Source organism: Cryptomeria japonica, chromosome 7, assembly GCF_030272615.1.
Source record: "Cryptomeria japonica chromosome 7, Sugi_1.0, whole genome shotgun sequence".
Classification (NCBI taxonomy): Eukaryota; Viridiplantae; Streptophyta; class Pinopsida; order Cupressales; family Cupressaceae; genus Cryptomeria; species Cryptomeria japonica.
In genome coordinates, this window is record NC_081411.1 from 714,586,805 (window position 1) to 714,658,893 (window position 72,089).

Sequence of the window (72,089 nt, forward strand, 5' to 3'; positions counted from 1 at the left end):
CGGTGACAATTACTTGTCTTGTGTCCTCTTCCTTGATGGAACTCACAATGTTCAGTATCCTTCCACCATGTTGGTTTGACTTGGGGCTCATAATTTGATAACTTAGGTAGAGTGATCAAATTCTGAGAAATGAGTTGTCGCATCACTGTTTCAATGGGTTCCCCTAAGGGAGTGTATGTGCGTTTTTGTTTTTGTGGACGGGGTCTTGGTTCATCATGAGATGTGATGCGACCTTGATTAAGAGGAACATTTGTGTTATTTTGAGGTGGAGGATTTTGTCCTGCAAACCGAACCACAGGTTGTGCATTTTGGATAGTCCGAGCATCCACAACTCCATCGTTGACGATATTTTTGTTCTTGTTCCAGAAGTTTGGTTTATCGCTATTGAAGCGCGAGCGAGGACCATCTTTTGGTTCATTAAAGATTTTGATGAGTCCTTTTTTGATGAGTGCCCTTTCACATTTTATACCTTTGGTGATCATATCGTTAAAAGAATCTATATCTTTGACATCCAGGTGAAATTCCATTTCTTCGTTTAAGTTGGAAATGAAAATTTCCACTAGTTCTCGTTCAGGTAACTGAAGAGAACGTCTGCTAGACATTTGGCGCCATCGTTGCAGGAATACTGAGAATAGTTCACCTGGTTTTTGTTTGGTGTTGCATAGATCAGCCATGGTGATGTCGCGTTCAATATTATAAGAGTAATGAGATAGGAACTTCTGGATGAGTTCCTCAAATGTTCTAATGCCACCTGGAAGTCGGGAAAACCATGATGTGGTTGTTCCTCCCAAGCTTTGGGGAAAAAGGCGCATTAGGTATGTGTCCTCATAAGCCACTTCAAGACAAGCGGAATGAAATTCTCGGACATGATCACGGGGATCTCCCTTTCCTCTATATTTTTTGAATTTTGGTGTTTCGAACCCGCGTGGAAAGGGTGGCATATAAAGATTCCTATCAAACGGATAGGGACAGATGTCGTTAAGTGAAAATTGATTGGTCTTAACACCACTATGAAGTTGTTGGGCGATATTCTCGACTTGTTGCCGCAACATCTCCATTTCATTTGGAGGAGGAGGTGGTGGGTTACCTCGAGGGATGTTATATCTGATGTGATTTCTACCTCTTTCCTCCTCATGGCGACTTTGTCTTTCTGATGCTTGTCTTAATTGGGCAAGATCAAAGTCAGAGGGGAGTTTGGCTCCTTCTTGAGCAAGTCTTAAAAAGTGAGCATCCGCATTGCTCCTTAGTATTTCATCAAATAATCTGTTAAAATGAGGGTTATGCTGAACCCTTTCGATTGTTGAAGGAGTGGGAGTACTTGGGTTTTCGTCATTCACATTTCCTCCAAGTGCTTCTTGAAATTCATTGAGGTTGTCCTCTTCTTCCTCAATTTCTATTTCTCGCTGCCTTGATCGTGATCGGGTTTGAGCCATTTTGTTTGCAAGTTTGTTTTGAAGTTGATTGAAGATGATGATGAGTTGGTGATGAAATGAAAGATTGATGATTGGTGATTTGTGTTGTATGGGGATCTCTAGCACTTTAAGGTAAATGTAACCGAAATTCCTTTCTTTGAATTGCTTGTTTGTTTTGATAAGATTTGACGTGATAAGGTGTAGAGAAATCTGAGATGTGTTATAGATTTTGACTACCTAGCAATGAGAGGATTCACTCATGAACTAGTTTTAACCTGCGTAGATGTGTCTCTTAGGATGAGCTTATCCTAGATGTAGAAACAATCTAAAAAGTGATGTGATGTGTTTGATTTCAAGCAATATCTAAAAAGGAATCTTGGGACAAGAACCTCTTAATGTTTTGAGAGTTTTGGGATGGATTGATGATGAAGTGATGATGTATGGATGAAAATGTTTTCAACTTCAATAAAAACTTTGTGTTACAAATGGGACAAACTCTATCTCTTCCCTTTCAGGCGTTGGTGGTACTTCTCGAGCTGTGTTGTAGGTGATACAGATGTTTGGGAAGAAGTTGGGATTAATCTTTCCTCCTTGATTTTTGTGATAACTCAAAGCTCTATATTGCATAAAAGCTCTGCTGTTCAATGATTCTGAATCAAACTCGTTTGTTTTACCTTGAAGGTATAGACGCATGCGATGTAGAAAGACTCTATGTGAGACAAAGATTTGTCTATTGAGATAGAAGAATTTCCTCCTTTTGATCAAAGCCTTTGAGCTTAGTGGTCTCCTTTTCAAGGTGATATTCTGATGACACTTCTTCTTTCGCAAGATGTGAAGAATGGTCATAAAATTTGACTCTTTGTTGTTTGCACTTTGTTTTTGGTATTTTTTTGGTTGTGTTGATAGATGTTGGATGAATACTTTGTTTTTGGGATTGATTTTCTGATTTTTCTTTGACAAGAAAACAAAGCAAGCATACAAACACAAGATTGTAGCCTCAAAGGCACAAATGAGTATGGGTCTAGACCAACCCAATCCTTGGACTTGTTTTTGACCCTTCCTTTAGATTTATTTTAAGGTGTATTTCCAAAGCCTGAAGTCGGCTCAATTCGCACTAGGTCTGTAAAATGAACACACTTCAAACACTCTTTATCCCTAAGGTCAAATGGCCAGTTGCGATAAATTTAGCCCACATCTTGATATTTCTTCGACTTTGGTACTACATACCTTATGAATCCCGCCGTGGCAGGTAAGGATGTGATATACTAAGTCTTGCACGAGCATAACAAATAGATGATCCCTATGATGGGGGAGTCACCACTTTTATCAAGCCACAAGTGACTTTTCAAAAAGCTATGTTTCTACTCAAGGAAATATGTATGGTGAGTATCTTGGGAGCAAAACCATCTATGCTCTTGCACTAAATTATACCTCAAATATCCTCAATCAATAGAACAGGTGGGCTACTACTTAAAGGTGTTTAGTCATGTTCGATGTTTTTGGACATAAGTTCATTCTGCAGTGACTCACTTAAGAGCCTTGTAACTGGTGGTGGGGCCCATTTGTCCTTTCGGCCAGTTACACTGTAGGAACAGCTATACCCAAGGCTACAGCTTTCACTCTCACTTGATTTCTATAGCGGCTCGAAGGATTTACCGCTCGAGGTCGTTCCCAAGAGTATCGATCCCTTGGCAGGCCTCTCTTAAAAAGATAAAATGTGAGCGTTACTAACACTTTTCTCTTGCACCTAGGACCACGAGAGCCAAGGGAGAGGATAGTGTGTGTTAGAAGTAGGTCCACTCGACTGACTTTTTGTGCACAAGCGTGCCAAACACGAAATTCACTTGTTCTTTTTAATCCAACATTTGCAAAGATGATCTAACTATTTGGAGATGTTGCTCCAACAGCCATGGTGTTCTTTTTAACTTCAAAAGCAATGTGTTTTGTAATCTAGAATTTTGAAAATCCTGGTCAACTTAATGAAAAACACGTTTTGCTTTGAAGGAAAATTTGTTTGCCAAAAAATAAATCAAAAACAAGTGGTTTGTTCTTTTTTTTTTTTGCCCAAAAATTGAAGTGTGGCTTGTAAATTTTAGGTCCCAATTGATGCAATGAAATCAAATTTTGTGTTTGTTAATTTTAAGCACCAAAGAAAATGAGGCCTAACTAGAAAACAATGAAAAACTGTTTTTGTGTTTTTAAGTTCTTTTTAAGCACTAAATGAAAAAAAAAATTGTGATTTTTGTTGTGTTGTTAACCTGCACAAAGAAAAGAAACAAGTTAATTAAATCAATGCTCAAAGGGGGGGCTTCCACAAGCCTAAATTTTGATTTTTTGGTTACAAGTCAATTTGGGCGACACTCTGTCGCAATAGCGCTATTCTGTGTTTTTGCAGAAGCGCTGATTCATACAATAGTGCTATTCTACATGAGCAGAATCGCTAATTTAAACGGTAGCGCTGAAAGAAGAGAAAAATCCGAGAAGACAAAGGCGCTGGAAGTGTGTCAATAGCGCTGAAACTGTGACAATAGCGTTGGAATGTTGTCAATAGCGCTGAAACATTTTCAATAGCGCTATCTTAGGGTCAATAGCGCTAAAAGAAATTTTGCAATAGCGCTAAAACACGTTCAATAGCGCCGAAGCGCGACCTGTGTGGCAATTTCAACAAGCAAAATGTTAATTTCAAAAAAAATGATCAGAAGGTTGCGTGTTCGATTCACGTCGGGTTCACCAAATGATGCCCTCCTAAATGACACAATGTTAGTTTATGATCAAACAACACAAAACACACAAGACGTTAGAGTTAGTCAATCAAAAACTAAAACATATGAAGGCATTCCAAGAGAGACACTAAAAACATGCTAATGAATCTAACTAAAGAAGTAAAGACAATGAGACATCTCCAACTATCTCTTAGCATGAGATTAGCTCCTTCTCCCTTGTTCCTCTCCTCTCCAAGTTCCAAAATAGTGTAGCTCTCAGCAGCTTTTTGCACTATGGATGCTTATGGAGGATTGAAATTGTAGTATAGCTCTAAATGTGAAATAAAAAGCTAATACTAATGCTAAAATGATGTATTTTAACCAAAAGACAAAAGATTAGATTGTTTATGCTAAAATGCTCTCTAAAATGTCTATAGCTTAGATGCACACAAGTTTTCAGGATCTGGAGTATGAAGGAATGGGCTCTATTTATAGGAAAAATGGAGCAATGGATGGCCAGGATTGAAAGGTTTAATCAAGGGTCAAGCTTGAAAGTTGGGGATCCATGTGCACAATTGGCACCAATAAAATAGTGACAAGTGTCAACACAGGATTGGGTTGAGAGAAGAGGTTGGAGGCATTAAAGGCCTGAGAAGACCTCATGGTTATCTAAAGGCTAAGGGTCAAATCTAAGTTAGGTTTACCCACTGAATTAGGAGTTAATCCAAGGATAAACCTTTGTGCAAATGATTAAGAGATAATCATGGTCAAAGCATTAATGACCTGATGAGACCCTTGGGTTGAGTAGAGGTTGAGTCAAAACAAATGTTTTAACCATGTGGAAGGGTTTGAGTTAACCATTAATGGTTATTGGAGACTTTGGGGATTAAGTGGTTGAAAGTTGGAAGCCTTTAATGGTTTTCAAAGACTTTGGGGTTTTTGGTGGTTGAAGGTTGAAAACCTTCAATGGTTATCCAAGACTTTGGGTCATTTGAGAAGTGACTCCCTTTTGCTTATGAATGTGACAATAATTAGGGGATGGATTAGGCTAATTAGGAAGGGGTTAGAAGAATCTAGAAGGGGATTAGATTTTTGCAAGTGGATTTGGTGGGTGAGGGAAAATAGGATTTTATTTAAAATAAAAATTCATTTATTTCAAAATGTGTGCAAGTTGCATTTGTAGGAAAATGCAAGTGGGGTGGGGATAATGATTTAAATAAATGCTTTATTTAATTTATTTAAAAGAGGAAAAGGGGGATTTAATTAAATAAATAGATTTTATTTATTTAATTGATTTGTATTTGGTTTAATGAATTAATTAAAATAAATTGAATAATTTATTTAATTAATAGAAGAATGTTTGGAGATGAATTAATTAAATATTAATTTAATTAACTGATGGCTAGTGGATTTTTAATCAAATAAATACGAAATATTCATTTAATTAAAATGGACAGATTTATGTGACTACAGATTCTTTTTAACCAACTTTGAAAAAGCTAATCAAAAATCAAAAATCTTAATTTTGACTCCTCCAACCTACAAGAAACTATTAGAAACCTACAAAAAAGAAGTTAGTGAAAATCCCAAACACTTGGTGGGCTAAACAAGCCTAATTTGACAAACGAGATTACAAAATTTTTGCCTCTGTGACAAATGTGTTATTATAGAGTGCAAATGCACTAAAATAGAAAGTAAATGCGCTACGTCATACTGCAAATGTGCTAAACTGTCCAGAACCAAAAAAAGACAGAAGATCAAATGTGCTAAAACAGAGAGCGAATGTGTTGCATCATACGATAGATGTGCTATAACAGAGATCAAACGCACTATAACAGAGACCAAATGTGCCACAACATACCACGTATGTGCTAAAAGACTAGAAAAATTATTGGTCAGACCTACGCAAAAATGTTAAAATTTTAATCAAATTAGGGGTCTAGCCCCACAGTGGGTGCCAAAAATGTGTACAGGAAAGTGTGGAATCTGCAAAAGAGAATCAAACAACATCAAACACACACATAAAACAATATGTTAAGAGTTAGAAATCAAAATAGAAACTAAACTAAGTTAGCTTCAAAATCAAGAAGCCCAAGCACGTCTCATGTTCCTCTATCTCCAAGGATCTTCAAGATTCAAGGTGGCTCTCACTTGGAAGAGCACTTGATCTTTTAGATGTTAACCTAAAGAATGAGATTGAAAGATATGCCAAGATCAAAATGAATGCAACTAAGATCCTAGCTAGATGATCAAATGATATGAAAAGACGAAATGCAAGATGAAATTCAAGATATGAGATTAAGATTGATTGCAAATTGAAAGCTTAGGTGTGCTAATTAAACTAACATCGAGATTGATATGAAATTGATATACAATGGCTATGAATTAAGCTAGCATGAAAATGGGAGCATGATACTATCAACATGATGAAAGCTAAACTAGCATGAAACTAAGATGATCTAAGTGCTTGAAGATGACAAAATGAGTTCCTTGATACCCTGCAAAATGACTATAAGTTTGATGCACAAGATGATGGATATCAAAAGATGAAGAAATGGGCTCTATTTATAGAGAAAATAGAGAAATGGATGGCCAAGATTGAGCAATCTTAACAAGGGCTAAGATTGAAAGTTATGAATTCATGAGGGGGATTCAATCCAATCCCAAGTTGATAAATGTCACCTTGAGATGGCTTGAGAGGATGTTAAGCAAGCATTAGATGCTAAGTAAGCATTAGGGATAACCTCAAGGGATGACAGCATTGGATAATTCTATTATCCAAGGGAGCATGCTATTGTCCAAGAGGTAAACTCTTGTGCAAAGTTGAGGGATGGCGAAAGGGACAACCATCATGGGCAAGGATGATGTCTTGTAAGAGGCATTAAATGCTCTTTGAAGATTTTGGAGGTTAATTTGTTGAAAGTTAGATAACCTTACAAGTTTGGAAGACTCAACAAGTTAACTTGTTGAAGAAGGTAAAGTCTTCAACACATTTAGAAGACTTTCTTCCAAATTTGGAGAAGTGACTCCCTCAAATTTAGGGATGTGACATGATTAGAGGAATTAGGCTAGTTAATGAGGGGTTAGAGGGGTTCTAGAAGAATATTAACATTCTAATGGAAAATGTAGGAGAATGCAAGTGGAGGGAAATAGGCATTTTTAGATAAAATAAAAGATTTATTTTAGCCAAAAGGGGTGCAACTTGAATTTTTAGGATTTTGCAAGTTGGGGGACTATTCACAAATAAATAATGATTTCTTTAAATGCAAAGGGATTTTAATCAAATGCAAATTCAATTAAAAGGGAAAAGGGGGTTTTAATTAAATAAATAAGATTTATTCAATTAAATGGCTAAAGGGTACTTAATCAAACCTTAGTTTAATTAATAGGTTAGGCTCGAAGAAAAGGATTTTAATCAAATCTTTAATTTGATTAAGAGGTTGATTGGAAGAATAGGGATATTAACTAAACCTTAGTCTAATTAATAGGTGAATAAATGATGATTAAATGAATAAAATTCATTTAATTAGTTGTGCAAGTTTTAGGTGTCTATGCAAGTGTGGGTTCCCAAATATCACTCCAAATATGCCCAATGGAACAAAATCGACCCATACTTCATCCTTGAAATTAACATCTATCAAGAAATTTACTTTGTATTGTTTCTTCACCTTGAATTCCACTTCATATTTCAACCTACAAAATAAGGCTATAGATGTTTTATTACTTGTAACCCCATTTTGTTTACTAAATTATAGTATATAAACTTAGCTTGAGAACTTGTATCAAAAAGAGAGTTTAACTTCTATTCCTTGATGTAGCTTTTAATATCAAAGAGCTTCATCATCTCCTCTTCTTCTTCCTCTCGAATCTCTTTTCTCTTGTTAATCACAACATTGGTGTCATCCTTCTTTCGTGTTCCTGCAAGACAACTTCAAGTCTTAAGTGTAACTTCTAGCATTTCTCTTCCATGTGTCCTTTTTCACAAAGGGAGCACTAGTTTTTGGCTTTATTCTTGCCTTTGTCCTTTTGGAGTATTGTATTAGCATTTTTCTTTGTATTTCCAATGTCTTCCTCCCTATGCTTCTAACCTATATTTTGGTTTTTAGTTTCTTTATTTTTTATTATTGAAAGAAGATGTCTTCTTCTTTCTAAATGCATAGTAGGTTCATCAAATGCTTGTGAATATTTTGAGGTTTTTCCATGAGTACTAATGCCTTCGAGTGTGCGTTCCTATATACGTCATCAACAAACCATTCTCCATGAAATCTCTTCTAGCTATATTGCCCTCTTTTGAAACTCATTGCTATATTCTTGTAAATTATCTATAACCTCAGTGTCAAGAGTATTTTTTTGGGTATTCCAATATTCTTCATAACATATGGGATAAAATGTGTTTAGGAGATTTTTGAAGTGCTCTTATTTAAGAATTGGGGCTACTTTTCAACATTTAAGAGATAATGCATAGCTCGCATGCCATGTGAGAGCATGTTATAATACCCTAAGCCTAGCAAATAAAATCTTTTGATGGGGATTAAACTAATGAAGTATAAAATACACCCCCATCTACGATATCCATTAATTCAACCTCTCTACACTAATCTCTCTATTTATATGGTTGTTTATCAATTTTTGTTTCAACCTTAAATTCACTTCATATGAATAATCCTTGTGATTAAGTGTTCTCAAAATCTCAACCAAGGCTTGCTAAATATTTTAATCCAAACTATTTTTTCTACTAGAGTATAGATTCTTTCCATATTTTCTTTGATTCTTCTAAAATGGATTTCACCTTCTTCCTTTCCTTCTCTAGTCATTACTTATATAACCCCAATCCCCTACCTTCTTTTGATCTTGGGTTTATAAGGAACTAGATTTATGCTACCAATTGACCTTGTATATGGCACAAACTACACACAACCCCTACTAAACAACCAAAACTTTAGGCCATAATAACGCTTGATCCATAAGTCGCTAGTTTAGTAATCTTAGTGATACATCATCGTTAATAGATTTATGATGTTAGCACTACCTAGACTCATCAATTACCCTATAGACTTCTATCTGACATATAACAATATTAATATGAATAAAACAACAAATAAATAAACAAGATGACAAATAAATCAAGTCAATAACATAAGACGCAATTATGTAACATAATAGTTCATATGGAGAAAACCCCCCAAATAGAAAACTATTAGAAAAGTATGTTTGTGTCATGTAACTAACTATTCAATGGTATTGCATGTATATTTTGTCATTAAAATGCTCTTATGAGACCATATAAACAACAATATAACTTCTATGTCTCCAATTTACCCTTGCAATCCACAAGTACCCTGCAACACATTACTTGTCTCCTTCAATATTATAATAAGAGTGCTCCCTTAAGAAATTTCAACCCTAACATAGAGCATTTGAGTTCCTTTTATTCTTCTCTTCATTCCTTTGATCAAAGATGGATTGATTTCCCTACAATGGAAACAACTACCCTTGCAAAAACAATCCAACTACCCACATGGAACACTAATAAACTACCTTCTTACCGTAATAGTCTTTAATAGAGAAATAAAGCATGTATAGTTTGTCAAATCAATAACAGCCACAACAACTTTATGGAAGACAAGCAAATGAATTTGGGAAAGAATAACAACATGCTTGGAGGGTATTCACCACCTTAACATTACCTAACGTAGGTTAACAACTAATTTGTCATTTTCAAAGTCAAATGGTTACTAAACAAAGAACAACATTGTCCCTTTCATGTTCTTTTATCCCAAGAAGACTTTCAATATATAACCACTAAAACTTATCTAAAACAAATGAAGATATAGATTCTTAGTACCACAAATCTCCTAACAGTGTTCCAAATCACTACCAAGGACCTATAGATGCATTTTCTCCACTCATGCATTCACTGCATATCATTCTAGGACTCTCTATATTACTAAAAGCAATGATAATCCCAATAGAAGGCTAGTGCCCCAATATTATATATGAGATCCAAAAACACTCCTTAAATGACCTCATTCCTTTAGCCATAAGATTTAAAACTTACAACAAATTTTTCACACTTGTATTAGCCTCAAAACTCTTTTAGCAACCTACACAATGCTATAGTAGCCTACACAACATTTGTGGCACCTTACACAACCTTTGTAACAATATGCACAATGCTTATAGCAATCAACACAACACTTGTAGCAACTTATACAATGCATGTAACAACCTTAACATCACATGTAGTGCTATTAATGGTCTACAAGTGATACCCTAGTGTGTGCCTAGCTTTTCGAACCTCCCTAATCTAAAATGTTCGACCATTTTTAGATCATTGTAACCCAATTAAACTTGTTTAGCATATTCATCCATAGCGAGCACACAATACTCCTTGTTTTCTCTACAAGTGGAGTTAGCAACTTGGCATAGTGAACCACCCATTAGGAAAAATTGGAATGCTAAACAAATGCCCATACAATTTAAAGCATATACTCTTATATCCTTTTGTAAATCAAATAAATGATCTATACAAATATTGAAACACATACCCCTTACCGTCTAGTGAGGATTCGTTTCTCTTTGAACCTGTTGCTTTGATGTGTTTCTCTTCCCTAGTTGTTCACTCTTCCCTATATCATGCGTCATATCAAGCTTCCAACACTTGTTATCCCAATGTCCTCCAACCTTACTATGTGTGTTTTTTCACTTAGAAATCTTTTTCTTGGAGAGTGACTTCTTTTTTCATCCCAACTATGGAACATGTGATGTTGTGTTGTTTGTTTTGTTCATCATTTATAAAAATTACTTATACAATTCTAAAATAGATGTCTTTTCCACAACTAGCACAAGGAACAAGAAACTTACGTCCTTGTGCAACATATTATTTCCTCTTCTAAATGAAACCAAAGATAGATACTCTTTACCTTCTTTATTCAATCAATCAATTATCAATTTTGCTTGTGGGTTTAATCTTGCAAGTGCAAGTTTGTTTCTACAAATGTAGGTTCACCCCCAAACTATGTCAATTGTATAACCATCCTTTTTTAAGTTTAACTTATTTTTTGTTCTCTAGAGGTGGTCTTACATTTTTCTTCTCACTTAGATTGTTGATCAAGGTTTTCTAGCAACATAAAACCATTTAGAAGCTTCATATTAGAGAAAGTTTTGCCTCATATGTTATCCTTGATTTCCTCGTGGTGTAGAACTCTTAAAGCATTCACCAATTTCCATGTTCCCATATCTAAGACCCTGATATGGTGGCATTTCCATACTTTGATGGGTTGAAGTATTCATTGACCATCTTTGTCAAGTCCTCTTCCATCATATACAATCCTTTATAGCAACTTCAAACCTATATCCTTGGCATATTTTTCAAACTTGCCAATAGAATTAGCAAGCCTAGAGCTATTGAAAAAAAGCATGGGTGTTTCTCTTGCATACCTTATTCAATTCTTCTTCTTGAGTAGAAGGTGGTCCACTTTTCTTGTCGATTATTCTCTCTTCTTGGAGCTTTGATAGTAGTTCAAGCTTTGCTTAAATTATTGTTGCAGTTTGTCAAGATTGCTATTAAAATTTACGAGTAATCATTTTTTAACATCTTGCAACTCTTCAATTATTTCCCTCAAATGGTGCACTTACTCCCAAAAAGCTTTATTTTTCTCCAAATGCTAGCTTTCCAGCTTTCTTGGAGATCTTCAAGCTCCTTTTTAATAGAGATTTTGTCATTTTTATCCCTTAACAATCTACAAGCCTTTGAGAAAAATTTACAAAAGAAATTATACACAAATTTTATGTGATACTAAAACTACCCCGACAAATCACAAGGAACATGTGGCTTTGATACTAGTTCCTTGTGGCTTTGATACTAATTGATTAGTAATTGTCATCAACATTAGTTAGAAACTAGGTAATCAAACAAATAAATTGTTGTACATGAATATCCAAATGGCAATATAAATTGAAAGGAGATAAGGAATTGTTCACATAGAAATGAAGTGTTGAAATGAAAGAGGCAACAAAAACACAAGATTTTATTTTGGAAAAGCTCTCTTATGAGGTCAAATAAATTGTTGTACATGAACATCCAAAGGGTAATGAAAATTGAAAGGAGATGAGGAATTGTTCACATAGAAATGAAGTGTTGAAATGAAAGAGGCAACAAAAACACAAGATTTTATTTTGGAAAAGCTCTCTTATGAGGTCAAAATGTTGATAGAGACAATTGCTGAATAAATACTAGCATATGACATTCTCAATTGAGCCATTCCACTTAAAGACATAATTCTTCAATACTCCTCTTTAGATTGAATAAACGTCTAACAGCATACTCTCTCTATATAATATGGTGTTTCCCCTTGACATTATTCAAATCAAAATTCATGAGTGCAGGATTTGTTCACTAACATTTACTAAAATATAATTTTCAATGTGTCTACTCTTCAATCTATTATTGACTACTCTTGCATTCAATTCACGAACAATCCATAGCTGGTTAATCATTCCTAGACCACCATTGAGATTTTGAAAAAGCCAACTTTTGCATTTACGCTTATTATTAAACCATCCACTAGTTGGGTGATTGAGATCACAAAGGAAAGGCCAAGCTTTGTAGTGTAAGCAATGTTCATATTATAGAAAGCTTATAGTACAAGCAATGTTCATATTATAGAAAGCTTATAGTGCAAGCAATGTTCATATTATAGAAATCTTCTATAATAGATTAAACAAAAACATTACTGTATGAAGCATGAGGCATATGAGATGGTACAACTGAAAAACGAAAGTAGAAATAAGGATTAAGAGAGTATATTTTCTGAAAGTGTTATCTTGTTTATCTTTATTTTAATGATGGAATATAGAGTTTCATCCAGAATATTGATGTAAAAAATATCACACAATTAATTTTTCAAGAATCAATGATCTCCCTCAGAAAGATTTTTTAAATATCATATCCCAAAAAATTGAAAGTCAGCCACCAAAGATTACAACATGAACCTAAAATTCCTTATGTATATATTTTGACATCATTATCCAAACAAATATTATATCTTTCATGTAAAAGAGCTTCTGTTTTTCTTGAAAATGTGTAATTATCAAGATACCTGATTAAACCGTATAGAAGCTTTGATATTTATCACAAGCAACTAAATATTGAAGCAATTTGTTGTAGCCGCTAATGGATTAGCATTAAAAAAATAATGGAAAATTAGAAACCTCAAAAAAAACAGTTAGAATAACACTAATAATTAGTGCAGTGAATTGTGTCTACATAAAACACCCAAAACAAATTGTTCCAATGTTTAGTTGGATTACAAACCATGTTATTAGCTTTAAAATAGATGTCAATGTCAAACAAATTTAATAATTAAAAAAGAGATTAACAAGAAACAGATCCATACTTGACTTTCTACGCATTTCCTGCCCATAATTATCCATGGCATAATAGCTACAGTAAACATATAATGCTTCCTTGGCTTTTAAATAAATGCTGCACACTCTATTTAAATCCACACATAAATTTTAATCCAATGGTTATGAAGACAATTACGCTGGATGGCTTCAACTGCTTAGAGTATTTTACTCTCGTATTCAATCTGATCTTGCAGAGGCTTTAAGCAACAAATGAACTTGTATTTTTCTTCATCTAAGAGGCTGCCGTTGACTCAAACTAGTTATTTTGATATTATTAGCAAAAGTTCGAATGGTAACACATGAATTTTGCATTAACTTTGATATTTCTTTGGTTTCTGATTGGTAGTGACTATTAATATTAGACAACCAAAATTGGATGGTTTCTAAATAGGTTGCATACATTCTCTGCAAACAGTAATTCGAAATGAGCCTAAATTAATGATCTGGAATGAACCTGCTGACGACAATTAAAAAAGAAATTGTGTTGTTCCATTAAAATTTAAAACCAAAGAACGATACAGAGTGCCTATTAAGATTACATGCATTTTCCTTCAAAGAGGATTAGTTTTCAATTAAAAAAAGATTTGGTAGGACAAAACATCATTACACGTTGGCAGCATTCTAGTTGCAAAGTAGTTGCCAATGGCAGAGCATATTCTAGAGCTTGGAACTTATCGCAGATTACTAACCAAAATTTTCAGTATATCACACTGAACCTTAAGTTACAACATGACCAATGAAATTTAGGAAACAAAGTTTAAAGTTAAAATGTATCCATCCTCTTCTTGCATCTCTATGACTGGGAAAATAGCACTTAAATGTCAGCTAAACAATCAACACCTAAAACTGCGCTCATTCTTCAAGATCCTCATCTTCAGGCACACCCCGCAAATATAGTACATTGTTGCACCTATATTTAAACAAGATTTAGACTTGAGCATAAAATAGATTTTGTAGACCAAAATTCAAATAAAATGCTCTTCAAATACAAAACAAAAACTACAAGATGATATCAAAAGCAATGATTCAAAAGTCTTGTAACAATGTTTCTCGTTATCCTCTTTTCTCTGTTCTCTTTGGTCAACGTATGTTTCTTGTCATTAAGTTCAGTCCATGCATGTTTTGCTCTCTTAACTATAAAAATATTGTTACTTTTTCAATGGGCCGAATTGGATAAACTTCTTCGTTAAACGCTATTGTGCAGACAATTTGTTTAGTATTCCAAGAGTCTTATTTATGATGAGGCCTTTGAATTTTGTAATATACCCTTTTCGAAATGAGATTATAATAATAATAATAAAAAAATAAAATATAAATAATATACATAAAAATATAATAATATATAATTATATAATATAAAATTAATGTTTATTTTATTAAAAAATGAAGAGGTATGTGAAGAATCATGACTATTGAAGAGGAAAAAACATATGAGACACGTAACAAGGAGAAAGAAGCATCAAAAGAAGAATACATCTCCTCCTACTTCCTATCTGATAATTACTCTTTTGCAGCATGGAACTGTGGTTCATTTAACCTGCTCTCATGGCAGAAATTAAATGACGAAAACCCTTTTAAGTTACTTGCTGAGTTCGTGGACAAAACCCCCAACTCAGGCAGATTACGAAATTATTTATAATACCTGACATAAGTCTGGGCAGATTTCTGAGTGTCCAAAGCAATTTAAATTGACAGTAATTTTTAAATCAGCAAGTCAAAAATCAAGAATTCTTATTAATAATCAATTGTGAAAGTTTATATTTTATGCGCTAGGGCTTGAAGTTGAAACTAAAGGAATTAAAAAGGGGGCATTATAATTTTCTAAACATTTCTTCCATTGTGATTCTGTCGATCCATCTTCCTAACGAAAGTCATCTTTATTTTCCATTTAAAGAGCATCATGCCACTTATGTTAATGCTTGTAGCAGCAGGAGACTTTATTATTCCTGCGTTGGTTGTGAAACCGCCTTGCTAATGTTTTTTTTATTTATCATGTCTCAACTCTTCTCAATCCGTCTTTCTGTTCAACAATTTTGTATTCTGCATTTATGAGTTCTTTCTTAGCTGGAAGTGTTTCAGTTTCCTTGTTACCTGTCACCGACCATTGTGTATTGCCTTCAACTTCATGGGAGTCTTGTTCTTGGTGGATGTGTCTTATCGTATTTCATCCGATGAGAAGTGCGGGCATGACAATGTATATGCAGCTCCCTTCGGCCATGGTTTATGAAACGGCATACAATGTAACTGCCGCTTTGGGTATTGTGTGTATGAAGTGTTGGCCCTTCGTCTTCCTCCGTCTTAGAGATGTTTTGAGCCTTGCCTTTAAAAGGCATGTTGCTGTTTGTGTTGTGGGTGATGCATGTTCGCAAGAGAGTCTATAATTTTGTGTATTCTTCCATGCGATGGTTTTCGGATCAGCTTCTCTTTCAGTGACTTTATATTTTCTACAGTGGTTCTGTATCTTCTCTGTCTTCTCATATATTATTGATGTTAATTATTTCATGTTACAGAAAGTTGTGCTAGCTGTAGTATAGAAGATTTCAGTTGTTCTGAGATGATATCGACCTATATTGTTGATTGTTTAGTGTTAACAATTCTTGCTTAAATCATTGATTGATTAAGCTTGAGAGCATTGTATTCAAAATATGTTCTTTCAATAAAGCTTGATTTTCGGTGTGGCTGGGATTTTCACCCCTCTGGTGGAGGGTTTTCCCAGGATAAATTCTTGTGTATTTTTGTTTCTGTGAAGAATTTTAAGTTACAGACTTCTGAGTTTTACCTGTCTGGTTCTAATTTTAACAACTTATGCTACAATATGATACCGAATAGAAAATGATATTTTACAAGGACTAGAACACAATATGACTCAGAGTTACCTGATCAAAACTTCTCCAAGGTTGCCTGTGAACTGCCCATCAATATATTCTTCTGTGCTGGCTAACTGCATAAACACCAAAACCATATTCATTTAAGAAATATAACATTACTAAAAGTATGATACACTAATAAAATAGACAATTATTAAGTGAAACTGAAAGAAAAATATAATACCTGCAGATTCATATAAGAATCAACCGACACCAAGTAACCTAATATGCATTTTTCACAAGGCAGTAAATAGTCAGTGATATCGAAGTGTAATTCTAATCTAGAGTTTTCACAAATCATGACTGGCATATAATCAAGTTAACAATTACCTTTGTATTCCATACCCCATTTTAATTTCACGATAACAGGCTTCCCAGTCAAATTGTTTAGAAATGGTTTTGGGTTCACAGGAACAGTCTGCCAAGAACTAATAAATATCAGTTAATGAAAGGCAAACATAAGAAATTTTGGAAAACTACATATCCAACAGAATAAAACACTTTCAAGTCAGAAACTATACACAGGAACAGTCTGCCAAGAACAAATAAATATAAGTCAATGACCAGCAAACATAAGTAATTTTGGAAAACTACATATCCAACAGAATAAAACACTTTCAAGTCAGAAACTATACTTTGGTTGTATTCAGGGTCGCATTAAAATTGTGTCTCTTCCTCACAAATTATGTCAGCCAAGCATGGAAGTAAAGTTAGTCATGCATTCAAACAAAACACAAGCAACCAAAAACCTCTTCATAAGAAACATTAAATGCAGCAGCTATAGACCACTTAAAATGGATTATACTAGCAATTGCACTGTTATAAGTTACACGGGAGGTGCCGATAGGCCAAAGGGGCAAGAAAGATATTTATGAAAATGTTATTGGGGTAATAGAATTCTTTGAGCTTTTGAATTTCTCTAAGATTTTACCACCTATGTCACAAGGTTCATGTTTGTGTTTGAGTTCAGCAAAAATAAATTTTGGAAAAGATACATCACTGATAAAAATTAAGAAAATATTCATGATTATATTTGAATAATATTAATATAATATTAAAATATTAAAATTTATGTATAATTATGAATTTATATATATTTAAGTTCAGATTTTATATTATATTTTAAAATTATTAATATTTAATATAATACATTAAATGAAAATCAGAACCAAAGTCAAATAATGTGAAAAAATGCTGCCTCTGCACCAATTTTCTGTGGCTATGGCACATGCTGGAAACTTCAGATACTCCAGGTTAGAGTCTGATTCTAGGCAATTGCTCTCAGATCTACCAAATCTGCATGCTACAGATAGAGAGGACTCCATATTGGTGCGACGAGTGCCAGCTGCTCAACAGCAAGATTTCACCTCAATTTTCAGTGAATGATTGTGCTTTGAAGCAATGGACTGCCCTTGGGCAATGGGAATTAGATTCCTACTCAAATCAAGAGGGGACTGGTAAATCCCAAGCAAAGACAATTGATCTGACACCTCCAGCTAGGGTCTGTAAGGCAAGTGATGGGCGATGGATCCCATATATTGTTGCTTGGCCTCCTTCCAACCTTACCATGTATGATGAACTTGAGATGAGCCACCTGTAGGGCCTGTAGGGCAATGCAATAATAAAAGATGGCTTGAGAAGGTGGGGAATGGAAGCAAGCATTTCCCGAAACCGCAGGGGGTTCATCCCGTGACTAAGCCTGCTAAAAGTGCCTGGAAGGTTGAGCTGGATCTTACAAGAGGTAAATGAAAATGTAATTCTTTTTACCAAACATGCCCTGATTGGCAGATTTAGAGGATATTGACTGAGTTTGGCAGACTTATATCAATGGATTTCAACAACTTGGCACCCAATTCTGGCAAGTGATATTCAGATCTATCCCTGTGCACGGGAATTCTTTGTTGTTGTTTTTGATAAGGTCAAGGATTGCCGCAAAGTTTTGTGTGAATATCAATGGGATTGTGACAAGCACCTGTTAATGCTGAAACCGTGGCACCCTTCTTTCAATCCAACTACTGAATCTTTCATGGTGATTCCAGTCTACATAAGACTGACAAAACTTCCTTTGCAGTTTTAGTTTGAATCTTGTTTTGAAGCTATTGGAAATTCACTAGGGAAATTTTTGGAGGTAGATGAGGGGTCCTCAAAGTATTTACATACCACCTATGGCATGTCTCTGTTTCAGTTAGATATGTTTTTTATAATAATAATGTGTTGATTAATAATAATATTTAACTATATTTGATCAGTGATGATTGTTAAGGGAAGGGAAGCGTTTGACCTTAGTCATTAATAAAGACAAATCGCTGTTCCTGCTGACTGTTCCTTTACCAATCACTGCTAACAACAGACATCTCTCCCTAAATATGTGTAACCTTTGGAGGGATCGTGTGTTTAACTTTACATTGATTGTGGAAGACTATAAAGAGACATTCCCAGCATGGAACTGGAGGAGGAAAAAAAAATGAAAAGGTATTAAGAAAATAAAGTGAATTATTATAAATTGCAATCTGCATTGATTGGGGTATGCATTATGGTTCATAAATATAAGTTACTAATTTAAGTGATACAAATAGATGATTAATAAATAAATATAGTTATCTATTATATGGAGTAATAATGAATATGGGTATATGTTTGCTATGTGTATATATATATATAGACAGGAATGTACTTATATATATGTATATCAAAACACATACATTTATAATACATGGAAGACTATTATAATGATGTCACCTTAAACCTTTTGCTAATTCATAGGTTGGTTTGTGTAGGGAGAGGCAGACTAATTCCATCCCAAATTGGGTGACTCCCAAGTGGTGGTATTGACGGGTGTTCATGAAAACCTTGGGCCAAGTGGTGGTATTGACGGGCACTCATGAAACCCTTGGGCCTACTTGTGGAGGTGTTTTCAAGCGTCCTACAACAGTAAATCCCCATCCTCCATTAGGGTTAGGAAAGATGTAAGGATGAGGCATAAATATAATAATTATTGATTGTATTATGAACAATTAATTGTCTGAGGCATAATAGTGCATAATAATGTATAATGATGCATGCTAAACAGGCAGTCCTAGCAGGGGACATTATAACCTATGCCCACATATTAGTAGAGATTTATATTACCAAGGGGCTCTCTGCTGAGATCTCTCTCTGCACCAAGCAAGGTAGTTGGAATCAGATCGTACACTACGAAGCTAGCCCCTTTAGGTGTCGCAGATGTTTCAATATGGAACATGTAGTGGCCCAATATGTAAAGTGGAGAAATGATAGCAAGGCTACTTGGTGGAAGGATGTCTCTCCCCACCATTACTCCATAGAAGAGGATGTGTCGAGTGGGAAAGATAAAACCGGTATTGATGCCTCTGATAAGCCATCCAAGGATGAAGACCACAAGCTTTCACCAAGTAAATCACAGTCAACACCAAGCACCCCAGCTACTCCTCCTATAGGGAATGATCATATTAAATCTTCTTTGTCACCATGCTTGAGAATGGTTGGGAATGTGGAAAGCTCACTATTTTTTCTTTGAATGGTGAAGAAAAATCCTCAGTGAACCTAAATGGAGTCCTCAGTGATGGTGTCTCAGAAGGTAATTGGACAGTAGTTTGAAGAAAATAGAACAAAAATGAAGTTACTTTTAACATGTATCTTTGCTCCCACGACAAACGTGGAGCACCATCCTGAATAGGCAGCCTGATTTCTTCTTGTTGGTTTGGCCCATTAATGGGTTTCTAGGATCATTGTAATTCTTGATGTGATAACTTTTCTTATAATATTAATATAACGGGTGCAGCCCCATAGCTGCTATTTACCAATCAAATATATATATACAATGAAAATCTAAAATATTTAACTAAATAAATATAAATAAATCCACCCCTGCTTACAAGCACAAATCTTAGCAGGATGTGATGGCTGTATAATTTGATTTGTTATATGTGGCATCGGTAAGGGACTAGTCTAGTCACAAGTCTATGATTGTAGGGAGGGAGGTCCAGCAGATTATTATATATGAAGCATCCCCCAAGCAGGCAGTTAAAAAGTATATGAAAATTGAATTTCTCTTGCCCAACCCCACCTGGAAACCCACCCCTAGCAGTCAAACTCCATTCCACCCTTTCACAAGGATCATTTCTCCAAAATCCAATTTTCCACTATAGACCAAGCCAGACCAAGCCTTAGCAAAGCCACTCTCTTCTTCAGTTCACCAGGTGAGGAGAGCTCACCTAACTCCTAAGTGATTTTTTCCTCTCACCATTCCAATTCATTCCCCACCCATCCTCCCACCGCTCCTATTCCTGCAAATCTCTAGATCAGGGAAAAAGGGTGCAGAAGTGTAAAACTAAGACCAGTCATGATGAACGCAGCACTCACAAGACAGAGCACTGACAAACCTCACAAAACGCCAACCAACTGTGCAGACAACCCTGACACAGCTCAAAAAGGAAGCAAAGAATATATATTTGTAGACTTAGGTATTTTTATAGGGAAAATCAAAAAATGTAAAATACTCGTTTAACTGCTTTTAAACAAATTTAGGAATTTTTTGGTGATTTTTAACCATTTTGGGTTCTTTTCTTTTTTTTTAATTTGCTGGGTTTCAAATTTTTTCAATTAAATTCAGTAAATTCTGAGATAGTTTAACAGTGCTCAAGCTTCACTGTTCCTGAGCTCTCATGTCAAAAGAATATATTTAAAGCAATTTGATCAGAAATTTGAAAGCTTGATATGAACACGTTAATTTTGATTGTTAGAAATATATTCTATGCAGAAGTATTTGTTGATCTACGTCACAAAATTTTCAAAACTTTCAATCCCTTCTTTATAGTAAAGAATAACAGTTTATTGTTTTAAAAGATACAGTTGCATTGAAGTTCTAGGAGTGCATGTAAATAAAATTTAAACATTTGATATCTATTAGTTATTTGTTTATTCATAAATATTAAGCCATGTGAGGCGTACTGGTAATGTAGAGGCGGATATTCTTTCCAAATGGGCTCTTCCATTTGAAGCAGTTGGCGATTTTAGAATGGAAGACTTTCGGAATGTGTGTTTTGAGGAGGAAGTGGTTAGTGGGCATTAATGTCACAGCAGCTATTTCAGTACGGATGCCAGAGGTATAATAGCAAAGGGCGGCATTTGTGTTAGGCGAGGAAGGCCATTAATGACGGCTTTCAAGTATTCCGATTTTGCATTTAAAACTTTCCTCATTTCTCGAGGCTTCATTGAGAAGAAAGCCGAAAACATTGCAGGGTTTCTTGGAAGCAAACCGTAACAGTATTGGGAGGTGGTGAAGCGGGGAGAGTGGCAACAATGGAAGCAAATTTCACATTCTGAAGCAGGAAACAGATTTATTCCTTCTACAGGGAAATAACCATTACACAACTGCAAAGGATGTTTAAATTTTCCGATGAATTATTGGCTCAGAGTGCTGCAATTGTGGTGGGGGGTGCTTTCAACTTGCTTATATTCAGGTACAAAACGAAGATGGATGTTTTTTCCCTCATCATGGCTTGGGGTTTGGAGCTGGGAGAATCCACTGCAACGGTGAGAAGAGTAATGCAGACAATTGTGCATGATGATTTTCCGGTGGGGATGGACTCCTTAGAATGGGTAGAGTCGGGTGTTGGTTTTGATGCACGGGAGGGACTGGAGACTGGTGCAAACGGTGGAAATGCAGGTTTGTACCCTTTTCTTCGGTGGCGAGGGGCATGTGCAAATTTCACCGCAGAGAGGAGGCGAGACAGGGCTAGGATGCGCTGAAGCTGATAGTGGAAATTAAAGAAATGGACGAGGTCATTGCACAGGCCAAGGCAGAGGCTGAGGGAGTTTCGAGACATGTGTTGTATCCTAGACAGCCGAAGGTGACAGAGAATAGAGATGCAGGGGTGGCAAGGAGTAAGCGTAGGAGGAAAGTCCAGTGAGTTGGTGATGTTTTTGTTTTATGGTGGTGTCATGTCTTTTTTGTTATACGTCTTTTTAGACTTGGCTTTGTCGGGGACTTTTGATGTAATTGGGTAGATTTTTTGTGGTCGTCTTTAATTGGCAAGTTTGGTAGGTTTTTTGTAGTCTTATGTCGTGGTGGCAGAATTGCCTTTATCGTAGTTTCAGATACTTGAGAAGGCTGTTTGGATATTATGTGAGAACTCTTTTTTGGTTATTAATAAAATCAAAATTATTACCAAGCAAATATATATATATATATATATAAATTAGCAAGATTGCCCTCAAATAATATTAACAAATACTTCGGGAAAAATAAAATTCAATAACTGATAATTTTATGGGGCTTGTTTATTGTAGTTGGTGTGGCTGTGGTAACTTTTGTGGCTGTAGTAGTTTCTATTTGAAATAATTTCATGGGCAAGATGCTTTTTTGTGTTAAATTTGAACTAGAATAAATAGATAGCAGAAAACTAAACTTATGAACGACACAAACACAAGAACTTATCCTGGGAAAACCCTCCACCTGAGGGTGGAAAACCCAGCCCACTCAAAAATGAACTTTATTATATCTCTAAAAATGAACGACACAATTGCAAATGAAGAGACCCCACGATGTAAGAAGAAAAGACGTCATCTTCACCGACAGCCACATAAACATGAAGAATCACCGACAGCCACATAAACATGAAGAGTCAAAGACAGCCACCAAAGCGATCATGAAAAGAAAACGAAAGTCAATGAACCAATGCAAGGTAGATAAAGGAACTGAATCCACTAGATAAATAGGGGACGTTGCATCTTTGACCTCTAACGCAGCTATACCTTCAACACTCCCTCTTAGCAAGAGAAAGATCTTCAATTCGTCATCTCATGACAGATACATACAGCTGCAACCAAAGAAAGTTAACAAAGTCTCATCACAGATTTTATTCAATAAAATTGTTATCTCCACATAAGAATATTCACCATAGCTACTCCTAGAGGGTGAATGAAAACAGAAATAAAAATTATAAAGTCATACACATGACTTCCACCATAGCTACTCCCAGAGGGTGGATCAAGGGATTTCACCTCGAACTTCTCTCGCAGAGAAGAACTCATTAATCAAGGGATTTCACCTCGGCCTTCTCTCGCAAAGAAGAACTCATTAACAATGAATTGCACCTTGAACTTCTCCCTCACAGAGAAGAACTCATTAGCAAGGGATTGCACCTCGAACTTCTCCCTCACGGAGAAGAACTCATTAACAAGGGCTTTCGCCTCAAATTTCTCCATCACAGAGAAAAATGCTTTAACCAAATCTTCATGACGATATAGCTCCCTCTGAAGCTGAAATGTCAAGCTCCTTCTGAAGCTGAAATGTCATGCTTCCTCTAAAGCTGAAATCAATCTTCTGACCTCCTTGTTCAAGGTTACTTCTTACGATATGTCAGACTCCCTCTGAATGTTGATTCTTCCTCTGCGAAGAAATGCAAGCAATCTTCCTTCCTTGAATGCAATCTTTGATTCGACCTTTTATAATTTTGCTCAGCTATGGAATTTCCATTCACTTGGATTGATCACACTGAAGCACCTAGTGATGATCCAATGGTTGTGTGGCCTTTGGCCCTCACCATCACTCATCATCTGTTCACAATATCTGCCTTCCTTCCTTGAATGCATTCTCTGATTCGTCCTTTTATAATTTTGCTCAGCAATGGAATTTCCATTCACTTGGATTGATCACACCAAAGCACCTAGTGATGATCCGATGGTTGTGTGGCCTTTGGCCCTTGCCATCACTCATCATCTGTCCACAATATCTGCCTCGTGCATAGTTTAAGCATCATCTGAAGAACTGTCTTCAATACCATCCACAACAAAGTGATGGACCAACCACATAAATGCGACAGAAATCCACCTGTAGCAAGGTGTGCCAAAATGCTAAGTTGCAATGCCCATCCTAGGACAAAAGCACAGGATCTACCTTCAAGTGGTTAGGCTTTATAGGAGGAACACGCTCTGATACCATGTTAAATTTGAACCAGAATAAATAGATAGCAGAAAACTAAACTAATGAACAACACAAACACAAGAACTTATCTTGGGAAAACCCTCCACCTGAGGGTGAAAAACCCAACCCACTCAAAAATGAACTTTATTATATCTCTGAAAATGAAAACAACTGTTGATAGTTTCAGATTACTATCAATCACAATAAGATAAGTTTGATTCTTCACAAATCAATCATGACAATTAAGTCAAATGCTACGTCTCATATATCATGACTTCATACACATTATTCTCAACTTTCTCTCAAACAAAATGAGAAGCCACCAATATAACTATCAATCTGCCGAAGAAGAAGACAACCGGAAATGAAAGAGCCATGAATATAAAGCATCGAATTGCAAATGAAGAAACCACACAATGTAAGAAGAAAGGACACCATCTTCACCGACAGCCACATAAACATGAAGAGTCACTGACAGCCACATAAACATGAAGAGTCACCGACAGCCACCAAAGCGATCATGAAAAGAAAACGGAAGTCAATGAACCGATGCAAGGTAGATAAAGGAACTGAATCCACTAGATAAATAGGGGACGTTGCAGCTTTGATCTCTAACGCAACTATACCTTCAACATTTTGTACTACAAATTTTACAATCCCCTCTTGACTAAGACTTAAAATAAGAAGTCTGGTATTATATCATGATGTGAATATTAATAATTATATATGAGATGCCATAAAAAATCCATTAATAATCATGCCTACTTATAGTTCATTCTGATGATATCATTTAGAGAATGGGAAAGGGCAACAAATTATTTAATTTACTTGTTTTTCTATGAATTTACACTTAAAGTCAAAAATGGAGGCTTCTTTCCAATTTGTGTGTATGCTGATCCCTTTTTAAAGGGTATGTTAATTGCAACAGCTACAGCAACATATTATCATGTTGCTTGGAAAGTTCACATGGTACTAATACATCAAGAGAGAGAGAGAGAATAAGGGAATTTGTCACTTTAACTCAAAGAAACGGGACTCGGACTCGGCTCGGACTCGGCAAGGCGGACTCGGACTCGGCAAGGCCAACTCGGACTCGGACTCGGACTCGGGACTCGACGTCAGACTCGGCTCCAGACTCGGCTGGACTCAGGATAGTGAAAAACTCAAGAAATTTAGAGATTTTTAAATATTTAAAACTTGTTTCAAACACCCTTTATTGAATACACCTTAAAGACACAATAACATCATCAAACTCGGCTCATTTGATTACATACACAAGTATACATCAATCACATAAGCATAAACGCAAATTGTAGCTGAAGAAAATAACAAACATAGATATATAAATATTGTCAAATGTATACAATATTACAAAACTCATGGAATAAAAAATCCATGTCATCATATGATCATCATCAAATGTTTCATACAAATACCAAAGGTAAATACAACTACAAGTCTATGGCTCAGAGGAGCTTGCACCCTCCGGCCCCAGCCCCCTGCGAAGGCGTCTAAGGTAGGTCCTAGATGATTCGACTGCCATAGCCGCTCCCCGTGACACCATGCCATGCTCACCAACATCAGGAACATCCGTGTCACTATCTGCCTCTGAATCTCCTGTCTGTGCTCGTGCTCTCCGCTCCTCCTCTGCCATGGCTACAATCTCAACCTCTATATCTACCTGGTCGATCCAATCAATGTCAGACTCGGAGGTTAAATTTTCTCTACTTCTATCGACGCAGTTTCCCCCATATTTTTCGACAGGGGTTTGGGGGCAGCGCCCCCAAGGTGGGGTCAAGGGGCAGTGCCCCTTGCGTGCTCCCTGTCGCGATACAGGGCGAGGTCGAGGGGCAGCGCCCCGCAAGGCCAAAAAAACTTATTACAAGTCTGAATTAGGGTTTCTTTGAGAGTCTTCCTTAGGGCCTGGTTTTGCTCTTGTTGCTAATTGGGTCTTGCTTGGTGAGTGAGTATCATTCTTGAAGGTCCAAGCTAGGTCAAGTTGGTGAGTGATAAAGTCTGGAATGTCATCCTGATCTTCAAATGCCCTAAAATTTGGCTAAGTCTGGAATGTCCTGATCCTGAAATTTGACTAAGTCTGGAAAACTGAAGAATCCTCCAAAAACTAGATTTTGCAATATAATTCCTGGAGGCCCAAAACCACTCTCAAACATCCTGACAGTATATATGGAATATAACTTAAAGTATTTTCTTATACTTAAATGTTATATTCCATAAAATAATCCTGACGGAGAGACCAAAATGTCAAATTTCGCCCTTCCAAAAAAACTTATTACTTTTTAAAATGTTTTTTTTTTGGTCATTTTATTAACTGAGCCAGTAGCCGAGTCTGGGGCTCAGGACTCGCCGAGTCTGGCGATTTTGAGCCAAAATCGCCAACTCGGCGAGTCTGGCGAGTTTACTCTCCAGACTCGGCCGAGTCCGAGTCCAAGCCCCTGGGACTCGTTTGGCCTGACTCGGACTCGGACTCGCCGAGTTTGGGCGATTTCGGGTGAGTCTTGTTTCTCTGCTTTAACTAGAGCATTTCTGTTTCAGAATAAAAGCTATCTCCCAATGGAATTTATCAGATCCATTCGAGTATAGAAAAAGTTAAAACACAGCTCCCTAAATTGTACAACCGAGAAAAAAACTTCCACAGAAGAAACAAAAAAAAAAATTAAATCCTTACTGTATTAGAAACTGTACAATTCAATCAGGAAGCATGCGCCTCATCCAACAAGAGGAACAAAGAATGCTAAGAGCAGATATTTAAGCATCAGCAATTGCAAGGTTGTGGAAACAAAGTTGGGCACAATGCTTTTATATAGGTACTCACCACCATATGTCATTAAGTGAACATTCAAAAAGTTGGTGGAATAGCAATGGAAAATATTCCAAATGGTAGCTGGCTCTATCTGCCACTTCTGCTTATAGTTATTTTTCAAGAAATACATAAAATAGGTTTTGAATGAGAACCTTTCTAACTTTGGCAGTCGATGACTGAGATCACAGGAATAAGGAAGAACTTGAATAAATCAGCCAAAGAGTGAGATATATCAACTCCAGTAGCGAGTGGAAAATATTCCAAATGGTAGCTGGCTCTATCTGCCACTTCAGCTTATGGTTATTTTTCAAGAAATACATAAAATAGGTTTTGAATGAGAACCTTTCTAACTTTGGCAGTCGATGACTGAGATCACAGGAATAAGGAAGAACTTGAATAAATCAGCCAAAGAGTGAGATATATCAACACTACTGACTAAGCTGTGAAGGAAATTCCCCGTGATTTAATCTATCAACAAATTAAACAAAGCAACTAGGGTATCAAGCTAAGTGCCTCTCGCCACCACACCCTGGTTTTCGCTAGGTAATGATCCCAACATGGAAACACATAGGAAATGGCTGGGAAACACCAAAAATGTTTCATTAACCCGAACCCCAAGACTTTTAGAGCTAAATTTCTGAAAAGGGACAAGACAGCACCCATGGGAGAAGAGCAACCTAATCAGGGAGATGAAATGACAAGGCTTCATGATGAATATAGTGCACTAAGCGTTGTCATTCCTCAGGACATGTCTTTTATGCAGTACTATGAGAAGATGCCAAGAAATGGGCATAGGAGAACGTATGAGGAGCAGCCCCGAAAGGATATAAAACACCGCCTAGGAAAGAAAACATTAGCCACTTTTGATGGATCAGGAAGTTGCTCCTCGAGAGCACCATTACAGAAATTGGGTAAATACTTCTATTTGAGTCCAATGTTTGATGAAGAGGCAATCAAGTTTGCCACCTTGCATCTACATGGTGTGGCCTATGAATGGTGGTATCATGGCATGGCACCTCAAGGCATGATTCATTCACTACTTTAGAAGAGTTTAGCCAAAGGTTTGTGGAAAGGTTTGACAGGAGGGATCCAAAGGTTCACTTCAAAGAGCTAGCGCAATTAAATCAAAAGGTCATCGTCAAACACTATATAGCAAAATTCCACGAACTATAGCAACAAAAATCGTTCGGGGAAAAAATCAGCAAACCAAAAGTATAAGATTTTTTGAAAAAATCCAAAAAATGGGTAAAAAATCAGATTTAAAAAAAAACATAAAAAATTCTAGTAAAAGATACAAAAACTACTTTTTTTTTTAATTTAAGGTCATTTCCATTACAAACACATGTTGATTCAATTTGCGGTAAATAATATGACTGTAAGCTATCAGAAATTTCATAGTCAAGCAATCATTGGTACAAAAACATTTGTTTATATTGAAGACATTGAAAAAAAAGGATTGTCAACTATTTCAGCTGCCACTTTGAACATCCAATTTTGCTATATACAATTTTTGCAAATGGCATCATTTGGGCAGATATATGATGTAATATTCTATTACGCCTTAGCCATTCTATTTTTCTTATTTTAAAAGTTTTTTTCTTGAACAATTTGATAAGTGTAGATACTTTTTATAAAATCTAAAATTATATTTAATTAATATATTTTTATTTTATTTATTTAATATTGTAAACTAGATTTTTCATCACTATATTTCTAATTCATTGAACGAATAAAATACAGAAAACCAATAATATATTTTTATCATAATATTTTTACAAATAAAATACATACAAAAATCACTGACCGAATATGGTTCAGTTTCTAACTCACGTCTTCCTCTGTCTTCCCCGTTGGGACTCTGTAATGCAGCCAAAAATCTTTCTCACATCTTAGGTAGGCACAGAGGTAACATAACCAAGCACGTCTCGTCATGACTATGCCAGTAGTGGCTTTCCTCTTTGCGTACTGATTCCTCCTTCTGCCATGCCATTTTAATAGTTTTTAACTTTTAATTGCCTATTTTTGTGGGTTTTTAAGGGTTTTCAGCATCTTTTTTTCTCACAATTTTTCACAAATTTCAATTGCAATTAATCAATATTAATCAGGATTAATCTGAAAAGAGTTGTTGACAATCGATTAATGACCATTAGGCAATTTATTTTGGGAAAAAGTCAGCAATTTTGTTGATCCATGATTTATCGCAATTAATCGGGTTTCATTGCAGATTAATGCTTCTATGCCACAGGCTACTTGTGATGATCCCAGATGCATCAGAGAGGAGACTCATAGTACTCTTCATAGAAAGCCTATCTAGATTCTAAACCACTCAAAGGGTTGGTAAAGGCATTTGATCCAAATTCCTTGCAGGAATCCATCAAGAGAGCTCTAAATTTAGAGGATTCAATGGCAAGAGACCAATTCTATTCCAAGAGGGCAACCCCATTTCAAAAGAGGCCTCCTCCTAAGAGTATTCCTCAACCCAAAGCATTACCCCCAAAGCCAAATTAAAGAGGTATCCAAGAATGAACTTTGAACAAAAAAGTTGTTCTTCACCTGTCAAGATCCGTGGCAGCCAAATCACAAGTGTTTGGGGAAGGATCAAATACACTACAAAGAGGACATCTTCGATGCAGATTCAAAGGAACATGAACGTTAGCATGAGGTTGTGGTGGATGAGGCTGACCATCAGGACCAAGGAGGGGAGAATCTAGGAGGCACACTTTATTGATAGTGGGGCCACCCACAATTTCATTGATGCAGGGTTAGTGCCTAAGATTGGGTTGAAAATATTAGACTTTGAATGGTTTAATATTATAGTGGCAAACAAGTGTAGTATTCCATGCAGCCAAAGGATTCAACAATTGGAGTTGACTTTAGGCAACAAAAAATCTGAGATAAATTGTATATGATTAGAGCATTGGCTAGATGGAGTTGGTGTTGGGAGTGCAATGGTTGAACTAACTTCGTGAACGTACAAAGAGTTATCGATCCATGGAGTTGAAGTTCAAAGCTAATGGGATGGAGGTAGTTCTTCGCAGCCTTTTTAATGGAGGTACCATGGTAGTTTCAGCTGAGAGGATGGAAAGAGTTTTTCAAAAAGATCAAATGGCTTGGGCAGCAGAATGCTTGATTACAAATGCAAGTTCATCCAAGGATAGGAGGTCCTACTATGTTGATATTTAGTCCATCTTGGATAAACACATAAAGGTGTTCAAAAAAATTCCTCTTGGTCTCCCACCAGATAAGTGCTTTCAATATGTGATTGAGCTTGAGGAAGGAGCAAAACTTGTCATCACCATGCCCTATCAACGCCCGAGGAGATACATCAATTATAGAGCCCTCAACAAAAAAGACAAAAAAAGATCTCCACCCCATACTCAGGATCGATGAATTGATAAATGAGCTTCATGGAGCAAAATACTTCTCCAAGATTGACTTACATTCAAGGTATCATCAGATAAAGGTCGCAGATGAGGACGTGCACAAAACAGCCTTCAAGTGTCACTATGGGCATTATGAGTTCTTGGTCGTACCATTTGGATTGACCAATGCACCAGCCACATTTCAGTCTTGTATGAATCACATATTTATTGTGAAAATTGAGTAAATTTGTGTTGTTTTCTTCGATGACACCTTGATTTTATGTTTTGATTTTCAGTAAAACATAGGAGAATCATCTGAGGAACGTAGATGAGGTGCTTGGCTTACTGGAGCAGCATTCATTGTATGCCAAGGCATCCAAATGTGAGTTTGGGTTGACCGAAATATCATATTTGGGGTTCAAGATTACTGCCCAAGGGGTTAGCATGGATGAGGAAAAGATCAAGGCAATGGGAGCCAAGGATTTGAGCATGGATGAGGAAAAGATCAAGGCAATGGGAGCCAAGGATTTGATTCATCAAAGTTTGGATGTGATGAAAGCACTAAAAGAAAACCTACAGCAGTCTCAAAACCAGAAGTTGTATGCTGATTGCCACCAAACTGAGAGGTTTTGAGGGGGGGGGGACATGGTATATTTGAGATTACAGCCATATAAACAGTCCTCTCACAAATGTAGTAGTGCCAAAAAGTTGAAGCCACAATTATATGGGCCTTATAGGAGTAAGAAAGATTGGAGAAGTTGCAAATGAGCTGGAACTATCAGAGAACAACAGGATCCAGATTATTTTTCATGTATCGTGCCTAAAGGCGGCAGGTTACCTCATCATTAGAGCTGCCACAAATTGATAATGAAGAGGAATTGATTCTTGAACCTGAAGCCATTTTGGATGTGAGGGAGAAAAAGCTTTGATTAATTTTTATCATATTATGTATAGAATTGCTAGCATTTTATTTAAATCGTCTAGGTTATAGTTTAGGGGGGACTGCAATCATGGTTATAAATGCTGTGGTTTGGTGCGTTTTTTGACGGGGGCATGACAATAACTTTGTTTCTATAAATGGCAGCGATTCCTAAAATAAGAGGATTTAATTAAATTAAGAGTTTCATGGCAGCGGTTGAAGGAATGATTGTAACCTTTCAATGTACTGTTAGCAAATTAATTTTATTTAAATTATTATTTCCCAAGTGCAGCGATAAAGGGTTGTAACTCTTTTTTAAGGGGCAAAAGTGGTGATGAAAAGGTGTGACCACTCCTCACTCAAAATCAATTGGGCAATCATCCAAGAAAAAAGGATCAATTGATCAAGCAAGAATTTCTGATCTGGAATATGAAAGAGTTCTGATCAAATGGGAAGAAGCAACCGTTAACTATGAAAGGATGACTCTTTATGAAGTAAGAGACTCTTGGTAAAAGTTGTGTCTCTACGTCCTCTTAAAAGCAATCTAAGGAGGGTCTCCTCCCTAAGGAGAGGCATAAAATGAGAACAGTACTTATACATAGAACCTGCATTTATAAAGGATATCGAAGGATCAGATAAGATTTCACATTCAGGCAAGCAGCAGACTTGTGAACTAACAAGTATTTGGTATGCAATTGGGATAAATGTTATCATACATATATATTCTATTTGACCAAGATATTAATAAGATTTGTCAATCTATTATGTTTCTTTATTAATAAATTTATCTATTCCTTATCCCCACAAGCAATCATTCATGAAATGGAAGGAAATATATTAGGGAGAGGCAATAGACCGGTTCCCCTAAAATAAGTAGGCCACCCCAAGTGGATGGAATTGTCTTAGTTGGATGTTCCTGACAATTGTGGGCCAAGGGGCAAGTTGTCTTGGTTGCTCCGTGATCTTGGGCTTAAATGAGCTGAACAGTCTTTGGGCACCTTTTCATGGTTTTCCTCTCCAAACACTATGGTTGGCTATGGGGAATAAGCTAGAGTTTACATTCTAGTAGCAAACTTATTTATCATTTCATATGATGTTAATTTTCATTAACTCTCAAGCTCAATAACTTTTAAATGAATTAAACTTAGAATACTATTGGCAAAATGATATATATTGTTAGAATTGTTAATTTTGGGCAAAAACAGGTCTATCCCAATTTGGGAACATTGCAGTTATTCCAGAATATTTGTTCAAGTGGAAGAACTTACCCCTCAAGGACATCACATGGGAAGGAGTGGAAATCTTCGAGCATCCAAGATTGAAATTGCTTGAGAGCAAACAATTTGGAGAGGGGAGAACTTTCATGTCCCCACCTTAAGCTAGGTTGACCCAGCAACTCTAATAACAATGTTTTTAAACGATTTTGTAATAATTTGCATAAATAAAATATTATATAAATTTCGAAAATTTGAATTTTCCTAGCAGCAAGACCGACGTCTCCTCCATATTTTGGGCCGACCTATGTTGTTTCATAGCGTGGTCAGGTATATAGGCGGCTCGCCCAATCAATGAAGGCATGAATATTTCGGATATTAACCACAGTCAGCAAATTGCAGGCCTTGTGGGATGAAAACCTCAGAAGGCTAGAGTCAGTAGGAAGACACACCTATCCCCTTTTATTGTCAAAATCTCACAATTGAGAAATTTCACAGACGGTAACCATCTTAAAATTCCAAGTATTGAGCACCAAGGAGGGAAGGAAAAGTGGCACACCAGAAACTAAACATATCAATACTTACCACTGAGTATTGCCAAATTCATGCTAGATTCAAGCAGTGATATTATCCACCAATATCAGGCACCCATTCCCTGCCACAGGTGAATCATAGAGCGTACTTTGATTTGTGTCTTTCAACACCAACAAAGCAGAGAAGGATAGATAGGAGAGGGCCACACGGTGCAAACAAGCCCACGCTGTGCTAAAGAGTTCGATAGTTGATTAGTTGAGCCACGTACTGAAGATAAATCTTGAATCCATGATTCACATGGTCAATCTACAAAATTTCATCGCTGGCCTTAAATTGTGAATTTGAGGTCTGTGTGAAAATCAGACACTGGTAAAATATCTTAGTTCATATTAACAAGTAAAGATTGCAATTTATAGAAATACAAAAACACTGTAGAAATTAATGATATTACCTACCTCTATCTACCAAATACTGTAGATGCATTAATAAAATCTAACAACCTAAGTTGACCATAAACAATATAAGAAATTATTATTCTAACACCCTCCCTTAATGGTCAATCTATCAAAAACACCAAGTTGCCCCCTAAATTTTACAAATTTATCCGAATTCAAAGACTTGGTGAGAATATTTGTAGTGTGGTCCGTTGTCGGAACATACTGCAACTGAACTGATCCTTCTTCTACCAGCTTGCAGATGTAGTGACAATGAAGTTCGACATGCTTGGTATGTTCATGGAAGACTAGATTTTTGGCCACTTTGAGCACCCCTTGATTATCAGTATACAAAGGAGAAGGACCTGTCTGTGGCATCTACATGTCAAAGAGCATCCTTCAGAGCCAAACTGCCACACATGTGGCCTTGACTGTTCCCCGCTATTCGGCTTCGGTCAAGGAAAGAGCCGCGGCTTGTTGCTTCTTGCTGCTCCAAGTGACAGCACCAGTACCCAAACTGAATACGTACCCAGAAGTGGATTTTTTGTCATCCACCAATCCTGCCCAATCTGAGTCAGTATAACCAATCAGCTTTGGATCGTCGTACCTAGTATACAGAATGCCATAGTTTGAAGTGCCTTTCACATATCATAACACTCGCTTCGCTGCAATCCAATGATCAGCTTTTGGAGCTGTCATGAAGCGAGAGATGTAGCTGACAGCAAAACTGATGTCAGGTCTAGTGGCAATGAGATAGATGAGGTTGCCTACTAGCTGTCTGAATTTTGTTTCATCTACTGCAGGTGAATTAGACTTGGCTGATAACTTCAGCCCTTTCTCCATAGGTGTGGAAGCAAGTTTACAATCTTGCATTCGAAACTTATCCAGTCAACTGCGGGCATTCTTGGACTATGAAATAAAGATACTGTCATCAGTCTGCCACACTTCGAGACCTAAGCAATAATGGAGAAGCCCCAAATTTGTCATGTCAAAAGCTTGGCACAAGTCCTATTTGATTGCGGCAATCAAATGTGCTGAATTTCCAGTATTGATCAAGTCATCCACATAGACAACAAGAAAAAGATCTCCTCACAGGAAAGTTTGACGTACAGATCAGTGTTAGAGGGACTACATTGAAAAACCATGTTCAACCAAATACTGATCAATCTTGAAGTACCAACCCCGAGGGGCTTGCTTCAGGCCATAGAGGGATTTTACCAATCTGCAAACCTGATGTTCCTTACCAGGAACCTTGAAGCCAGGGGGTTGAGCCATATAAACTTCTTCCTGCAACTCACCGTTGAGGAATGCACTCTTAACATCCATTTGGTAAAGTTTCCATCCAAACTGAATTGCAATGGCGAGAAGAAGACGAATGGTACTCATCTTGGCAGTAGGAGCAAAAGTCTCCTCGTAGTCAATGCCCTCCCGCTGTGTAAAACCCCGAGCAACCAATCTGACCTTGTACTTTGTCATATCCCCTCCTTGATCGTTATATATATATATATCCTAAATGAAGCAGTTATTATCAGTAATTAATATAATAATTCACAAAGAACACTTACTTAAATTTATTAATATCATATTATAAACATAATTTCTATATATAAAATTATAAACATATTCCTAAATGTAAACACAATTTATATATTTAAAATAATTAAATAAAACAATAAACTAATTCTGAGAATATAAATACAATATTAACAATAATTATTTTATTAATAATTTTATATTAATTAAGAGTAATTATTATCAATTATTAATATATTTGGGATATATTATCTGATCACTAATATATTATGCAGACTTGTTAATTGTCTAAAAACAAATTAGGTAGAAATGATTATAATGAAAAGGAAGCAACCGATAGTACTAAAAGACACATATATTGATGAAGAACTTTCCGCAACATATTAAGAGGAAGAGGACGTCAATCCTAGAGGGGGATATAAGATTTGGTTTTCAATATTGAATATAGATCTGTAGTGCTCAGACGAGCCACAAATCTACCCAAATAGGGACGCATGATTTAAAGGTATTCCACATCAGGAAGAGCATTGACATTTACTAGAGACAATTTATCTAAATAAATAATAAATTGTGCCATGAGACTTCGTCCAACCGAACAGGAAGGGACAGGCAGGAACATCGTTGTTCTCGGGGGTATGCCTAGGGGATGTGCTTAATACGTATGCCATATATATGAAGCCTGATAATGTCGGTATGCAGAATCGAATAGTAATATTAATATAGACTGCAATAAGTATGAGTCATATTTCATTTTACATATAATGGCAGACCAGATATGGCGCATGTCGGATCTGTCTGCCTTTACAGCCACAGTTATACTAATAACTAGTATTATTAGGCATCCAGCAAGGATAGGAAAAAGCCCAGTGATAGATAGATGCTCAGTTAAGGAAGGAAGAATGAATAAGACAGGTAGGGAGAAGGAATATATAGGATCTGTAACCATTGAATGGATGGAATCAGATCAGAACTGGTGTTAAGTTAGAGGCAGTGTCCTCCTCGTTCTTAGAGGTATGCATAGGGACGTGCTTACTATGGATGATTAATATAGAAGGCCGCTGATGTTCATATTCAGAATTTTAATAATATTATGAACATTAATAATGATATTATAATTATAAATTATTACAATACTATCAAGTAACTAGTCTGCAGTCAATAATAATATCTGAAAATAGAAGGAAATATATGAATATATATAAAAATATAATATATATATATATATATAGAAATAATGCTTTGATATGACAAATAAATATTAGAATATAAATCTAAAGAATTCTTAAGTTAATATCGGGAAAAAGAATATGTTTTCCTGTTAAGTTGGAAAGGAGATGATCCTAATAAGGAGCATTACAATTGGTTTGACACTTGCATTAAGAACTATGGATGTAAGATAGATGAACAATTTACTTATTAAAAAATTAATTGATTGAACTATGGAATATACTGATTTGATTCATTTTAAGATAGAATTGTCTCCTAATCAATTAGTTTAAGTTATAAGTACATAGAAATAGGCTAATTATGGTTAAAACAGGCCTAAACCCAGTAGGGGACATTACATACTTATCCAAAGTACCATCCGCATGATACTTGACTTTGTAAACCCATTTACAGCTGATAGGTTTCTTCCCAGGAGGCAAATCAGAAAGAACCCAAGTGTGATTCTTTAGAAGACTATGGTATTCAGTCTCCATAGCCTTTTCCCACTCAAGAATGCCTTTAGCCTCTGAATACGTTTGGGGCTCATGGATGTTGTAGATGTTGGCCATAAGTGCAAGGTTGAGTGTATTCTACTGATCTATCCTCAAGAAGTTCATCATCACGAAGATCTCCTATAGTCTTGGCCCACCATTTAGGACGGAGGGTAGAAGTACCAACATTTGGCATTGGAGGAACAACATCCCCTGGAGTTTCTGGACCAAAGTTATCTGGATGCGAATCCTGTGGAAAATCGGGTGGTGCTGGATCGGTAGATTCCTCATCTTCAGAGTCAAAATGCTCTGAAACCCTCCCATCATGGGAACCAAGAGGAAGACGAACACCAACAACAGGAGTCTTCACAAATTGAGTCGCAGGACTAGGAGTAGTAGAAGGCATAAATGGACTAGTAGTCTCATCAACCACAACATCGCGACTAAAAATGAGACGATATGTCTCTACATCAATCAACCTGTAGGCCTTTTGATTGTCGTCGTAACCAGTAAACATTAGTGTTTGGCTCTTTGAATCCAGCTTAGCACACTTAGCGTCTAGAATCCATACATGAGCTGTAGAACCAAAGACTTTCAAATGGCCCACTTTAGGCGTGTGTCCTGACCAGGCTTCTTCAGGAGTCATCTTCTTAACGACATGTGTAGGTGACCGATTCAAGAGATAGATTGCAGTGTAAACTGCTTCAGCCCAGTATTTCTTAGGAACATTGCAATGCTCTATCATAGAATGAGCCATTTCAGTAATGGTGCAGCTTATGCATTCAACTACACCATTGTGCCGAGGTGTGTATGGTGTGGTGAGTTGGCGCTTAATGCCATGTGTAGCACAAAATGTAGAGAAGTCATTGGAACAAGACTCCCCCCCATTATCTGACCTCAGAGTGACAATTTGAGAACCGGACTCTTTCGCAACTAAGGCCTTAAATTGCTGAAATGTACTAAACACATTTGAATTATTTTTCAAAACATACACCCACATTTTACGACTGAAATAGTCAACAAATAACAAGAATTACCTGCAACCGGTAACAGATGGAGTGTTCATTGGCCCACATACATCAACGTGAACCAATTGAAGGACCTTGGAGGCTCACCAAGAATCACCATCCGAGAATGGTGTCTGATGCTACTTCCCAGCTTGACAAGCTCCACAAACTCCATGATTTTGGGGTTGGATCTCAGATAGACCAATAACCAAACCCTCCCGATATAACTGAGAGAGATAGTGTACATTTAAGTGCCCATAACGATGATGCCAAAGTGTTCTGATGGATGTACTCCTAGCAACCAAAGCATGCTCTTAAGAATCACCAAAATTAGCAAGTCTATACAAACCATGATCTTCAAGTCCCATAGCGATGGTAGTACGGGTCTCCCTATCAATAATGTTGTAGATGGATGAACTGAAGATAACATCTAATTGAGGAAAATGCCTCATGATCTAACCAACGGAGAGGAGATTATGTTCCATGCCTGGAACATAGTAGACATCAAGAAAAATTAAATTTCTACCTCCTGAGTGAATCTTGAAAGTGCCCTTACCAGCAACTGTGTACTCTTCTCCTCCTCTGAAGATTATTGAATACAAAAATGGTTCAAATTTTGTCAACCAATCCCGACGATGAGTAAAATGCCACGACGCTCCTGAATCGATATACCGGGCAGAAGAGTGTACTGGATCTACTGTCCGCTTAGCCATAAAAGCATAGAATGCAAATTCTTTCTGCGACATTTGCCTTCTGTTGAGACCCTCCCTGCTTCTTTTGTTCAGAAGCCAAACGAATTCGACACTCGACCTTCATGTGACCAAACTTATGACAATAATTGCATTGAACGTTCTTCTTCTTCTTGATGTCCTGAGAAGAACCAGAGCCTTTCAGCTGAGAAGATTGAGCCTTCCCTTTGTTCTTAGTAGATGATTTGGCAAAGAACGCTTGCTCGGTGGAGGGAGAACTGGTATTGCTTCCAAACTACTGTCGCCACCGATCTTGCTGTAAAAGCTTGTTACAAAGATTGGAAAACTTCAAATCGACATCAATGGAACTGATATTGAGTGTTTCGATGAAATGCTCATACGAGCGTGGGAGACTCTTTAGAGTAATGACCACCATATCTTCTTCCTCCATTTTTCGACCAATAGCTTCTAGCTTGTCACGAATATCCTTGATCTTTGTCAGATGCTCCTGAAGAGATGTCTACACATTCATCATGATCGTGAAGAGCATATTCTTAAGGAAGAATGCTCTGCTCTTGTCAGAGGTTTCATGAAGAATCTTCAAATGATCCCATATTTCCTTCGCAGTTTTGTTGGACAGTACTTGAGGTAGCTGCTCATCGGTAATAGAGAGTTTGATGACCATGACGGCTTCCCAGTTGCGCTCATCCCCCCATTTGTCCTGATCTTTTCTGGCAGTGTTTGGACGTTGAGATGTGCCTAGAACAACTGCATCAAGACATCGATACTCAAAAATCGTCAACATACACTGCTTCCAGGTGTTGTAGTTGCGGCCATTGAACCTCTAGCTGCTTTCGAGCATAATGTTCGTCAGCAATGCCATCACATACCCCAAGGTCGAACTAGCGAATGCACGAAAACCAGAGGATGAAAACAGAGGGTTTTTAGAAACGAATTTTGCAAGTCGGATTCAGACGCATAAACTGAAACCCTGGCACGGTTTCAAGGCATAAATTTTTCGAAAGACCCAAAACAATCTGATGACAACCCAGTTCAGATCTCGAAAAACCCAGAAAGATTCTGCAAATTAAAAAAAACTGAGTTGAAACGAAGGAGAAAATCTCAAAACCCTAGCACAATTTTCGAGGTAAAATTTTCGACTGACCTAGAAAAATCTGATGCAACCCAGAAATCCTTGCGAAAAACATAGAAAGAATCTGCAATCAAAATATTCTTTTTGCCAATGATGGGTCAAATATGCAGGTTCAAAAAACGAGACACGGAAAACGATGCACCCAAAAAAATCCAAAGACAACCTAGTTGAGCTCTCGAAAAACCCACAACGATTCTACAATAGGAAAAAAAAATTGGCCTTGAAACAGAGTGTCAAAACCCTAGGCGAAGTTGCAAAAACCTTAGGCAAAACAAAATCTGCAAACCCAGAAAAATCTAATGGTGACCCACTTGAGGTTTCGAAAAACTCACCAAGAATCTGCAATCAAAATAAAATTTTGACTTGAACTGAAGGGTCAAAACCCTAGTTGAATGTGCAAAAACCGTAGGCGAAAAAAAATCTACAGACCCAGAAAAATCTAACAGTGACCCAGTTGAGGTTTCAAAAAACCCACCAAGAATCTACAATTGAAAAAAAAATCACCTTGAAACAAGGGATCAAAACCCTAGGCAAAGTTGCAGAATCCCTAGGTTGTTAAAAATCGTGCAGATTTTTTGAGAAAAACAGGTTTCGTGCCCTAGCTCTTATACCATATGAAAGTCAGATTCACTGGTAAAATATCTTAGTTCATATTAACTGGTAAAGATTACAATTTATAGAAATACAAAACACTGTAGAAATTAATGATATTACCTACCTCTATCTACCTAATACTGTAGATACATTAATGAAATCTAACAACCTAAGTTGACCATTAACAATATAAGAAATTATTATTCTAACAGTCTGAATTAGTTGCCCAATAAAATCAATTACAGTAAATCCAAATTGCGATTTATTTTCTATCATTTCTGAAACACAAGTAAACTGTAATTTGTTGCTATTAAATCTACACACTATTTAAACTTTGGCAAATAACAGTAGTAGAAAAGTGTTCTTTACTACAAATTTGATGCTTAATTTTTTCTTGTTGCTAGGGTTTCCAACTTTTGCAGATAGAAAGAACATAGGTAGGCACCACTCCACCTTACTTGGAAGCATGGCATGTGTTCAAAGGTAGGAATGGTGATGTGCAATTAGTATGCATTGGGGATGAGAAGCATCAACCGCTTTAAATATCACCTTCCACAAACCCCTATGAATGATTCTTTAGCTCTGTAATCCAATGGCATCAACCAAGAGAAATGTTACATCCTACTTGTGCCCTAGTTGTGAATATGCAGTATTTACGCCCTGATATATGTTTGCCCTAGTGCATTTATGCTATACTTGCAAGATGTTTAACGTGCCCTAGTTTTCATGTTTAAATGGAATGAATGTGCCCTAGTTTTTCATGCTTTGATTGAATGAATATGTTCATATGTTCATACATATTTGAATGATGTCAACTATGCTTATAGTGATGATTTGATGAATCTTAATTGGCAAATTGATGAATTGATAGTTAAAATTATGTAATGATGTTTTAATGATGTTTTACCTTTGTCAATGAATTATGAAATGTCATAATAGGACAAGATTTTGGATCTAACTGATTTAATGTGCAAGAGATCGTCGCCTCTGCGAAGGGAGGGAAAGTATCATCAGGTCGGGAAGTAAAGGGAAGAAAGAAGTTCTTCACTCTTAAATTCTTTTATTAAACATGGAGATAATTAAGAAACTATGTTATGAGTTCAATGGATCTAAATTCTATGAGTAATTTGGAGGACTATATACAAAAATTATAGAATTTGGTGTGCTATGGTAGAAAAGAATTGATGTTATTACTTACAAAGGATAATTAAAAGTGCAACAACAATAAAATTTGATTGAGACATAGAAAGCAGTATCGGCATTAAGCATTAAGAACTGGAATCAGAATTGCATTGATTTGAAAGACCTATGCATGGGAAATCTCATAGAAGAGATAGAGAATGGGTACGACCATCATCCCCCCAAAAGAACTTCTTTCCCTCAGGCATGCAATGCATATTAATCCAGAAACTGTAGAACTAATGCTGAAGATGAAACAGTCTGTCCTTTAGGCTTTAGAAACAAATAAGAAATTCAGGTTCTTAGCTCTTTATTGGTGCAAAGATTGTGCCATAGGTAGGTTGTAGTTGACAGTGGCTGTAAACGATTAATGAGTATCGCGATTCTAAATTCTTGTGTATTTTAGGACTACGTGTTGTATGACTTGCACATATTAATGTTGTATTTATTTAATTATTTATAATGCTTTGTAAATGTTGGATTGTTATTGAATGGAGTGCCACAAATGGAGGGATTCTCAAGATTCTTTGGTTGTCACATTTGACAATTGTCATGTGTCTTATGACTAGTGTAATAAGTCAAAAGACATCTTTGATTGGTCAAAAAAACTGTTTGTAAGAGGTGTGCAAGTGTGATTATTGCACCTACACGAAGCACTAGGGAGTTATACTTGATTCCCTTGGTCATAGGGATCAATGGTCTTCATTGGGAGGAAGTGTGTCTTATGACTAGTGTAAGAAGTCAAAAGACGTCTTTGATCAGCTAAAAATAACTCTGTAAAAGGTGTGCAAGTGTGATTATTGCACCTATACGAAGCTGTAATGTCCCCTACCGCCTGATGAATAATCATGAGAGGAATTTTCTAGCCTTCTCTATTTCCGGAGATTAGGAAAAATTAAATGAATAATAAGGGAACGAGTGAATAATTAAATATTGGCCCAAAAAGCTAAAGTTTAGTGCAGCATATTTAATTATTCATTATGAATATTAATGGGGTCATTTTTAAGTGACAAACTTATTATTACTAGGCAACGTCATGGTGGGTGTTGATTAATATTTATATTATTCATTTGCCTAAGTCGCCAAAGACAAGAATTGGGGGAGGAATTCAATAAGCTTTTTTGGCTGTAGGAGTTTTTTTGTTTATAAAGGCTTCGATTGGGGTTTGAGATTCATTCTGGTCATTCATTTTTTTCCTCCTTCTATCGATGGAGTTTTGTTTTTCCTCTCTGAGCTTCGACTTTGAGCGCCTGGGCCTTGGGACAACACCCCTACAGGCAAACTTGGAAGGGTTGGACGTAGCCCCAATCCCTCTTTCTGCACATTCCACAGACAATTCAGTAATCTTTACAAGGTTGTTATGCTGAACAAGGGTTTGTAGAGCCAAAAGCAATCAAAAAGCATTCAAACAGCACCAATTTGGAATCGTAATTCCTTCCCAGCTGCAGTAGGAGGTAGCGCTGGCAGTCATTAATACTTTTTTCAGCTTCAGCAGGTGATTGCGCCAGCATCTTGAGGTCAACAGCAAGTCTGAGGGTTTGCTGTTACGGGTTGCACCTGTATGTGCCTACTTTCTGAGCTTGTAAATAATTTCCAGCTAGTGTACAAAGTGAAATTCTCAGAAAAGCACAAAAGGGTTTCAATTGTGAGCTTTCAATAATCTGATTAAGGCATAGCAGCACTGGTATGTCCAAAATCATTTGTAAAACTTGCTTCTGTAAAAATGTTTCATCTTTATGTCACGAATCAAAGTTTAACCAGTGCAAAACAAAACAATAAGATAATTGCATAAATTATCCAAGCTGTAGTAAAAAGGATATCTCAGAAGCACTAGGGAGTTATACTTGATTCCCTGGGTTATAGGGGTCAATGGTCTTCATTGGGAGGAATCAATCTTGTGAGATGATGCATGGGTCCAACCTAGACCAGCTGGACCAAAAGTTGGCCCATGGTTTTGGAGATACCTTGGTGGTTTCTTGGGTCTCTTGCCATCTATCTACTTTTCACTATGATTGTAGTGTCAAAACAACATAATCCTACAATAAAATCATCATCCAATCTACTTGTCACTTTGCAAGAGGTATCAATCAACATCAAGGACACCATCTATCCACTTGAAGCCACTAGGATGTTGATCAAAAATTGTCTCTTGGGACAGTTATTAAAATAGCTTCTTCACTAAAAGCAGCCGAAATTTTAAAATATAAGTAGTGTGAATTTGCAATCATAGTCTTTTACTATTTGGCTTTTATTTTCTTTAAAAGGTTACATTTAAAATTTGTATGCACCAAATTAATCTGGCTGTGTGGTCTTGAAAACAAGAGATAGCCAATTCATTAACCAATGAATGACTCCTAGTATGGGTTCCTTGCCATGTGGAATGTTATGTATGTTGTTATGATAGAAAAAATTAGTTGCTGCCATCCTCACCTCATGATGCTTCTTGTAACAAGCTAAAACGAGACAACATGCTAAAATGAAATAAAGCATTTTAAACATAAAGTAACATGCTGAAACGAATATAACCGTTAACCTGAACATTGCAACATAACATATAGAGGAAGACATTTTATTTTTTTTTGAACGAGATAAACAATATCTGAAAGTAATTGCATTGCTCTAAACCAGCATTACTGAGAGACACGTCTCCAAACCCCTGGGACGCGTCTCGGAGACTGGTACACATCTCCGGTCTCCATAACGTCTCTGGAGGCGCCAATCTGAGAGGGATGCGTTGGAGATACATCTCCTAACATCTCCTGCGTCTCCCGTCGGATAATATGGCATCTCCTGTGAAAAAAACATTGCAGAACAATTTTTTTTAAAACCACGCCCCGTCGCGTCACAGTCGTGTTAGAAAAAGGACGATGAAAACCTAAATCGCGGGCTTTCGTTGACTTTGAAGTTTTAAACCTAAATCGCAGGCTTTCATTGACTTTAAAGTTTTAAACCTAAATTGCGACTGTAAAAGTAAAACGCAGCCCGCAAAACTCTAAGCGCTTAACCTAAATCGCAAATTGCAGGTGGAGAAAAATACGACCCAGTTGAGAAAAATCACAAGGCAGGTGTTTCGTTGCAATTTCCCATCAATCCAAGTAGGTTTCCATCTCATTGCAGTTTCGATTTGTAGTTTCGATTTGCATTTTTCTGGGTTTTTTATTAATTATTTGTCTGATGTTTTCAATGTTCTTTTTTATTTTTTTATTTTGAATAGTATTATTTTTATACAGTATACTGTATTATTTATTTAATATTATTAACTATTAACTATTAAGTAATACTAATAGTGATACAGTTTTATTATTTACGGTATATTGCTTATACTGTTATACAGTATTATAACTTGTTAGTATCACTTAATAAATAAATAATACTGTATAACAGTATAAGCTATATACCGTAATTAATAAAACTGTATTACTATTATTTATTAATACAGTATATTTATTATTTATTAAAAATTTAAAAATAAATATTAAAAATTTAACAGATTATAAAATTAACAATTTAAATTTCAATTTTCAAACTGATACTATTATAAAATTAAAAATTTATATCAGACTTTTAAATTTATATCAGACTGATACAAATTTAAGAAATTAACAGTCTGATACAAATTTTTAATTTAATGGTCTGATATAGATTTTATAATTTTATAAATTTAAAAGTATGATTGTGATACATTTTTTTATAATAACTATCTGATACAAATTTTAACAGTTTTATAACTGTCTTATATAAATTAAAATAACAAATTTAAATTTTTTTAACAATCTAATTATTATACAATTTCAACATTCTGATAAATTTAAAACATCAAACTTGGTAATCCGTAATAGTTTTTGAATTTTTATTTTGTTTTGCTGCTTGCATATTGCAGAATGTCGGGGGGGGGGGAGGGGGAGGAGAACAAGGCTTGTAGCCCTTGTGGAAGTATGTTGACCGTGTTCCAGGGCCAAAAGGAACAGGGGGGACAGCCACTATTAAATGTAAACTTTGTCCATTGGGATGGAAAGGTACCTACACGAGGGTGAAGGCTCATTTCCTTCACCAACCAGGACACGGTGTTGAAATTTGTACAAATTTAGTCAGAACAATATGATGCTGTGAGGGAGCAAGAAAGGGCTGATGGAAAAGTTTACAACATGAACTCCTCTCATGCTTCAACCACAGGGGCAACTAGAGAGCCAAAGGTAGATGTGTCTTCTAGTGTTGTAGGAGCACAACAGTCTGAGTCTCACAAGAGACCACATACTAGCATCTCAAACCCCATTGGAAGGCTATTTGATGTGCAAGGTCAAGAAGCAATTGATGCAGCAATTGCACGCTTCTTTTTTGTAAATGGAATACCTTTTAATGTTGCTCGCTCACCTTTCTATGTAGAGATGGTACAAGCTATCAATAATGGACCAGCTGGGTATAAACCACCTGGATCTGAAAAGCTCGGCATAACTCTAATTGACAAGGAAAAAATTCGATTAGAGCAACAAACTGCACCAATGAAGAGAGTGTGGTCTACAAAAGGTTGCAGTATGGTGATGGATGGCTGGACAAATGCTAGAAATAGTCTACTACTTAATGTCATAGTGACATGTAGCAAAGGGCCTTATTTTTTGAAGGCAATAGACTGTTCGGGGCAAGAAAAGAATGCAGATTTTCTTCATAAACAGCTATGTGACAGCATTGAGGAGGTGGGGGCATCACATGTAGTCCAAGTTATTACCGATGCTGCCCCTGTTTGTAAAGCAGCAGGTATGATGGTGCAAAACAAGTACAAGCATATATTTTGGACACCTTCTTGTGTGCATTCGTTGAACAATGCACTCAAAGATGTTGGCAAGTTCTAATGGGTTTCAAACCTCGTAGAAAAGGGCAGAAAAATAAAGATGTTCATATGTAACCATCATCACACACAAGCCATTTATCATACATTTGCCAAGGTGGAACTTCTCAAACCAGCTGATACACAGTTTGCTTCCTATTTTATTCTTCTTGACCGCCTTTGCGAAGTCAAAGGAGCTTTGTGTTCCACAGTTGTTAGTGATGCGTGGGCATCTTGGAGGCAATTTGCATTAGATACTGCGGTTGAGGTGAGAGGTTTGATCCTTGATAGCCGTTTTTGGGCTGATGTGAGATTTGTTATGGATTTTATTAGGCCCATATGTGAGGTGATTAAATTTACAAACTCAAACAAGCCATGTTTGGGGGAAGTTTATGAAGAAATAGATTCCATGTGTGAAAGAGTCAAAAAAATAACTGATGCAAAATATTCTTCTTTATATCCTTTGATAGAAGAAAAGTTACATGGAAGATGGAACAAACTCAACATACCCCTTCATTGTGCTGCCCATACCTTAAATCCTAAATGGCATAATACAAAAGAGACCAAAAAGAGGGCTCCACATGAGGATAGAGAGGTAATGAAAGGATTTTGGCCTGCAGTATAAAAGATTTATGGTCAACATGAGGATGCCTCAATCATAAGGACTCAATGGAATGAGTTTTCACATGGGCAAGGTGATTTCTCTTCAGTGGAAGCTTTATATGATATGCGGGCAAAGAAAGATCCTTTAGAGTGGTGGTGGAACCATGGAGGTGAAGCCCCTGAATTACAATCATTTGCAATCAGATTGCTCTCACAAGTAGCTAGCTCTTCATCTTGTGAGATGAATTGGAGCACTTATGGTTTTATTCATTCACAAAAGAGGAACCGATTGGGGTCAAAGAAAGCAGAGAACTTGATCTACATTCATAGCTCACTTCGTCTTCTCTCTCGTGTCGATCATGGTTACATGGAGGGTCCTTCAGCAAAAAGGGACCAAATTGCACCTGATGATGGAGGAGTTGCAGCCATGGGGGATGAAGTGGTTGAGCCAGATGGCCTTAATGAATTGCCTCCAGTTCTAATACCATCAGAGGAACCTTAGCTAGAGAATGATGAGTATCTGGAGACCATCCTAGCTGAGGACCTTCATATGGATGATCCAGACATAGCAAAGTAGATGATAGATTTCTGATTTTTGTTTTACGTTTGTGTATCAGCATCAAACTATCAATGTATTTGAATTTCAATTTGTAATGATGCTGCTAACTAATATGAAATATCAAATATGTAGTGTGAGTTTTGAACTTTTCAATCTTTTTGACACAATGACATTTGACATATGTGTATTTAAGCTTGAAAGTTAATATAGATTTGTTAAACTTTTCTATGTTATGATATTTACTGAAAATTATAAAATTATATTAAAAACGTAATTTGCCGTCTCCAAGTACCCTGTCTCCTATTTTTGAAAATTTGTCATACTGGTACCAGTACCTGTCTCCGAAGTACCCAAGTACCCCCTCTCCTGGTAACCTTGCTCTAAACTAAACATAAACGAAAGATAACAAAATAACTAACATCGCATTAAATGAAAGGGAGAGGGATTAGAGAGTACATTTCATCTGATGCTAACATTCTAAACTTCATAACTTTATCAAGTTACCAGTGAGGAGGGAAAGTATCATCAGGGCGCTTTTCCGCCCAACCACGGACTTACTAGTCCCACGTGCCATATCCAACTGGATTGACCCGACCCATCACAGGGAGGTAACGGGAAGTGGAACTCAATGCCATCTGAGACTTGGTGTTTACGACCTACGCGCACTAGTCGGTCATACACTAAGGGTAACTCGCTACTAGTATGATGCTCCTGACTAGAGGTGTATCTCGTACTAATGATCAAACAGATGCATGAATTATGCGGCACCACCTTGGCCAAGGTTTAACACTGCAAGCATGAATTAACGCGCTATCAGTGATCACCACCCTTCTTGGCATGGATCTAAGGTCAAATGGGTTCGACTGAACTATGACCAAGTATATATTTAACTTTCATTTGTTAACAGCTCTAGCACTCTTAAAGTTACTGTTTATTTCTTCACATTAAAGATTGCAATGATTTGTGATGGTTCAACTAAATCCCTGGAATGGGAAAATAAAGGGCATAAGAGCCGCCAAATGTACATCCAACTCATAAGTATGGAATATAAACCATGCCTGACATGTCTTTGATGTCCTAGCATCTTGAGAGTAATCTCTCAATGGTGATGCTATCTGCATCAAAGTACAACGGTGCCCTTCTACGGACTACCTTCCTAGGCTAGGGTGTTAGTTTATATCAAAATCTAGAGATGATAATCTCAATTAGATAGGCCGTCTGATTCTGCTGTTCGATCTTATTACAGACTTAGACAAATCTGAAAATGCTCGTAAGGAGGTAAGAAATCTTCTTATTTCAAGTCTTAGGAAGAGCATTCTCTCTAAACTTAGAGGCACGGTTAAAAAAATCTTTAACTAGATTACTCTGCTAATTACCAGTTATAAACCATACTGATATATGCTTACCAGGATATGCTAATGTACATCTACAAGTATATACATGTACCAATACCTTCACATACACGTTAAGTATTACCAGTTATAAACCATACTGATATACACTTACCGATATATGTCAATGTACATATATAAGTATACACATGTATCCATACCTTCACATATGGGTTAAGTATTACCATATACTTCAGATTTTAGATTGTATTTACTTAAAACAAAAGTGACAAACTGTTCGTATGCAGAAGTTTTGTATAAATTTACTTAAGTTTTCACAAAGGCTGCTGCCACAGTTTAAGGTTTCATAACAGTGAGAATATATTATACAACTGGACATAGATATAAATGCAGAACCAGAAGTTCTATTAAAGAACTCAAAAAACTATAGATTACCTACAAATTTATGAAGGAAACAAGGTTTCTGCTGTTCAAGAAGGAGCTAACAGCAGAGTCATAGCAGCAAATAAGATATAAATTTCCTTATAATTTGCAAACTATTCAAAACCCTTACCCAAAATCAGAAGTACCGGTTCTTTTATACTTTCTCATTCTAAATCAAACTTGCTGAGACAGTTTAGTTATCCTACGATGTATATGTATTTATACATACATATTTATATATATCTTTATATATATACAAATATATACGTATATATACCTATTACATCTTCTCATGGTAAGAGAAAATACAGTCAAAACTATATAAACCCTTCTTCATCAATTATGAGTACATCTGGAAGAATAAAATTAACTTCCTATTTTTTTTTTAAAACAAAATATCCAATACTTTAAACAATAACACAAAACAGATATATCTCGGTATTTCCATTTAATTCCATTTCCATATCACTATACTTCGAAATTTAAGAAGCAATGAAGGGAATATAAACCAAAATCACAGGGTTTAGTCTAACTACATGACCTGGTATGATTTATAGAAGATGGAACGTCTGGTAAATACTTCCTAGAGTCGTTCCACACTGCAAACCCTCTGTTCTGGAAATGCCCAGTAGAAAATGAAATTCGCAGAGCATAAAACCTTATTTCCACGATTGTCGGGAGTAAGAATTATGAATCGTTTTCTTTCCACATTGGCTTAAGTATTCCGAAAAACGTTTTTCCTCCTTCCATTGCCCTACTACTAGGCTGAATCCAAAATCCGCCCTCAAGAGTCACGCGAAAATCATTGCATTTTCCTCGCGCATTTTACACCTTTTCTAGCTTCCTGGTGAAGCCTCTCAGCTCACGCTAAAAAGCCCGATAGAAAAAAATATCTCCTATTCATATCGATATATGAATATATTCAAATTCGTTTATGCCTCAAAATATATATCAAGGTTAGGCGATATAATTGATTAAATATGCATTACGTTTTTCTTTAAAGCAAACTTCCTTTCATATTGATCAAAATAATGAAGTGTTTGATAATATATTATTAAGTCCCTTTATTCAATTGCCCGATAAAAATTATAACTTGCTCAACAAATAATATTAGTGTAAATGAGCATAGCGCTAGGAATAAGGGGGGTGAAAATGTCTTGTTCACTAGTCTTTCCTTTTAAGTCACTAATACCTTTAGCGACAATAGGATGGGTTACTTTATAATTAAATAAATAATATAGCATTTACCCTTTCCTTTATTTATTTTTTTTTTATTTTTTTTTTAAGGTTACTTAACCTTTCAAGAATTTTGCATAATATATTGAATATATACGCCTTAGGCATGCATGCCTATGGGGGCACGTATACTGTCGGTATACGTACTCTCATATTCATGCTATGCCTAAGATGTATATATTGATATATATACATACATAAATATATTTAGCTAATGAAACATGAGCCTTTGCGAGATTTAAATAATAATTACATAAATAATTCATTAAAAATTCCTTAAAATAATAATAATGAGTTACCTCAATATGCAACCAAAACCTAGGGTTACTTGACGGAACGGCCAACAAGGTTTGACAAGGTCAATCATAAGTCTACCTGGTTCAGGGTTAGAGTTTCAGAAAGCATGAGTTCTTTGAAAGCCAATTTTTCCCTTCATAAACATAAGGTTCAGAAAAGAAACAACATCAATCCTATCATGCCAAGCAGGACATAGAAGAATGTTCATCATGACAATAATTAGACAATCATACAATGTTAAGAAACTTTTTTACCAAAATGTTCGAAAAGTTCATTAGTTGGGTTAGTACCCAATTACTGTTCGAATAGATTACTGTTCAAATAAAGTGTGTATCTTATATCATTGCTTCATTCCAGCAGAACAGACTGGACAACACCAAGTTTCCTAATTTTTTGTGCATGTTTTTATGCACTAGCCATGCAAATATTATCATTGTGAGGCACTCATCTACTTCATCAGAAGAACAGGTCGAATCAATCATGCATTGTCAGGGGCAGAATAAAAGTTGTTCACGTGTAGGCCAAAAGAACAATAATTTTATCAAAAAGGCCTTGCTATGCTTTATTTGTACAATGTAAACCATCAACATTTAGCCTCTACTCACCAGTTTTCAGATTTTGGATTTTGGCCAGGATTAGGCAAATGCAAATAAATGAACAATAAAATGTGTACCCGTGCTAAAATATGCAAGCTGTTCCATCTCTACCTAGTCATGTAGAAGAAACAAACTCCTACTGGTAGTGGTAGAATCTCCAGGACGGAAACCACAGAACTTGATTTGTACATCATGAAATTAAAGAAAAATGAACAAGGAAATTCAGGCTCTATTGAAAGCTTTGATTATTTCCTATTTCTTCATGAAGAACCACATCGATCCACTAACCAGTCAACAAGAGGGTCATCGTTTATCTGGATGATAAAAACAGAGTAAATCACCATGAGGAATTCAAAGCTCCATCTTCAGAAGGAGTTGAACACACATTAATGTCTTTTGAGAGATTCGTCAAATTTTTGCAAGAGCCATGTGTAACCTTCTAAAGTTTATATTACCATTACAGGACTTGTCATGAAACTTGACCAAGTCTCTCTTGAAATTAAAAGATTTTTTAAAATGCGATTCCAAGATTTAAGAACCTTTATAACTTATCCCAAAAAAATTGTTAAAATGGAACCCCAAAATGGAAAATTGCATCTGCGGTTATGTGAACTAATGGTAGGAAGGGTTAGCCAGCTCCCATGGAGACAGCACAGATTCAAATCCCAAAAACCAGGAAAACTGTGATAAAATGTAGTAAATGGAAAATAATGTAATCAAAGGACATATCTATAAACTGTTCCTACAACCAAAATGAGGCACTTCCATATTTAAAACAACACAGGGGAAATTCTGCCTCTACATATGGATATTCCAGTTTTTCCTGTACATAAATGTCTAGGTTAAAATTGAAATTCAAGATTAAAAATAAATGATAAATACGTTCGAAATTTGTCTATGAGCAAAATCACTCGCAAAGTCAATCTAGTTGCCATATTAAATTATTTGTTAATGGCTGATAATAAGCTTTCCTTCAGATTTCATTCTTATGATCAAGTATATGCTGCATTGCTGAATCGGCATAATTAATGTTACAATAGTTACAACAATACTCCCTAACATGAACTAACTAAATTTTGGACAAAAAAAGAGTCGAAATAATGAACAGAAAAATTGAGCAATACTGGTCCAAAGAGTTGTAGGATAATGGTAAGGGAGTGCACTCTCAAGAGTATCACCCATTTGCTATAAAGCTAGACACAATTTCAGCAGACATGTAGCAAAATTATGTTGTAACAACTATTGGGTGAATGCAATCCTTATCAATGTTTATATATCTTACGAATGTAGGACCAGGAAAAAATGTAAAGTTTTAAAGCATGGACAAGCAAGACGCCAATTCGAACCAAGAAATTTCCCTTTGAAAGCCTACTGTAGAATTTCTTGCATTAACAATATATATTAGTCAAATTATATACACGAGGGTTTTAACCCATAACATCACCTATGATTTACTAAGAAATTAGTTTCAAAAATTAAAAATGAAATGTCCAGGTGAAGTCGATGAACATACCGCCATAGCTCAAATGCCACGAGAACCTCTGTGAATAACAAAGTGACAAAAACATTAATCAGAAAAACTCCGCCTGCTATTCGTAATTTTTGGTTTTTAATGCCCTAAAAAGCATTTTTGCAAAAGGGTTTAAGGCTTAAACCCCAGCATTATCCATGAGAAGTAAAACAAATATTTCATTTTACAGGAAGAAATTTGTATTCACATAATTACTTCTTTCTGCAGGAGGTAACAAATGAATGACAATTTCTCCTCGCCAATCGCAGCGCAAGAGATCCGCGCTCGAGAACTTATTCTTGGTGACCTAGCGGTCTACTTTCGGGCTTCAGTTTTTATAGCTATTGAGTGATGCAGTATATGGTATTACAAAAAAACATTGTTAAATCTATTTTGAAAAATAAGAGTCTCTATGCAGGGCTCTAAAATAATTTTTCAAAATAGATTTAACATTTTAGAGCCTCTCTCTTGACTTTTTTTTCAAAATAATTTTGGGTAATTTTTTAAGAAAAATATATTTTGTATTTTTATCTTTATGTAATAGTGAAGTTTTTTAAATAAATTATGGAATCATTTATAACTTAATATTTTGGAATAAAAAAAAAAATTTAAAAGTAAGTTCTGTTAAAAAAAAATAGGAAGCTTTCTCTATGGATCATGATTTAAGGAAGTTGCTTTATGAGTTTCTTAAGATGGATAGTTCGATTCAACAAACAACTAGTATGGTATGAATAAAACTTTCTCTCAATTAATCCAGCCTCAATGGAAGTGTAAGTCAACTTACAAGACACTCCCTCCCAACCAATTTTTTTATTTTGTGTTTACTAGTTATTCATTGTGGGCTCATGTTTTGTCATTTCTTAAACATTAACCGTTTGCCTATTTATTAATAAAATAGTATGTTTCAAATCAAATCACTTATGCCATTTCCAAAAAACCCTAACAATCATATGCTAGTAAAATTAGTGATTATGCTTCTATTTTTTTGTTAATGTGATTTTCTTGCATGTATCATTCTTGGACTAAATTTAGCTTTGGACGATGAGACCAATTCACCTTTTGAGTGCACCCAACATAGAGAACTCTTAGTTATCCTTACTACTCGTGGATTTAATCTTGTTAATAGAATTCCAAAACCTTTTACAAAAACTTTTATTACTTCTCCTTGAAGGATTTTGCCCATCTTCTTCATACACACAAACAACAACAAATCTAAGTATCCATTTAAGAGATTTGTATCAAAATTTGAACTATTTACATATATTTTCTTACACCAGTAGTCTCAATAGCCTTTAGGCTCTAGAATTTATCATTTTCTAATATAGACAATCATAACAACAGTGTTTTCTTTTGATTTGATGCTCCCTCGGTCTTAGTTTTGTGTTTCTTTATCTCCCATCCACTAAGAGGACTTTCCAAAACTCATGGGAGAGAACACGGTTACCAAGTTGGGTCCTTGAGGAAAAAAAAAATTGTCTTGAAATAGTTCATTTAGTACAATAGTTTAAAGTAGAGAATAGTTGTTGGGATAGTTACTTGTATCACTTTGAAATTGTAAGATTCATTTGTAAATTTTGAATTTAGATTAGTTTTGGTTTATTAGATAAATTAGACCAAATTAATTATTTGCAATTTTCGTTTATCAAAATAACTGAACATTACTTTTAAATCATCCAAACAAGCATACAAAATCAATAAACATATACATTAGATAAAGAAGACAAAAAAAACATTTTTCCTTAGTAAGTTATGTTAATTTTGTAACGTCGGTTGTACTATTTCATGCTTCTGATATGTGTGTGTGTGTGTGTGAGATTACATATACTAATATGTTAACGTTAACTAATGATAAATAAAACCAAAGTTAACTTATCGTGTTTGACCAACGGTTACACCATGCATGGTATTGGGTGGTAAAGCAATTCTCAAACAAGTCGCACTCCTTTCGATCAAGTAAGTAAATGGTGACTAGTTTATATACCGTGGTGAGAGGTATGTAGGGAAGAGATGTGTCTTCCCACGTGGGAAGACACATCTCTTCACTACGTAACCCCTCATCCACTTATATAGCATGCTTACATTGAGGAGTATGTACACACTAAAATTGATAAGTGCGGTGCATCTTTAAAACACGCTATAGCAGATAAAATACAACTTTCAAATCATATCTCCATCTCGTCGATTTTGATCCCAAAATTTTGAAAGAACTTAACATGGTATCAGAACAAAGTTAAGGAAGATCGTATTAAAAATCTGTAACAATCTCATAAACTTTCACCAGGCTCTTACTAAGATCACATTCCCATAATCCTAATGGCAACCGGAGTTAGGTTTGAAGATAGATTAGATGGAGCATCAAATTTTGTATCTTGGAAATTCAGGATCATGCTTGTTTTGAAAGAAAATAAAATTGACTCCCAAGTCAAAAGTGAAATTCTTGAACCCTCTGATGATACAGAGAAAATTCAGTGGAGTAAGGACAGTGAGAAGGCCCTTAAGATAATTGTGGATTCAATAAGAGACCACATTGTACCAGTTATTTCTAAATATGAGACGACCTTTCAGATGTTCGAAGCACTAGCTGACATTTATGAAATCAACAACACTAGCAGGGCTCTGACCCCAAAGAATCAACTACACCATATAAAGATGAATAAAGGAGAAACTGTTACATCATATTTCTTGATCAACTATCCGCTATTGGATCAACTTATCCGCTATTGGACATCTAGTAGACAACAAAGAACTTGCTATGATGACTCAAATTATCCAGTTATGGGATCAACTATCCGCTATTGGACATCTAGTAGACAACAAAGAACTTGCTATGATGGCCCTAAATGGACTTCCTACCTCATGGGAATCGTTCATTCAAAAAATCGATGCTTGTTCTAAATTTCCTAAGTTTGATAGATTGAAAACCGATTGCATTCAAGAGGAATCTCGACTTGTCACAAGAGGAATAAAACAAAACAATGGTAATGAAGACATTCAGGTTCTAAACTCTAATTCCCACAAGAAAGGAAAGAATAAGAACTTCAAGAGAAAGAGGAACAACAACTCAAATGGGAAGAGGTCTTCAAAGAAGAAGAGAGATGTTTCTGAAGTACAATGCTTCAGATGTGACCAATATGGGCACTATGCAATGAAGTGTCCGGATAGGATCAAACAACAAGCTTCAATGGCAAAAATTAAGAAAGGGAGTAATTCTAAGAAGCTAGTCTTTTAATCAGCCCTCTCTAATCAAGTCACTTCCAGTTTCAACACATGGGTGATTGACAGCGGAGCATCTTAACACATTACTGGATTTCGTGAGCACCTAGATACACTTGTGAAAAGTTCAATGAAGAAGTTACAATTGGTGATGACTCAAATTATCCAGTTATAGGAATAGGAACCTGCAATATCAACCTAAAGTCGAGCATATCCCTACAGCTGGCTGGAGTTCTATTTGTACTAGGTATAAAGAGAAACCTTGTCTCAGTTTCTACACTTGAAGATAAGGGTTACAGATTAACCTTTATGGAAGGAAAGGTACTTGCTTGGCCAAAGAACTCCACCATCAAGAAAGCCCACACCAGTGGAGTAAGACAAGGGAGTCTCTACAGACTTTGCACCACTCCACCTCTAGCCTTGATTCATGAGACTCCAGATTCGAATGAACTTTGGCACAGAAGATTAGGGAACCTTTGTTTCCATGCCCTACCTAAGATAAATAAGATGGTGATCGGCTTACCTAAGCTAAGTCAAAAATATGAAGGAGCCTGCAAAGGGTGTGCCTTGGGAAAGAATACTAAAGGGTCTTTTAATCCTAGCAACAATAAATCCTAAAATGTATTAGAATTAGTTCATTCTGATTTATGTGGACCCATGTCTGTACTCTCATTAGGGGGATTTTTATATTATGTAATATTTGTAGATGATTATTCTAGGAAGACCTGGATATATTTTTTGAGGTACAAAGAGTCTGAAGAAAACCTTTCTAAATTTATGGAATTCGAAGCTCTTGCAGAAAATATGGCAGGTAAGAAAATCATAACCTTAAGAACAGACAATGGGGGGAAATACACTTCTGATATGTTTAAAGATTATTGTATAAATGTTGGGATTAAGAGGGAGTTAATTGTACCTTATAACCCACAACAAAATGGGGTAGCTGAAAGAAAGAATAGGACTATAGTAGAAGCTGCTAGGGCTATGTTGTTTGACCAAAATATAGAAACCTCATTTTAGGTTGAAGCATCTAGGACAATTGTGTACATTCAAAATAGATGTCCTCATTATCTTCTTGACAATAAAACCCCTGAAGAAGTCTTTACTGGAAACAAACCCAACATAAATCATTTCTGGATCTTTGGGTGTCCAATCTATATTCATGTCCCCAAAGAAAAGAGGTCAAAGTTAGAACCTTCTAGAAAGAAAGGAGTATTTATTGGGTACAGTGAAACCTCTAAAGCCTACAAAATATACATACCTGGTCAAAGACAAATTGAACTAAGAAAAGATGTCATCTTTAAGGAAGACATAGCATTCAGTAGGTCCAAAAGTTCTAATGAATTAGAACACCGAGATCCTCCTACGAGCTTGGATGAGGATTCCACCCCTGAAATTCATTGGGAGACCCCTGAAGATACTGAGCATGAAGTTCAAGGCTTACCTTTAGAAGAAAATTATCCTGAAACTAGGAAGAGACCACTTTGGGCTAAAAAGATGCTTCAAGAAGCTGAAAATTATGCTGCTCCAAAGGGGACCTTCAGAGAAAGTAAGAGACCTAACCTATTTTCCAATTATACTGCCTTGATGAGTGAGATCATTGATGCATAACCTTCCTGTGTTGGAGATGCACTCAAGCATCAAGTTTGGAAAGATGCTATGTCAGAAGAGTGTCAGTCAATTCTGAAAAATAATGCCTAGGATATTGTGCCTAGGCCTAAAGGCAAATATGTGGTATCTTATAAATGGCTCTTCAAAATCAAACATGCAGCAGATGACAGCGTTGAGAAGCACAAAGCAAGGTTTGTTGCCAAAGGTTTCTCATAGAAAGAAGGTATTGACTATGAAGAGACATTTGCTCCTGTTGCCAGATACACTTATGTCCGAGCAATTTTGGTTATTGCAGCATCTAAAGGATGGAAAGTCCATCAAATGGATGTCAAGACTACTTTTCTGAATGGTAAGATTGAAGAAGAAGTTTATTTGGAGCAACCTGAAGGTTTTGTGATTCATAGGGTTGAATCACATGTCTACAGATTAAAGAAAGCTCTTTATGGACTGAAACAGGCCCCCAGAGCATGGTATGAAAGAATTGATCACTATCTCTTGGAATTAGGTTTTTTTCAAGAATGAAGCATATCCAAATCTCTATTACAAGGTAATCAATGGTGAATTATTAATTCTTGTTCTTTATGTTGATTATCTACTAATCACATGAGAGGATAATTGTATTTCTCGATGTAAGAAAGAATCAGCCTCTGAGTTTGATATAAAAGATTTAGGAATTCTTCACTACTTCCTTGGATTGGAAGTTTGGTAGCAAGAAGATGGTATAATCCTTAATCAAGGAAAATACACCATTGATAGACTCAAGAGATTTATAAAGTTGAATTGTAGATCCGTGACCACACCTATGGAGGCAAATCTGCATAAGCTAAAGGAAACAACTGCAGAATCAAAGTTTGCATATCCAACACTTTACAGACAAATTATTGGATCTCTGATGTATTTGGTAAACACAAGACCTGATATATGTTATGTTGTAAATGCACTAAGTCAGTTCATGTGTGAACCCAGAGAAATACATCTTTTTGTTGCAAAGCATATTCTGAGATATCTTCGAGGAACTATTGGTTTTCATTTGAAATATAAACATGTAGATCTTGACCTACATGGATTCACTGATTATGATTGGGCTAGAAGCATAGTTGACAGGAAAAGCACACCTGGATGTTGCTTCAATTTAGGATCAGGAATGATCTCATGGAGGATTAGGAATGATCTCATGGATATGTAGAAAACAGTCTTCAGTTGCTCAAAGTTCTACAGAAGCTGAATACATTGCAGCCTCCATGGGAACAAGAGAAGTTGTATGGCTCCAGAAATTGCTTGTAGGACTATTTGGTCAGCCCTTAAATCCTACTGTCATCTACTGTGACAATCAAAGTTGGATCAAGCTTTCAATGAATCCAGTATTTCATGACAGGTCTAAACACATTGAGATTCCTTATCACCATGTTCGAGATATGGTGGAAAGGAATGTGATCCGACTGAATTATATTAGTACAAGTGATCAGATTGCGGACATTCTTACCAATCCTCTCTCCAGGATCAAGATTGAACACTTTAGAGATAAACTTGGTATGGTTCAAAATGTTATTTAATTTTGAGATAGAGTCATTTATTCTGATATACTAATATATTTAAAGATGTTTAGTGTGTAAACTCTTTTATTTGTCATGTGTGTGACTCCATGACTGCATGGGCCTCCTGTGAACATTATTGAAGGGTGACAACTTTTCAATAATGAACACTTGTTTCAAATTGATATTGTAAGGTGACGATTTTACAATTATCAATTTAACTATCTTGATGGATATCATGTGACTTGATATCAGTGAACATGACATGATAGTATATATATCTCTGAGACATTATGATAGATATTTGTTGGTTGATATCATTAAATAAACCATAATTATGATAGAGATCTTCATGGTGAATATTATGAACATAATATTCGTGGACATGCCATGAAATCATTATCAGTATGGTAGGCATCATGTGACTTGATGCCAGTGCACATACCTTACTTGATAACTATGAGTTATGGTGAGTATCATGAGACTTGATATTCATTGTTGAACCATATATCTGAATATCACTATGGTGTGATATCTCCTCTCTTCACAATCAATGGATGAATTGTGACGTTTTCTCTAACATGAAATGTGTCCTCCCTAGTTAAGAGGGAAAGTTAATTTTGTAACGTCGGTTGTACTATTTCATGCTTTCGATATATATATATATATATATATATATATATATATATATATTTGATTACATATACTAATATGTTAACGTTAACTAATGATAAATAAAACCAAAGTTAACTTATCACGTTTGACCAACAGTTACACCGTTCATGGTATCGGGTGGTAAAGCGATTCTCAAACAAGTCGCACTCCTTCTGATCGGGTAAGTAAACAGTGACTAGGTTATATACTATGGTGAGAGATACGTAGGGAAGAGATGTGTCTTCCCATGTGGGAAGACACATCTCTTCACTACGTAACCCCTCATCCACTTGTATAGCATGCTTACATTGAGGAGTATGTACACACCGAAATTGATAAGTGTGGTGCATCTTTAAAACACGCTATAGCAGATAAAATACAACTTTCAGATCATATCTCCATCTCGTCTATTTTGATTACATAATTTTGAAAGAACTTAACAAGTTACACTAGATAAATTTAATTACTTTGCATACCAAAAATATATAAAATACAAAAGGAGATATATTAGCTTTTTTATTTTAGAACCATTTATTTCATCATTTAAAGTAGTAATTCAAACGAGCAATCAAAAATGTCATAAAAATCTAGCAAAATAACAATTACAACAACTAGGTAATTTTAATTTGAGTTAGGTACTCCCCAAATTAGTCAAAACACAATCATTGCAACTTCAAAATGGACAAACCTATCAATGAGAAATTATTGAAATTGTTAAAGTGTTCAAAAATCATATCTAATTAAAACTTCTAAACAAAGCTTCAAGAAAATCTCCAATCATTTTTTCTCTCTTTGATACATCTACCATATTACACCTATGCATCCAAGAGTTAGAGAAGATTGGATAAAGGTTGCATTAATATAGTTGAGGGAAAATTCCTCTATTTTTGTAGCTACCAAAGAATAAAAAGCTCAATTCATACAAAATGATCAATAATCAGCTAATGAGTAAGTACATTAGGAGGCCATATTTGAGTACATTAGGAGGCCATATTTGAGTACATTAGGAGACCATATTTGAGATAGAAGACCTTTGTCTTGATATATTTCTTGAAAAAACTCGCTAATACCTTAACACGGTCCAATGCATGGAATTGAAGAACCAACAAATAATTGTAGACATTTATACTATTGTGACTATTTTGTGACCATATATTCCATTCTTCGTAGAGTGCTCCTTCCTCATGAAGAGGGTGCCCCATCTAATTCCCTACTATTGCACCTATTGTTTTCTTCCAAATAATAATAGTCAACTTTATTCTATCAACATGAAACACAAAGGTGTTTATCATTGATGACTCACACAAAATAGCAGTGAGTTAGATTTGGAGAATACATATTTTGCTAAACCTAATATGAAGAAAAAAACTGAAATAATCTCTCATTTTTTAATTTTCTCTATCTCTCTTCTTTATCTTCTGCCCATTCGATTCACTTATTCTACAATAACAAGAATACCCTCAAATTCATTCCCAATATAGACAAGAACTCAAGAGAAAGTCCCTCCTAACAATTCAATTGCTCGTACCTTTGACTATTAATTCTTTTTGAAACATAGGACTCCTATAATAAATAGGCATTACTACAAATGGACTACAATGGTGCTCTTCAAGGCATTAAAAAAATATTAAAAACACAATCTAAATTGATATACAATTCATTAGCAATGCCTTAGCTTCAAGATGTGGTAAGACACTCAACTACCCACGTTAATAGTAAAATGATTCTCTTTGAAGAGGACCTAGAAAATGGTTGATTTTTCTAAGAGGCCCTTAAGGTAGCCTATCAAAAGTAGAACAGTGTTGAACAAAAGTTGCCATTGATGTCAAAAGGAAGTTATCTTTGAAGGAGAGTACTGGATAGATGTTCTTGGTAATGTTACAATCATGTTGCTTACTCCTGATTAGTTGAACAATTGGAGAATTATGTTATTTGTCATGTCATGTTAGAGCATTTTGAGTATTTGAAGTCTCGTGTAGTCCCATTGATTGATATGACTACAAAATTAGTTAGGACATATTTGTATTATCATAAGGCATTCTTTCAAGTTGATGGAAGCCTATCTCGTAAAGTTGGTTGTAGTTACCCAATCAATATAGTTGTTATGATAGCTTGTAGAGATTTATATTTGTCAATACTTAAGAGTAATGACCTATGACATGGCTAGAGAGTATACCTACACATGCTTTATCAATATCCAAAGTTTCTAGAATTCAGGTATGGCAAAAGACAGTGTTTGTTTCACCAGTCTGAAATTGTGTTGCTGGCGAACTATGTTTGTGTTTTAGAGTGATGCAGTAGTTGTTTTGAGAGAATCCTACTGAAAATTAAATGCGGGCATTCCTTATGGTCAATTTGATCTTCAATAGGATATGCATGACATATTTCTTTGTGTATAATAGTGTATGATTCGTTGGGCTAGACCTATTACACGTGTGATTTGGCAAACTTGTGGATGGTGTGCATTATGTTCTTTTAATGATGATTGTGAATGGACATCTTTTGGGACCTATTCAAGCTACATTATAAAGTGCGCAACAAGATACTTTGAAATAATGTGTGTTTGGGTTAATTAGGACTTATCCCACCACACACTTGATGAAGAATGTTGCGTGGTCGACATATAAAATGTTGAATATGTATGTGGTTGACTTATTTTGTAATTATAGTTAGGACCCATATATATGAGTATCCTAAATTATTTTCATGGGTGTGTTATTGGTTATGTAATCTACTTCTCGGACTACAAGTTCATATTATGTGAATTGAAGAATGAGTCACATGGAGATTTCCATTTTCATGTTCCTTATTCATGCTCACCACTATCATATCATCATAAGAGACAGAGAACCTAAAGTTGTTGTATTCTTGAAAGTCCTAAAATTATATCTTTCATATTGTTGGTATCGAGGTCCTAGTTCCTGAGTTGGTGCTCAAATATAGCTTTATGAGATTGGTGTCTCTATTGAGTTGGTGCCCATTGTACTATGAGGGGATTATTGTCTCTTCTAGGTTGGTACTTGGAAAATCTATGCAAGTGACTAATTATTTGTGAGGCGGGATTTGGGCAGTAGATCCAAGCAGCTATTCGCATTGTGGTTTTTCCCATCCTAGGTTTTTACGTATATCTAGTGTTCATGGTGTGAATGTGTGTAGATTTACATATTTATTTCCTACATCATTGACATTTTTTAGTGAATTAAATCTATTGATTGTGTGGAGAAGTTATTTGAAGTAATTAATATTGAAAACTAAGTAAATTTTGCATATATTGATTCACCCCTCCCTCAGTATATTGTGTGTCCTCATGGATCCTCACAATATATATGCAACTATAGAATTCATCTAAAGCAATGGAATTTAGGGAGCTTGAAATCCCCACTACACGTCAACACAATCAACAAAACATACCTCAAATAGGTAAGTTCAAAACAATAATCAATCAAATGAAGTAAGCTCAAAGGCTCTCATCACTACCTCAATACAATAATCAAAGTGTTAGTTTCTTTGATAAGTGAAAATCGAGCCAAGATTTGATATCAATCATAGATCATGAGCACTCCAATTGACAAAGGATTGAAGATCAAAATAGTGGAATAGAGAAATAAATATAAAAGAGAGAAATAAAAGACAAATTAAGAGAAATTAAAAAAATATTCTCAATACTCTCACATATCTATCACTGAACCAGTAAAGGTGAGAGGAAAGTGTTGTATATATAAAAAAAAGGGCACATACATACGAGAGGTGTAAAATTTCCTACTACCTATAAAAGGTGGGAGGTTTTACCTACTTCGTAAATGTCAAAATACATGGCATAACCTCATTAGGTGAAGAGAGAATAAAGGTTATGAGAGGTTGCACAAAAAGCTCAAAAAGGGTGAGAAACCCAACTACCCCACAACCTACTTAGGTAATGATAGAATAGTGGTAATGAGAGGTGTCAAAACAAGCCAAAAGAGGACATGTAACTAAACTACCCATGTGTGTGTGAGTGACACGCATAGCTAATGTAATTTATCATGCGTCCTCATATTAACTACATCTAATAAGCCTAAGTAAGATTAAATAATATGTGTAGGAAAAAAGAAATAACCCCTAAAATAAAAAATAAGAAAACCTACACTAACACTCCCTTATAACATAGCTTAGGTGAGTGAAAAGATGGGTCCTAACAAATGAATCCTAATGAGGTGCCCATGTATTTAGAGAAACCTCCCAAAAGAAGAAGCCCCTCCATAAAAGGAATAGTCCCCCCATCCCCGCAAGTAGAGAGAGGGAATGAAGGACTAAGAAATCCTTCCTAAAGTAGACACTTTCTACACCCTTAGCAAAGCTCGTAAATGAAGGAACTTACTTTATGTCAAGGATTTGGTGAAGATGTATGCAGTATACTATGATGTAGAACAATACTTAAGATCAACAATGCACCTTCTTGAATCAAATCCCAAATGTAGTGCATATGCATCTCAATATATTTCATCCTCTAATGATGAATTGGATTCCTTGAGATTCGTATTGTATTTTAATTATCATAAAATATGACTATAAGATTTTTGGATTGAATACCAAAACTCAATGAGAGCATTTTATAAGCCAAATAGCTTTAGTGGTGGCATTAACTACCCCTCGATTATTAGCCTTTGTTGATGAAAGAGAGATAATTTACTCTACTTATTACTTGACCAATAAATTGGACCAAAATCAACTAAGAAGCAATACCCTAAAGCAAATATGCAATTTTAAATATTTGCAATTGTAAAATCGAATTTCATGCCTTTGTATTAGTAAAATCACTTTTTTTTACCTTCTCTCCATTCTTGCATATCGCGTAAACCTTATTACCTCCATGTATGTATGAATTGTATCATATGTTTTGGGTTTATATGTTGTGTTAATTTGTTTCAGGTGCTGGTTGTGGGTTATTTTTATCCCTTTTTAGTGTCATTTTGACTCCCAACCTCCGTGATCACTTCCATTAGTTGATAAAGTAAAGATTTGTGATTTATTAGTGATTTTATCATTTCTTTGTGCAATCCTAGGTAGGGAGAAACACTTTAGTCTAAGTGCATCATAACCCTTTCCCTTCATATGTTTCTTCTCCCATTTTTCATATCAATCAATGGAGTATATTAGATATAGGATTATACAATGTTAAGTTAGACCAGTACCTTACATCTAGGTTAGATAGGGAACCAATCCTTAGTCTAGAGGTTTGGCTTCATTCATCAAGGTCCCACACCTTTAAGCCTTTCCAATAGTTCACCGAGTTGTTGGATTTAAGATCCAATAAAGAGGTGTAGTTCATATTGTCAACAGTATCTATCTAAAATAATTAATAGATTATTTAACACAAAAGATATATACAATATTTATTTTGCATTCACTCGACAATCAATATTAATACATATTGTAGACACCTAAAATTGTCATGCCTAATTAAATAAATATTTTTATTTATTTAATTATTTTATCCTAATTCTTCTATTAATTAAATAAATCGTTATTTATTTAATTCATTCATTTATCCTCTTCTAGCCTTATTTCTCATTTAAATAAATACTTTTATTTATTTAAATTATCCTTTCCTACATTAAATAAATATCTTATGTATTTAATTGATCCCACTTCTTCTATTAATTAAATAAATCTTTATTTATTTAATTGATTCATTAGCCTTTTTCTACCAATGACACGTGCCATTCATCTCTTAATTCCTACTCTACCTACCCTCTTATTATTTTCTTATTTTCTCTACCTACCCTCTAATCTTAGCCGACAATTTATCTTTTACACCTCTCAATCTTATCCCTCCATTTCTTATTGTGTCTTCTATATAACGAGATGTTTCCTTCATTATCAACCCTCGACTACTCTAGCATTCGAACTTTCATATGTGATCAAGCCTACTTGCAACCACATTTCCGTTCTTTGTTGAGCTCTTGTACACACATAAAATCTGAGAGCAAATATATCAAGCAAGATCAATGGAGATAGGAAGAATGGAGATTCAAACCCTATTGGACATGTAATGTTATAATCTTTGTGATTTCATTTGATTTGCATTGTCTTAGGTAATCCTCATATATTATGGTGAATCTTTGTTGTTGTTAGGCTAGGGTTTTGTGGTTGAATTCATTTATTCTTTCAATGTTGTTGTTTCCACTTTCACCATAAACATTTTGGCAAGCCCGGTGGGACTCTTGTCCCTTTTGCATTTAACATCTTTTGTTGCAGATTTTGTGTTTTTGAAGTTGCAGATCTGACATTTTCAACAACATTTCGACATTTTCGCGTTTGCACATTTTGAGATTGCATTTTTTATTTTCTACTGCATATGTAATCTTTGGACTCGTGTCTGCGTTTTCGACACTAGTTTTTTTTTTTGTTGCATATTACAACATTGCATTTTTGTTCCTAAATCGCGTCTGTGAGGCCTTTAGACACGTCTATGTTCGATAGCTGCATCTGTATTCAGAAGACGCGTTTATGACGTATCTCGGCGCGTTTGTGTTTTACCTTTTGCATTTCAATTTTTTTAATCCAGTTTTGAGGTTTTATTTCGTCATTCGGATTTCAGATCTGGTTTATTTTGAGCTAACATCTTCTGATCTAGCTAACGAAATCGATGCAGCTTGTCTTAAAAGCAAAATCGTTTTGTCGAAGGACCCTATTTCATAAAATCTTTGGGATCTAAAATTTACCTAACTTGTGTGCTTGCAGGAAGGGGTGATCATTTGAAACAATCCAAACTATTAACAAATCTTTGTTGCAGGACCTTGACAAGGATTTTATTTTGATATTTATTGTGTACCTTGTTTTCATAGATTATCAAACACTTCAATTGGTGCAATAAAACTAAACAGTGTCTTTTGTGTCTTGGGCAATAGGCTCTTTTTGTTTAATCTCTAGAGGGCATGTCTCCCCGTGTGGTCACTAGGACTACTAGTGAGGAGAGAACGATCCAAGTGGTAGCGAGGAAAAGCCATCCTCTTTCGAACCACTATAAACAACTTTATTCATGGTGAAAGCTAGGGGTAACGTGTGCTGATCAGTTCATACCGACACTATGTCTCCCCATAAACCCGTTTGATCATTTTTTTTTGATCATTTATAGGGTGTAACCCCTACCGGCTGGGAGCCTTTTGTATTTACAAAGCTGAAAGTGTCGCATGTATGGCCACACGAGCAGATGCCCTTACTAGCACCTTTTTATTTTAGAAAGCCAAAATCCTTCTAGTTGTTGGGTCAGGAGGTCGGACCTCTGGAGCGACCCACACACATACGGTTCTTAGTAGAGATACAAAATTCGCCACAGGGAGTTTTCGTGGGGACTGATGCTTGGTTGCCCTGGAGAAGTGAGTGTCGAGGGTGGAGCTAGTGGAGTCAAGCATCTAAGTATCCGCTCTGAATAGTGTAGCCTCGGGAGAAACCCCATTCGGGATCAACAACTATTGTCTTGGCCAACCATAAGAATTGTGCTTGTCTTATTTTGAACAATCAAACATTCAAGATCAAACATAAAAACATTGTGTCTTTTGTGTCTTCAAGTGTACGCAAATCATTTTTACATCAAACAACACACTTTTCTTTGAGTCATATTGAGTCTGAACACTTGCAAACATTGAGTCCTCATAAACATTGTGTCCTCTTGTCATGAAAAAACTATCAAAAATTCAGATTTGGTCATAGGAAAAATTGCACTCAATTTCTGGAAACGCATTTGTGTCTGATAGAATCACGTTTGTGTCATCTAGTCGTGTCTGTGCAAGGTAGAAACGCGTCTGTGTTCTCTTAAGCAACATTACATTTACAAAATATCAGAAACACATCTATGTCTAACTGAACCACGTCTGAGTCATTTAATCTTGTCTATGAAGTATACAGGCACGTCTGTGTTCAGAATTGGAAAACTTTACAGTCCAGCCAACAAGAATAGTCAGTTTCAGACTTATTGAGCTTCCTAGGTTTTCTCTCTGGGATTTCATCTAGCATTCAACCTATCTTTGGGTCTCACAAAGTTCATCATTGCTTTACACCTTACAGTACATTCACATTTGTCTAAACTTGAGTCAAAAGGTCACTGGCTTGTCCTCGTCATACTTTGTCAACACACTACATACAACAACAATTTTCTAAGTGGTCCCTCATCAAGGTCTATCACCTTTGGGTCTCATTTGGTCTTACTTGGAGTCAAGGTCAACTTACCTCATCAAGAGAAACTATCATCTCTTTGGAAGCCATGCCTACTCTACTACATACATAGTTGGTCTTACACTCTGGACATTGCAAGTACACCTCAGATTCATTTACATTCCATCCAACTCTTGGTCTTCCATACTCTTTCCATTTTCATCTAATCTCACATGTCTTGGTTAATACCTAGTTCATGGTTGAAACTCGTTCCCAAAAATCTAGGAGAGAAACTAAAGAGGCTCAAGAGTCTGCAAACATGAGTGCCTATGAGTATGATAATGATGTCTTTTTCAATTATGATCATACCACATTACCTGACATGGATGCCTATAGAAACATTCCAAATGTTGAGAACATGGACACTACAAACAACAATGATACACACGATGACAATATGGATAACTTTTCAGTACATTCAGCAGAAGTGGAAGACTCCATTATGGATCCCCATTTCAATTGATTGGTTGAGGAAATAATGAGGAGAGATAGACAATACTTCTTACAAGTGATGGCACAAAGTGGAGCCAAGATCCCTCATGATTTTGACATGTTTCAAATAATGGAAAGTCGACCTTTGCAACAACCTCGCCTCAACATGGATCAAAGGAGGCCTAATAGTGGAGACAATAGAGGACCACATCTTGTGCCTGAATCACCATCATCTTTGTTTCAAAAACCTGAGCTCCCATACACACATGGTAAAGCATATGATACTCACCTTCACAGACCATTATGGAAGTCTTATACAGAAAAATATACTCAATCACACGCCAATGCCAAGGGCCAACCACCAAAGCAATTGGATATCCAAAGGCATGATCAAAATTTGGACACAAGGAAACCCCACGTTAAATTTGGGGGCAACACACTAGAACAAACTCATGACATGCCTGTAGAGTATGGTATACATGGACAAAACAAATATTTCATTCCTTATCAAGACTCTATATCAAGTGGTCCTTATACGCAACATCGCTATAGACCTACTCCATATGAACATGTGTATGATCAATACCATCCATATATGCAACATGCTCCTCCTCCGCCCAGTGATTCAAGCACGGGGTATGGTCCAAGAAGTCAGTCTCCACCTAAGAACAATTTGGAACAACAAATAAAAGACTTACAAAAGAAAACGAAGGACATAAATACACTGAAGACAACTTACCAAATGAGAGATATATGTCCCTATCCATTTGACAAAAGCATTCCAATGCCTCCATTTCCTACACACTTTGTGACACCTAAGTTTGATAAGTGCAAAGGAAAAGGGGATCCTAAGGCACATATAAGACAATTTTTCACAGCTTGCATTTAGGTAGCAGTAGAAGAGACATATTTGATGAGATTATTCCCACAAAGCTTAGGTGATCAAGCTATAGAATGGTTCTCCCAACTCCCACCTGGAATTAAGTCATGGGGTGACTTAGCATAGGCATTTATCCAACATTTATCATACAACATAGAGACAGACATATCGGTCACTACCTTGTGCAGCACCAAACAAAGGGATGGAGAGTCTTTTTCATCATTTTTACAAAGATGGAGGAATCTAGCCAGCAGATGCTCTTGTGAAATTCCATAGAAATGAATGGTAGAGATGTTCACCAGAATGTTAACAAAGACATTGATTATGACTTGAGAAAAGCTTGTTTATCCACCTTCAAGGACGTCATTGAGAAAGGCTTAGCGACAGAAAAGGTCCTAGTTGAGCAAGACATCGTCAAAATATTCAAAGCAAACAAAGAGGACTTTAAAGGAAAAGACAAGCCAAGATTTTGGAATAAAAACAAGAACACAGTCAATTATGGTGCTGTTGATGCCAATACAGTACGACCCAAAATCATTTTGTCGGGATCAAGCTCTACAAACAATCAAGTGAATACTCAAACAACTTCAAAATCCCGAAGGAAGTACACCCCATTGGGAGAACCACTAGAGTCAGTTTTCAAAATGCTAGTGGCAAACAAGATAATAACAATTCTAGATTTACCTCGATATGAGCCAAAGGTCAAACCAAATTGGTGGAATGATGATGAGTATTGTGAATATCACAAGAGCAAGGGACATAAAACAAGAAATTATCATCGCCTAAACAACATCATACAAGATCTCATTGATAGAGGCGACATTGAGATTGAAGGGCATTCATCCAATCAAGATCAAGAAATGTTTAAAGAACCATTCCCAAAACATGACAAGGGAAAAGCTAAAGCCACAGATGACCAAACCAACTATACCAAAGCATCTTTTAACTATGATTCAACTGTCAATCACATTTCAATGGATAATTACGTCTCTGCCATTATCATCAAGGACAAAACGCCTGAGAATTTTGCCCAAAGACCCAAGATTGTCCTAAAAGGCATTGGATCTTCTTCCGAACCTACCTCTGAATGTAATGTTACAACTCATCGAGGTAAATTCACCTTGCAAGGTGCTCCAACTAAAAACACCACTTCCTCATCAACCAAACCTGAGTATGACCTTGTAGAACAGTTAGGGAAGACACTTGCGCTTATCTCCATCCTCGAGCTCTTACGCATATCCCCTGCACATAAAGCCATTCTTGACAAAAATTTGAGAGACACTTATGTCCCTACTGATTTGAACATGGACCAATTTCAAGCCACGGTGGGATACCTTTCCGTTCCAAACTCCCTTAAATTCACGGAAGCTGACGATGCCTTCGTGAGCCAACCACATAATGCACCTTTACACATTGAAGCCTTCCTACACAAACACCGAATAAAATGAGTCCCGATAGATGGAGGAGCGGGTTTGAACATTTGTACATTGAACACTATTAAGCAATTGGGATATTCTAAAAAGGTTGTGAATTCTACAAACAAAATCCCCATTAAGGCATATGATGACGAAGAGTGCTTATCCAAGGAAACAATCACCTTACCTCTGAGAGTTGGGCCAGTTACAATGGATGCGGTTTGTGAAGTTCTTGACCTGGATCTCACGTACAATATATTGCTAGGACATCCTTCGATTCATGAGATGAGGGCAGTCCCATCTACATACCACCAATGCATTAAGTTTCCTCGCAATGGAGTTGAAATAATAGTTAACGGTGATCCTAATCTATTTATATACTACAATAACTTGAGATCAACAACTGAGATGATCATTCCAAGTAATAGGGAAGTTGTCCCTTCTTCTACATACATTGATCTTGAATCATTGAAACCTTTGATCTTTGCTTGCTTTGATGTCGAATGATAGGTCCACTGAAACTATGTGTCACCAAATAGTGCACGAAGGAGAATAAACATCTAAATGTGCACAAGAAAGTACCCAAAACTAAAAAGTGGCATGCAACCAATGCACACATGCACACATGCATGGGAAAAGAGTCTCTAGGATTTAATGCCAATGTGTGGGGACACTCACTAAATAAAGGTGTGATGGAAAAATGAAAGGCACCACACAATCTCCGACAAAACTTTATAATATAATGCATGTAAAAAACAAGGCACAACAAAATATGCAAAATCCCTAAAAACCATACAGAAGAGTGGCACTTTATCTTAGTGCATCTACAAATAAAGAAGTGCATGAAAATAGATGCTCAAAATGTCCAAATAGGGGAAAGTGTAGGAAATACATGTAGAACAGCTCGAGGGAAGTCATCTAATGCAAACAAAAAGTTTCCAAAACCCAAAAGGACCAAGTAATTGACCATAAAGTGAAACACATAATAGGGGTCGATTTTCCCGCAGAGGGTAATTTTAATAATTTTAATAAGTTTTATTTGGATTTTTTAACCAAATGTGGGGTGATTTTCTACCAGGGGTCATAAGTTGATTAAATTTTGAAAATTTTAAATAAATGGGCCCCAAATTTGATTGTTTTTTACAATGATTAGCAATTATTTAAATATCAAAGCTAATTGCACCGAAGCTAATTGCAGAGGTGACTGGGTTAATGAATGAGGGAAATAAAGTCAATAAAAGAAGCTCTAGCGACTACAAAAACTATCTGAAGAAGTTTTTTGAGAAGG

The 72,089-nt window shown here is 36.0% G+C and overlaps 1 protein-coding gene across 2 annotated transcripts; it reads right to left on the reverse strand.

The window, feature by feature from the left end:
- Positions 1-13,992: 13,992 nt before the first annotated feature.
- LOC131040254 (probable small nuclear ribonucleoprotein F) lies at positions 13,993-53,245 on the reverse strand. 2 transcript variants are annotated; one of them, XM_057973149.2, is made up of 6 exons: positions 53,088-53,245; positions 52,875-52,902; positions 16,723-16,810; positions 16,577-16,614; positions 16,402-16,466; positions 13,993-14,435 (listed from the first exon to the last, which is right to left on the reverse strand). In XM_057973149.2, exons 2-6 carry the CDS (start codon positions 52,878-52,880, stop codon positions 14,378-14,380), a joined length of 255 nt encoding a protein of 84 aa, XP_057829132.1. In that variant the 5' UTR covers positions 52,881-52,902; positions 53,088-53,245; the 3' UTR covers positions 13,993-14,377. The 2 variants fall into 2 exon arrangements, with proteins under 2 accessions (XP_057829132.1, XP_057829133.1); XM_057973150.2 differs by having other exon boundaries at positions 53,080-53,242.
- Positions 53,246-72,089: the final 18,844 nt, after the last annotated feature.

What these genes read in the sequence shown, in the direction of transcription:
- LOC131040254 (XM_057973149.2), bottom strand. An exon ending in ATTCTTATATGAATCTGCAG is followed by an intron (nt 16,467 to 16,576) that starts GTATTATATTTT and finishes GTGTTTATGCAG; the next exon opens with TTAGCCAGCACAGAAGAATA. An exon ending in CTTGGAGAAGTTTTGATCAG is followed by an intron (nt 14,436 to 16,401) that starts GTAACTCTGAGT and finishes GTTTAAATATAG; the next exon opens with GTGCAACAATGTACTATATT.